At 42.6% G+C, this 60,948-nt stretch overlaps 1 protein-coding gene across 2 annotated transcripts; it reads right to left on the bottom strand.

Annotated features, from left to right (window-relative positions):
* Window positions 1-300: 300 nt before the first annotated feature.
* On the bottom strand, window positions 301-39,293 carry CPEB4 (cytoplasmic polyadenylation element binding protein 4). Of its 2 annotated transcripts, XM_088173510.1 has the most exons (9): window positions 36,539-39,293; window positions 27,708-27,789; window positions 13,296-13,319; window positions 11,241-11,414; window positions 9,452-9,541; window positions 8,877-8,995; window positions 7,947-8,061; window positions 7,589-7,770; window positions 301-4,735 (listed from the first exon to the last, which is right to left on the bottom strand). In XM_088173510.1, exons 1-9 carry the CDS (start codon window positions 37,658-37,660, stop codon window positions 4,508-4,510), a joined length of 2,136 nt encoding a protein of 711 aa, XP_088029636.1. In that variant the 5' UTR covers window positions 37,661-39,293; the 3' UTR covers window positions 301-4,507. The 2 variants fall into 2 exon arrangements, with proteins under 2 accessions (XP_088029636.1, XP_014731418.1); XM_014875932.2 differs by lacking the exon at window positions 13,296-13,319 and having other exon boundaries at window positions 36,539-39,291.
* Window positions 39,294-60,948: the final 21,655 nt, after the last annotated feature.

Here is a 60,948-nt window from a genome sequence, read left to right as displayed (position 1 = left end):
GGCTTGGGACAGCGGGAGGTGTCCCTGCCCACGGCAGGGGGTGGCACTGGATGATTTTTAAGGTCCCTTCCATCCCCAAACCGTTGTGGGGTTACCTGTGCCTCAGTGGTTCTCTCCTCACCTGCTGCATCTTCACCTCCCCAAGGAAGCTTTGCTGCATTTGTGACCAGAACAGGGCAGCAGAACTTCCCCCTTTCCACCACACACAGCCCAACAAAATCCCCTCCCCAAGCCCCACGAGCTTCGGGGGGGAACAAATTCCTACGGGAAACTCAAAATAAAAGAGGTTAAATAGAAACATTGAGTTAAAAGTTTTATTCATTCAACATCTCACATTACAAATATTTAAAAATTATATGCATACTGGTATAAATAGTCATTTGCAAACTATTTAATAACATTAATTTTCACTAGCACTTCAACAAATGAACTCTTTAAAAAAAGTAACTTGTGTTATATAACTTAGAGTAGAACATACAAAAATATGAACTTAAACGTGAAAATGACTTTAATAAAAAATGAATTACCCTTATTTAAAATGCTATAATAAATACTACAACCTCCCCATACACAGTAAAAACTATATGGAAATTCAGCCAAGTAGTACAATTAACTGACATACTTAAATAACTTTTCCTTCTGATAATATGAGCAATACATTGGGGGAAAAACATATTAGGGATTAGTAAAAACTAGACACCCACTTGCTAAAAGTTTCACTTCCAAAAAATATAACAAAAAAATCTGATGAAAATTATAAAAACTAATTATACTTTAAAATTTAAAAATATAAAAAATAAAACAGTTGAATACAATATTGTCCCAATTCTTACAATGCTATCACAGTAGCTTTAAAATAAGATAATAAAATAAAGCAAATGACCAAAACGTTTTATTCCATTTTTTTAAAAATAATCTCAAATTTACATTAGTAGAAAGATTGATTTCTGATTCTTTTCTTTAGAAACACCAGCAAGAAAGAGGATTTACTAGAACAGTAGAAAATGACATTTTTAAATGTCTGCAATTAAAAACAAAGAATTACACTGCAAAGATCTTCCAGAAGTCTGAAATAGGTATTGCACATAACTTGAAGTTAACTTGCCACAATTTATCACATTCAAGTTTTAAATCACCTTTGAACAGAAGGTTTGAACTCTTCAAAAACACAAGGGGTGAATTATCAAGTCTTTCCAACAGCATCCTTATAAAACGCTAAATTCAGTCACTGCAAGGTTGAAATTTGCATTCTGCAGAGGTCTGTGTATGGAGAAGTAGAGACTATACCAAAAAAGCACGGGGCAGTGGGGTTCCTTTACATATAAAATAATCAGAAACACTTTATTTTACATTGCAAAAATAACCATGGAATTACTCTGCCACTCCCCCCGGGAACGCCGCCCCGCTGCTCATTAACGACACCCCCCCCCCCCCCATCGATAGCTAATTACTCCTTAATGAGCCTGGGGCTACACGGTAACCCCAGAGAGCCCCTGGGCCAGCACTGGTGAAGCACAGAGTAATGGAGAGAATTGTTTATGCCCTGTAAATCGAAGTGTAACCAAAGGATCTGTAAACACGCTTGTCACACAATCACAAGTGAATATTAGTAGAATAACGATTTCTTACATTAGTCATGCATACTAACATTACATGCCTGCCACCTAGCAGGCTCTCTTTTATTCTTTAAATATAATTTAAAAGAGCAGACACGGTTCTGCATCAAACACCTAACATCGATTCTTTAGTAATAATAAAAATGGCTAAACATTCACCAAAAACGTCTGCATTTGTGTATAATTTTTAAAAACTCAGTAAGAAGCGGTAGACAATTTTGATGGTTCTTGACTTTTAAATTTCTACACTATATTTATGCATTTAAATTTCATGGGTCTAAAGACAAGTGTCATTTGTCACTTTCATGCTTTTTCTTCTTTAATTCTCAACTTTACATATACTATTTCTTAAATTATATGTACACCAAATACCTGGTGCTGGGCTAAGATGTTTAAGCAACATGCTTTCTTTTCTCTGCAGATTCTAAAATAGCATTGCCAGTGCACAACATCCATAATTCAAAATGTATGCAGAGCACTGAAATGTATAAAAAGCAGAATATAAGAAAATAAAATTTATTAAAATTATTTATATTAAAAAATGAAGTATATGAAGATCTCTCAGTAATAAAAGTACAAAAAGCTACTCTTTGCAATATGAAAAATTGAGGTATTGCATAAAGAGATATCCCGTCAGTGAAAAGTGTGCCTAAAAATGCTCACTGTTGGAAAAACAAGATATACAAAAGTAGTGCATAACAAATATACATTATGTGCATGACAAAATAAGTTAGCTACAAAAACACTGTACCGAAATTCAGCAGGTCATGTACAAAGGGAAAAAATTATTATTCAAAGCTAGTTCTCAAACAGTGTTATTTTCTTGTAATGGAAACCCACCTCACCTGTTTGCTGGGTAGGATCGGCACAATAGCACACCCCAAGCCACCTACAAGCATTAAAAAAATGAAAGGAACATTCCAACTAGAATTATGTACTTCAGAGAAAAAAAAGTCCCTGACAATCTACACAAGAGCACTCTGCATTTGCATTACTGTTGTCAATATTTTCAGGGATTTCAGTAAAAGCAGCTCCCTTGCTATACTTGACTAAAAGACAGCAAATGTCTCCATTTTGACCTTTGGAACTTGGTAAGGTATCAGTTCATTAAAGCCTGTATTGAACAGAAAAACTGCTTCTCATAAAGATAATGGGGGCTGGGGGAAAGGGATGAGGGGGGCTTTGAAGGGAGCAGATGTTTTTCCAAGCAGTGCCAGGGCAAATCTTTGGTTTGGGAGACTCTCAGGTGGTCCCAGGCCCCTGGGGCCGGGCACAGATTGCCACAGAATCACTTTGTTTGCACACTGCTACATCCTTGGTGGAGAAGTTGGCCAGGGCATTTAGTTCAAAAGTATACTAAAAATAAAATTTCAGAACTACTCCTTCATTCACGTGTTTCAAACTAAACCCTCTGCACCCACTGGTCAGCGTTCAGTTCAGTGTCCTGGGCTGGTGCTCCTCAAGGTAGGACTGAGTTCCAATAAAGCCAGTGTTAATTAGCAATGTTGGCACTTCCACCTTTATCTCCCCACAATTGGTTCTGAAGAGCTGGGATCTGAGCTGGGATTCTTTCTACAGGAAGAGTAAGAAAAGGCATCTGCACACTTGCACCATCCCATGCACAAAATTCGGCCAAAGGTGCAAAGCAGGATTTGGAAACTCCTTGGGTTCATGCCTTTGTTACAGCTAAATTTGAGGGGATCGAAAACTGACTTTACACAGCCAAGATGGGAAACCAATAAGCAGCCAATTGGAGTTTGTGTGCCACAATGGAATAGCAAGACTCCAGTAAAAAATCAGTGATATCCTTGAGGTATCTTTAGGTTTTCTACTTTTTCACGTCAAAATGGAGAGCAAAGGCTGGCCCCTGATGAATGTTAGTATATTAGGATATAGAGTTATATATAGCCATCAAAAATAAAATCTATATATTTATCCTTCAGGAGAGGAAATGCCAGTTCACTAGTTGTCATTACTCTAGCTTTGGTAGGATATCTAGGGCTGTAACCAGACAATTGAGTTCTCTTAAAGAAAAAAAAAAGTGCACTCCCCCCTCAGTAGTAACTTTACTCAACTTTTACATTCAGGAATTCTTAAAATGTAATCATTTTGATGAAAATATAGTAAGCTCTGCCTATCTCGTTAGTAATTTGGATGTGGGTGGTAGCCAGAGGCACGGTCAGATACACACCGAGCTAAAATTTCAGCCTCAAAACCCTTAAAAGAGTTTTAAAAAAACAAAACAAAACAACAAACAAAAAAGATCATTATTATAGTGCTGCTTCAACTTTGCTCATGCATTTCTGTTGCTTTAAACATGCTCTTTCCTGTTGGTAGGTAAATGCTAACTTCATCTGTTGCTGGAAAAATCCAAAGTCCAAACAAAAAAAAAAACAAAACAAAACAAAACAAAAAAAAAAAAAAAAAAAAAAAAAAAGAGGCAAAAACAGGCTTCCCTGGGGGAAAAGTGTCAGAACAGACTGATAGTGTTATTGTTACACGGTTATTTAATAAAAGTATTATTATGTTCTTTATTAACAATAATTTAATTAAAAAACCAAAATACTCTATTGTTTCAATTCTCTTCTCTTAATATTTTTCTCTCCTCTAAGAAAACGTTGCAGGAAATTAAGTGTTCTCTCGGTAGTAAAGACAAGAGAATGCAACTCGCTTGCAACATGTTATCGATACGAAAAGGAGTTCCCCAATACAGTTTTCAATGACAAGATTCTATAAAATACCCATTATAAGGTCATTCTTTCGTTAGACTATTGTTAAATTACAGACTACTACAAAAGGACATGCTGTGAGTGAGGGGAGGGGTGGGGAGGGCAAGTCGGGGAGAACAGAAGAGTGCACTTTAATTGGAGGCCTGCAAAATGAGCGATCCTTTAGTTCCAACGGAATGAAATATGTCTGGGGCGGTCCCCTCCCTCCTTCACCAGGGGCTTGTGGAATTCCCTGCCGGCACGGGAATGGATAGCAGCCCAGCAATATTCACAGTAATACTGCAGACACGTCACGTTAGCACAGAAGAACGGGGCGAACTTGCCGCCGCAGCGAGCGCCCTGACACTCGTCACACAGCTGATCGTCCAACACATATGGCTTAACTTCCACCTAGGGCCACAAAACAACACAGTTGGTCATTGTGCAGTGTAAATTGTGCAAATTCCTCCTTCCACACCCGTGTTTTAGCAGGGCAGCCCGCAGTTATGCGCTAGGGAATGATAGGGAATGGTACCTGATCATGGATGTTGAACACCCCGAAATTCACTTCAACGCTTCCACCCACTCCTTGATCCTTAAGAAAAACCCCAGAAATCAGTGCTGACCAGTCTCACATCTGCTGTCACTGATCTACATAAAGCCTCAAACAATTGACACCAAAACCTTGGATAATTATAGGAGTTATTTTTGATGCCCAGTTAAGCTCCGTCCCTTTCAGGCAGGAATGGAAACTTTATGCAACACTATAACTGCTGATTAACTAGACATATGGCCTGCAAATTTCAGTGTCTGAATTTCCAATGCTAATAAAATTTATCCTCTAAATAAACACTTCATTTCTGTATTTTTTTCCATGGCTTAGTCCTCTCAGCAAAAGGAAATCCACCTGATCTTATTGGGATCAAATGAGAGGCTTAACATGGGACTGATGCCCTCCTACGCTGCTGGCATTAAGGGCCAGGTGATGGGCAGGAATTCAGAACAGCAGAAATAAATATAGATACAAGTTCCTGCTCCAGGAGGGTTTGTGAACCTTCCCTGGAGCTCATTTAATGCGAGGTTTTCACCAACATTTTCAAACACCCAGGCTGGGAGTGGTATCTCTGCTGTTATCTCTGCATCTGGCCTGGGGCTGCTCCTCTCTGCACCTCACAGGCCACGGACACACCTCAGGCAAATGAGGCCATTCACAAGTTCCTGGGTTTTGAAACCCACCCAGTTTTATCACAGTCCAGATGGCACTGCAGTAGTTTGATGTCATTTTTGCTTACAGGACACATAAACTGCTCAGACACAGCACAGCAGCCTTTTTAATGACCTGTTTTTCTCCTCTTTCACTGCTCCAGTTGCATTGCCCAAAACCCCACCCTGCCAACTCAGTCCATTTGTAGAAGAGCAGAAGCAGGAAAATATTCCTAACACCACATTCCCCATCCCCTACTCTGCTGTGCAGTGGGAGGTTGGGCATTTTTTGGGGAGTGCTGCCTTCTCCAGGTGCTGAAAGGACAGAGATGCTACACAGACCTCCTCTGTGTGGTGATTCTGCTCTGTTCCCTCTGCTCAGCCACCTCCAAACTGCAGCTCAGGTCTCCTTGTCACATTTATTCTGAGTGTGACATGGCTGTGAGAATTCTCAGCTAGGCACAGAGGATTTCCCAGCTCCAGAAAAAGCCTCAGTTACAGCAGCTCCATCAGCCCCACTCAGGGTGGGAGCCTCAGCCACTGAACCCTTCCTGTGCATTATCTCAGGGCACACCCTTTAGCAGCACCTCCTTGCCTAATTTTACAGGAAATCCCTTCCTGTTACTGGGGGTTTTTTTAACTAATTTTGTTTTTCTTTTTACAGAAAAACGGTATTGGAAAACTAATAATAAATAGAACCTTAATAAAAACTAGTGTTGCTGTATTTTTACCTCCCTCATGCACCTGATCTCTCCTGTAATAAATCCTCTCTGAAGATTCCCCACGCAGAAACTGCACAAAAAATGAGGAAACAGGGAGTGGGAGGAGAGAAAGAAGGGGAAATAGATTGCAAAATATTTTTTTTCAGAGTTTACAAGTACTTACTTAAATTTGTAGTCCCACCAGCTTCAATGGACCTATTCACCCAAGTGTCTGCTTATGCAAGCACAAGTTGCACAAGGGCAGCCCAAATTATTTGTTCAAAGCTGTACAGAACTTATTTCAGAGCCAAGATTAGAACAAAGACATTCCAATTCACAGGCCCACAGTCAAATTGTTGTTACAATTCTTCTGCTTTATAGCCAATGCAGAAGTGAAATGATAATGGGCTAATCAGCCAAGTTTGGAGGTTTTCCACTGTATTAACTATAAAATTAAGATCAGCAGTGACAGTCATGTAGGAAAAATCCAGAGACAAAGGATGAATTACAAGAGGAGACGTGAGCATCTGAGTTTCCCAAACTGTGGTCTGAAGATCACTGTAACTGGCAGTTACATTTTAGAGAGATGAAGAGGGCAGAAAGCAAAATGCTGATCCATTTGGCATATTCCTCGAATTTAAAAAAATAAGGAATACAATAATAAAGGAATGTAATAACCAAGCACAGCCTTTGCACAGGCTGTGGAGGGTGACTGCAAGGCTGCAGGGCACATTAAAAAGTTTACAAGGCATTACCAGGATGCTCTTGGACACCCAGCACACAAAGGATGCAGAGCAGGAGGAAGAGCTGCCCCATCCTTGGCAAGCACCTCCCTCCCTGCACCTCACAAGCACTACAAAAATGAAAGGGCACAGTCCTAAGGGAAATTCAGGCTGGATATTAGGAAACAGTTTTTCACTGAGAGAATAGTAAAGTGTTGGAATGGTCTGCCTGGGGAGGTGGTGGAGTCACCTGGGTGTGTTTAAAAAAAGCCTGGATGTGGCACTGGGTGCCATGGGCTGGGTGAGGTGTTAGGGCACGGGTTGGATTTGATGATCTTGAAGGTCTCTTCCAACCCAGAGATTCTGTGAAATCCTTGCAGTGGGAGCATCTGAGGAACTCAATATTCTTGGAAAAGGCCAAGGCAGCTGCCACACTTCCCACTACACTCAGCAACTCGAGAAAGTCTTTTTCACAGTCACCTCCCACGTGCCAGCACCAGCAGCTCCCTACCACTCCGCTTTTACTCCGTGCTGCATCTAAGAAGCACTAAACCCAGGATTAACCCGGTGTAACTTGCCCAGGCACAGCCCGGGGGCAGAGAGGGCGTTTGCAGAGGAGCAGAGGGGCTCAGCCTTACCCGTTTATCAATCTCTCCGTGCTGCAGCTGGACGAAGCGGGCGCTGATAGCAGCAATGTAGCTCTGTTGGTTGGAAAATGCCACCCGCCCAGCTCCTTTGGGGTACTTGAGCTCGGGGTCGGTGTCGATGCCGGCGTAGCAAACCCCGCCGTAGAGCCGGTCCATGATCATCGCCAGCTCCACTGCAGCACAAAGCAAAACCAAACACAGCTCTAGGCCTGTTCCTGTCAGAGCACCGCTTCGTGTCCCCACCACTGTTGTCACCACGCTCAGTATTCCCTCGCTGCCAGGCTGGCTTCCCCCAAGTGCTCCCCAAACCAGGCTGCACGTCCAACACGCCCAGTGCTGCAGTGTGTACCTGCTCGTAAAGGCCGAGGAACACCACCAACAAAAATGGTTTTTCTTGGGTCAAGAGGCTGGGAACCATCCATAACAAAATCACTATCACTAAGGTTCCAAGGCCGGATCTGAACCTACGGACAAAAAGCCTGGGTTTTTTAACCATTCACAATCAAAGTGTCTCAGTAATATAAATTACAACAGTGTCCTATAGAGAAGAAAACTTCTTAAACAGCTGTACTTTCTAAACTCTACTTGTTCAGCAATCATTTCTCAAAATGAAATGGTAACGAGCTCTCTTAAGACAGACCATTTGAGGACGCTAAATTTCATCACTTCCTCGTTACCCAAATTTCTGGGGGGAAAAGCCTCACCCTCTGCTGACACATTTACTTAATCGTGACTGAGCTGTGCTGTACAACCCTCCTGGTCACACAGATCTGCACTGCTCCTCTCGTCCCAGCCTTATCTCAGTGCAGCAGGCTCCAGAGTTGCCTGTTTAGTTACTGTGCTGCTTTGTATTTGGTTACAGCTGGCCAAAATTTGAAGCACAGGACTAGAGCAGAATTCTCCCCAACTATTGACAGACTTGCATCAGCCCCCCCAACCATTTGTATATTAATAATTTACAGTTCAATGCCATGGTATGATTTTTAGGATTTATCTGTTACAAACAACACTCAGACAATATGAATTCTACATGTTCATCATTAGCAAGCATAAAATACCTGGAAATACATCTTTTTCTAATAAAAATAGGCATTGTAACCAGACTACATAACTTTCTTATGTCTAGTTCAAAAGTAGTAAATTGGTCTTTTCTCTTCTTAATTTGACACCTTAAAGAAATTTAAACATGAACGTTCTGAAGACAGAAAAAGCTGCATGTGAAGAACCCAATTTGTGTTTATCACCCAGGAATTGTGCAGGCCCTGACAATTGCACCTACCGGTTTGTCTTTGATAGTGGGGCTGGAAACACAGAGATAGAGCTTTCCATCTTCTTCAATGCATGCATCAATCAGTGCCTGCACAGAGCTTTCATCTTGGAACAGCAAAAATGCATATCCTGGCCAAGGGAAAACACAAACATCACTGCTGCTGTCTGGTTGTCTATAGGATCAGATTTTAACTCAGAATTAGGTTTGACATCACACACAGGAAGGGAAAAGCTTTGAGGTGCTCTCAGCACACACTGCCAACCCACAAGTGCTCTGGTTGTTCATCTAAGGGACAAATCCCTCCCAGCTGCTGTGAAAGGCATTTATTGCCTTTAAAAAGCTGTTATTACATGTACAACAGCAGGGGGAAAGAGGGAAAATGAAATAAAGTAAAAACAGGAAGTTAAGGAAGAATTCTTTTAGTGAATAATAACTGCAAAGCCATAACTGAAACTTCACCAGTTTAGAACAATCCCAAGGATTAAACTCTTTTTTAAACCTTGTGTCACTGTCAGACCAACCTTATGATTTATCACAAGAAAATTATTCTAAAATGCTCATCTTATTGGTTTGCAGGTATTTACCTTTAGGAGGAAAATAAGATTTGCTCTCTGCCTTGTGTGGCCAGTCTACAATCAAAGGTCCAAAGCGCCTAAAACTTGCAGTGATCTCATCTGGAACAGGAGAGAAAGGAAAAGGCACGAGCTTAAAATAAACTGAACTGAAGGCATTTGAAAGACACTGATTTCAGGTAGCTTCATCCTATAAACAAACATTCTGTGACCCTCCAGGTTCAGCAGCTCACAGCACTGCTCAGCTGCTGATGGGCAATCTTTATAACAAGGCAGAACACTCCTTTATAAAACAAGACAAGCCAAAGCTCAAACTTTTCTTTCTACTGATAATTACAAATAAAAGCTCATAACCCACTAATTCAGACAAACTGAGCCACTCATCTATACAGTTATAACAATCCAGTTTCAGCTACTCTTGTGGGTGACATGAAGTTCAGGTTGCCACGTCACAGCAGTGCATTACAAGCTCTGATACAAAAAAGTGGGGATTAAAACAATTCTGTGATTAAGAAAAAAAAAATCCTCAGCTTTATTGTTCCATTTCTTCTAATCACCATCCCAGCAGGCTCATACACAGAGAACACAGAGCTCTGGTGAAATGAAGCTTCACAACACCTGTACTTTTTAATTTTATTTTAATAACAACTGCAGTGTTCTGCCAGCTGTGTCCTGTGATGGACCCACCACAAACCCCTGGTCCCTCAGGATGCCCTGCACAGATTCATTCCTGTCTGGGCTCTCACCATGCACAGGTCAGAAGCTACCACAGGACAAAAATCATTGCTGGAAACAACTTCAACCTCCCAGGAGCAACCAAACATAGAGTTAGGACTTGATACCCCACACAGACATTATAAAACTATGAGCAGCTTTTCCTGCTACTGACTTCTGGGGCCTGTAAAATCATTGCAATGCATTTATGAGCTCCCACAGGTGATATTTGCTTGTTTAATTTTGCACTTTTGTACTTTTTATCCTGCTGAAGTCAGTTTAATGTGTGGCAATGTGATTTTGTTCTTCGGTGGCAGAACGATGTCACAGCCTAAACTCACTTGAATTATCTGACACATGAAAGATCCTTTTCCATATCAAAGCTTGGAAAACACCCATCCCTGAGCTGGCACACAAAAGGTTTCCTGTAGACCACCTGTAGGCATCATTTGTAGAGGGTTTAGTTGCACGACCTAATTAGTGCCTTGTCTTCATTTTCTTCTGCCTTCACTCAGAGTCAGGATTAAAAACACGAAGGAGATTAATTTTTCATTCGGATTTGGTTATTTATTAAATCTTATCTGAAGGACAGAGAGTTCTGCAACACTTCTAGCTACCAGCTAAAAGGCAGCAAAATGGAGTTGAATTTAGTTGTTACAAGGTCTTTTAAAGCTAAACAGTCCAATAAAGAGCTCACACCTCTATTATTTATACTTTTGACCCAATAACCAAACTCCTGTGACCCGCAGTGCAGAACTAACTATTGAACTAAAAATTTCTACCTGAAAATTATGAAGAAGAAGGAAAAAGAAGAAAAGGAAGATGGGGCAACACCCAAGAACTTCCATCCTCCATTACTATATTCTAAAAACCCTAAATTCAAATGTGAAATCACACACTTCTATTCTAACCACACACTGGTGATTTTAACTCCATCACTCAAATTTGGAGCTTTCTCCAAGGCCTCAATTCAAAAGCAGTGTTCTGCTGGGGGTCAGTGTCAGAAAACACAGAAAACTCCAAACTCCCAGGCTTCGGGGTGCCAAGAGTTTGCCAGCCCAGCAGCCGCCCTGGGTGAGGTTTTTACCTTCATCGATGTCCGGAGGCAGCCCCCCCACAAAGACTTTGCGGGAATAGCGTTCCACGCGCTCCCCGTTCTGGTGGGAGAAGCAGTGAGGAGACCCCAGGCCACTGTGCAGGCTCTGATCCCCACGGCCATCATCCAGGAAGCCATCCTCCATCGGGAACAGAGAGGACTGACCTGAAGAGGGGGTTGGAAAAAAAAAAAAAGAAAAACAGGGAAAAAAAAACCATACTAACAGAACAAAGCGCACACTGTTGGAATAATTGGGGAAAATGCATCAGTTGCTGCATCAGCAGAACTGGGAGTGATTTGCCCTGTGAATGAGCAGTTATGTTCTCGATTTCATTGCACCCTTTTAGTTTCCAGTATCATCCAGCAGCTCAAATGTTTCATTTCAGAGGAAAGGTTCCTCCACAGAACAGCCCAGCATTTCTAACGGGTGCTCCAGCTGCCTGCTTTCCATAATATTTTGTGTTTCCAATGAGGTTTCTTTGAAAAAAGCATAAAAAGGGAAGGGAACAGCCAATTTGGTTTCTGGGCCTTTCACAATATCAAGTCATATATTCCATTTTCCAGTGAACAGCTTCTTCCAGGGAATAGACACAATTTCAAGGTGAAAATGGGAAAACAAGAATTCTACCAGTTAAATATATTACACATTTAAATTACCTAATATCAAAATGTATCATAAACCACCCACTAGTAAATAACAAAAATAACCTGAGGAAAACAGGAAAACCCACTGTCATCTACTGCAAAGACTGAAAATTTTGTCCCCCCTACAACTTTCCTTCAGTGTTGTAAACAGAGTTTTGTTAATGGCCTCAGTCTAAGAGAAAATGTTGTAAAATGAGAAATACTCCCCTCACAGTCCAGCATCTTTCTTTGATAATCCTTTATCATAGAGTTCCTTAATAATATTTCTTTTTAAATAAAGTTCTTTGTTATAAATGCCACTGTATAATATCATGAATAGAGCACAGGAGCTGTTCTCTGCCATGAATTCCCTCTTCAGTTCCAATATTCAACAGCTACACAACAAACTGAGACTTCTATTCATTTAAGGAGCATTTTAGGAATAAATAGATATAGGGAGTTAAGTAATGAGGTGTGCTACAAGTTTTAGGATACATTTCCTTTTGTCTATGAGGTGATACACTATGTCTGCTTTTTCAGGATTCAATCCCAATTCTACTACAGAAATGTACTGGTGAGGTTGATTTATCCTGGTTTTGCTTGCTCCCCTCGAAAGAAATTGATTTTAAAAAAGAAAACATCTTGAAAACAGAAAATCTGACCAAGATACAGACATCTTCTCTGAAAAAATCAAACAGCTAAGAAGCTGAAAGGAAAAAAAAAACTAATAAAATCCACAGTCCATAGAATTTATATGAATAAAAAAATGGAAGGCTCAGTCAGGTTGCCTTATTTGAAATTTCAAGAATCTTTTACACACCTTTAATAAAAATAACAGTCAAGTATAATCAGGCCTCCTTCTGTAGCTGGGCAAATCTCATTCCTACTATGACAAAAATAATGTAATATTGACTCCAACCTTGTTTTTCCCTAAGGAACTGGTGCACATGGGATTTGTTCCATCTCTTAAGACCCCAATCCTGCAGGTATTGTTGGGAGGGAGCAATTCCCAAACCTAACCTTCCCTTTCCAGGCTCCTCAGCTGCTCTTGGAGAACTCCACACACACACTGAACCCAGCAGGTCAGACACTCACTGTACTTATGCTCCAGCAGCACCCAAAATTCCCAAAATAAACTCCTCCAGCATTGGCATTCATAACACACACACACACACACAAATACAACAACACAGCCCCCCAGGGTCACAAACCATCCAGGTGATGTCCACTGTGATCATTTCAGCCTCAGGTACTCCCTAATCCAGTTAAAATGCTGATTTATAGCATGCAGGCTATGTAAATGTATGTGAAACTGCTCCCTTAGAAGCTTCAAGTTTGGACTTTGCCCTCTAGTAAAAACTGAATGTTATTTCTCCCATGAGACATTGTCAACATTAGAAAATTAAAGAGGAATATTGTTACCTCGCCTTCTCCCATATGTCCTTGCTGCATGTTAAATGAGAAAGAAAACAGCCTTTCAATCATTGTTATAAGGACCAAAAGACCTCGTTTTATTGCCTTTATACTGACTCAGTGATTCTCAAGCCTTTGCAGATCCAGGTCATATTTAAAATAAGTGTTCACGAGCTGCCCCTCCCCACCCCCCATGGCCTCCTGAGCCCAGCTCTGTTACTTACTGATAAACCACGGTGACACGAGGCTGACCAAGTGCATATGGATAATCAAAGAGACTCTTGGAAGCAATTCTAGCCCCGAATTTGCACATTTATTTATTTATTTGAGCTATTCCTGGGGGTGTGCCTATAAGCAAATGGAGCTTTCCTCATGCACCAGGCTCTCTCTGCCTTGCCAAGCTCCAGAATATTCCAACACTGCTCTGCACCCGAGCTGGAGGAGAAGGCCTGACACAAGGAAAGTGAAAGATTGGTGGGATACTTTCTGTTTTGAAATCAGGTTGCTTTGCACAACCCACGAAATCCTCGGTTCAATTCTGACTGGCAAATAACCAGCTGAAAAACTGGGAAACCAAGGAGAAAACTGGGCCACTAAAATTGCCTTCTAGACTCAGCAAAGTGTCCAACAGGATGGATTCTCTCACACTAACCCAGGAACACTGTGCTGGAATAATTCAAGTTATTCCTACTTTTCATATTTCAGAACAAATCCATGCTACCCCTAAAAACAACAGCATTTTCTGAGCTGGCTTGCAAGAACCCATTGTCAGAGCTCGGCCAAACTTTCTAATCAAACTTGCACATTCTTTCTCTTTTAATCTCATTAAAATCTCTTTCTGAAAGCAGGCCAACTGTTTTCAAAACTTGGATTCTTCCTGGCAAGTGCTGTGAGAAACTCTGAGCACATCATGTGTTTGATTTTGCTTCCCCATTCAAAATTGAGGCCGGCAATTAGTTTAAGCATTTAAATATTTGTAAACCACAACAATACAGGAGTCATTTCCTCTTTCCAAATAAAAACTGTATCAATCCAATTCACTTCATGATTATTTAACATCCATAAGATCATTTCACTCCTCTGGTAGAGACTCACAATTAACACCAAGAACACAAAATAACAAAACCCCAGTCTTCAGACTGGAGCATATTCTTGAGGCAAAGGTTTTATGGGAGAATCTTAAGGGCTGAGGGCCTTTACAATTCGAGTTTTTCCATGGTAATTTTGAATTGAGAAATGCAGGAGGCTGATAACAGTCCTCAAAAGATAAATGTAAGGAAATTATAAAGCATCAGCAATCTTGCTGTGTCCCTGACTGAGCTCAGCAGCCTTTGCACGTTTTGGAGCACATCAAGCACTCTCAAAGCCAGCTCTGCCTATAAAGCCAGAAAAAATCCTGCTTGTGGTTTCTGAATGACTGACAAAACCACACAGAGCCTCCTTCCCTCTGTGCACTCACTGCTGGCAACAGCACAGACACAATTCCACCAGGGATGTGCAAGCACAGCTCAGGCCAGGGGACTCCTCACAGCTTCCCCACCTGAGGCACTCAACACAAGAGGATTTTTCTCCTTTACCCCAAAAAAAGGCTCAGCCACCAGCTGGGAATTATTGCCAGTGTCAAATACTAGGTTTGGAGAATCCAACACTAGGATTTTTTCCTCTTCCTCTTCTTAATTTGCCTCTTGTTTTCAGCGTTTGCTTCACATCTAAGCCGCAAAATACCAACATCTGACATTTCAAAACATTTCTCAGGAGCCACGGTTTATAAACTCGCCCAGCACAGCACAGATACAAACTTTCTCTGCTCCCTGAATGCAGAGTTCATCACACACCATTAATTTCACACAATGTGGAACTCTGTGAAATACAAACAGCATTGAGGCAAGGAATGCTCTCTTGGCAGGCCAGGAAGGCAGCTGAGTCCCCCCTTCTGGCTTGCAGAATTTCACATTAAGAGGAGGTTTTGCTACAGGAGTACCCAGCTCAGCTGCTGCACAAACGAAGCCTTAAATTGCCACCGACCACAGGAAAAGGTTTAATTTGTACATCACAACTCCTGCCCATCCTCTGCTGAGAAATGAGACGACTGCAGCCTTGGTTTGGATTCCCCAAAGCTGTTTTTCCCTTCCCCATTTCTTCAGTGCTTCAGCTAATTCCATCAAGGGCCTAAGATTTATTTATCTCGTGAGGTATCCGAGCAAGAATTTTGCTACAAAACCTAAAAAATACAAAGTGTTCATGCAGCTGGTTCAAGTGCTCATTAATAACCAATGCAGAGATGTTTTTCCAATAAAATCAGCCTGTAATTTAAAATGCTATTAGCAACTGCTTCAATTATTTTGTCCTCCCTTTATTTCTGTGTCTGAAATAAAGCCATAGAGAAAGTCAATGATGTTTTGCAAAAATCTGCTGCTTTTACTTTCATTTTAAGGAACATCAGGAATAAGCAACCCACTCAGATTTTTGTGTCTTCTCCTTTGAGACACTGAATGGGCTCCTGGCCCCTTCTCTTTCTCCTTTTTTTTTTTTAAATTAATATATTTTGTGTCTGTACCTCCAATTAAATGTGCTGAGCTCTCGCCCCTCTAGAGGAAGCACCACAAAACCTGGCAGCATGTTGGGTATAACCCCACAAACACATTCTGATGAAAAACCTCGAAAAACGTTGGATCCTAAATCACTGAAACCCCAAACCTGCTCCCAAAGTGTGCCCAGGTTGAGCACCCACTTCTTGCTGATTCCAGATGTATTTTGTATTTGTACCATCAGCAGCTGTTTGTTAAATATTATATAAATGGAGAACAGTGTCAGAGGCCAGATTTTATTTTTTTAAGGGATATAATAAGGTTTTCTCTATTACTAACATTGGTGAGAAGTTGTTTATGTTGGAAAGTAAATATGACCAATATCAGAGGGTTTCAGGCTTTCACTGAAACTGGGAAGGTGATTTAGGGCCAGGCTGTCTTTTGTTTCCCTTAGGACTTAACTTGTACAGAAACAGAAGTATCAAAGTTCCACACGATTATTTCTAAAAGTGAGTTGGATATCCTTGAACCTACCAGAGAAAACATTTCCACTTGCCTGAATTTTACTTTTAAATGATAGAAAAATAACTGAAGCACAATCTGCTTTAGCCATTAGACCAGCAGAGTTTTATTCCTGCATTTTTTTTACACTCAGCTGTACTTTGCAACTACATCAAGATTGACAATGCCGTGCCCAAGACCATTAAAAACATGAACTCTAATATTTTACTGCCTTTTCCCCCCCTGCTCCCTGAGGGCAGGCAGGGCTGGTTCTGACTCCAGAGTGAGATTTTATCATCACACTGAATTTCACAAGGAGTTTCACATGTCAGGCATGGATCACATGATTCTGCCACAGGTAAGAGGACATTTCACAAGAGGTTCTGCAAGGTCACCTCAAACCCTGTTTCACCAGGGAACAAATTCAACATCTCCTTAACCAAACCAAGGGAAGGAAAGTGAAAATTCTAAAGAACATCTCTATTTAATGCATATTTGGTTAAATTATCTCTTATTAAATTTAGAGACCCAAGCAGGGATTTTACAGAGAGCTATATACACTTTGTCAAATTAGAATATAAAAATTCTATCTACCTACATGTATTATACACCAAATTATTTCTATTTATTAGAGCCTTACAACTTAATTCTTAGAGGACATTTTCAGCATGAAAGCAGGTAATGTCACGAAAAGTTGTGTTTGTCCTCAACTGGAGTGATGGGACAAGGGGGAATGGCCTCAAACTGACAGAGACAAGGTTTAGATTAGATTTTGGAAAGAAATTCTTCCCTGTGAGGTTGGGGAGACCCTGGCACAGAGAAGCTGAGGCTGCCCCATCCCTGGAAGGGTGCTCCAGGTGCTTGGAGCACCCTGGGATAGTGGCAGGTGTCCCCACACATGGCAGGGGGATGAAAAAAAATTGTTCTTTTTTTTTATGCATTTCTCGATTTCAGCTCTAGAACACAAAAGGATCAGTCACCAGTTCCATGAGTGTTAACATGAGACATTTGCATGTGTGCAGAAACCTTGCCCACTTCAGGCACTTCATCTCATTGCAGGCAAATGATTCCAAGCACATGATGTGGAATTATTCCATGCTGACTGGGGAACAACAGCCCAGGACACCTGATCCAGGAGAATTCCTGTCAATACAGAATAAACTGAACAAAATGGTAACAAATCTGTGCTGACAGTGAATGTATTCCGTGTCAGAACTTTGCATTTACAGTCCCAGCCATCTCTGACACTGTCAAATGAGATCCCTGTCCTAAAAATTTATGCCACTAAAAGGGAATATGAGAGATTCCCTTTTTTTATGGATTTCAAATGCTACCAAACTTCAAAGAGTGAAAACCATTCCAATAATATTTTATTAATCCTAGAACAGTCTTACAAAAATTAAGCAGCTCTGTATGTACATCTGAAGAATGTGTATTTGACACACTTTCAGCAATGTCAAAGTCAGCATGAAACCAGCAAAGAAGCCTAAATTTTGCTGCACAGTAAAACCAAGGATTAGCACCTTTGGAATTACTGATTCTGCAAAATTAAGCAGCAGAGTTGCCAAAACTTGCATTTTTCCTCCTAATTTACTTTTAAAGAAACACAACGTAAAAAGAGATTTAAAAAAAAACAACATGTTGTTAAGAAATACAGCTCTACCTTATGTCCAAAATGTCCAAACAAATGCTGAAAAACAGGAGTATTATTGTAGATGCAAATATTATGCTTTATTTCAAGTAAAGCCAGATGCCTGAAGACAAGTATTTACCATTCCTTCTGTCAAGAACAGGAACAAAATGAAGTTTCTGTTATTCCATAGCAAGTACAGGTCTGACTAGAATCTTTAATTTTCAATTCCAGGTCACTGTCACAAAACAACTGATAGACAAAAAGTAAACAGGTTTCTTTCCTTCAAAAAAAAAACCCTGTGGAGAATCATCCTGCAAAAAATCCTTTGGTAAGTACCACTGCTTTACCTGGGATTATATTGAATTAATTGGGTTCACGTGGTAGAAAGGCAGAAGCTGAGTGAGTGGCAGAAAGCAGATTCTCAGCACAGTAACTGCAAACAGGGAATGTTGACAACTTTATACATCAAATAACCAGGGCTGGAGGAGAGGCTGAGAAAGGGAAAGTGACTGTTTCCAAGGCTGGTGGAATGAGCTGTGAGTTTTTAGAGCTTTAATGTGCCTACAGAAAATCTGCCTCACTGGAGAGATGGGGCACTCACAGGCAGGAAGGAATTATCCTTGAGAAAAAGCTCCCCACACTCTTGTCCCTCTTTTTCCAAACCCACCTGGATGTGTCCCTGTGTCACCTGCCCTGGCAGTGCTTGGACTGGATGATCTCCAGAGGTCTCTTTTTTTCTGGGATTCTCCCATTCCCAGGCTGCAGTGACAGGGAGGGACAGGGAGGGACATCCTGCTTCCAACTCTGCCACTCCAGCCCAGCCCAGCCCCAAATGCAGCTCTGTCAGGAGCTCGAGATAACTCCTGGACTGGGGCACCAGAGCCAGAAATCCCTGGACATGCTTCCAGACATGACTGAATCCCAGAATCATTTAGGCTGGAAAAGCCCTCCCAGGCCATGGAGTCCAAGCTGTGACTGATCCCAGTTTTGTCACCCAGCCCAGAGCACTGAGTGCCACGTCCAGCCCTTCCTTGGACACCTCCAGGGATGGGGACAGTTCAAGCCTAAGTGTGAAGGGGAAATGGGATAAAAATAAGGTTTACCTCTGGAAACCCTAAATTTAGTTTGTGTGAGGGCTTTAAAACCCAGCAGCAGAGTCACTGCTTTGCTGCTGCTGCTCTGTCAGATCTCTGGACTAAAGGAACCTCCAGACAGGATTTTCCTACATTTCCACAACCACTTAACTACTCCTGAAATGTGACAAACCCAATTCAATCTCCTTCATCTCAAAAACACAGAAGCTTCAAAGGTAACTTTGAAGTTTCTTTGCTATCAAACAGCAGAACACAGAGAAATCTCCTAAAGCAACCTGCTACAAATCCTAGACACAGCTACAGCTTTGTCTACCAGGGATCAATATTTGTTCCTTAATTCCAATTATATTCCAGTGGGATACTGCAAATCAGTTTAAGTGGGAGCTTTAAATATTGTATGTATTTGATTACAACTCATCTCCAGGATCCCCCACAGGGTGTGAGATAAGAAACCAAAAGCAAAGGAGCAAATGATGGAGCACAACCATGGAGACTGGATGTTAGCTGGAATTATACTGGATTTCAGGAAAGCAGGCACCCTGCTGCTCATGGCATTGAGCTTTATTTTATATTCATGTATGACTGCTGGAGAACAGACACCAAGTTATAAAAACATCCCATCTTTTGCCTCAATACATCTTCCAGTTTATGATAAGGAATAATTGGCAGCATTTATCTTTTGAACATTTCAAGTATTACTGTATTCACTTGAAAAATAAGAAATGAAAGGCAGAGTTTGCAGCTGGGAGAAGGAAAAGCATTACAGGAATCAGCTTCTCAGCCACAAAATTACTTCAAACGTGGTAACTTCATTAATAACAGACTTTCTGACAGGAGGAAAGGCAGGAATGGGGTGTCATATGCTAAAAATTGCTAGATAAAATTTATTTTGTAAGTGACAAGAACAATTTATTGAACCTAGTAGAGAATTTACTGAACATTTTCTGGAAAGGTGTAAAAACCTTCCCAAATCTTTGCTGTCATGCTTTGTATCACTGTGCTCCTGGACTCTTTATATGCAGCATTTCACCCCAAGGACTCTGCTATCTGTCCAGCCCATCACCAATTCCTGCACCAGGAATTCTGTCCAGGCTTTTTTTCCTGGATCACCTGCCTGTGACTTGCAAGAGCTGGATTTACACTGCAAGATCTAAAGCTGCAGTTCCTTAAGTACAATAATAGGTTCAAAGCAACTTATTTTTGTCTGTGGAAGGAATGATCACAAGACAGCCTGGAATGCAACACGAGGCCTTGGTTCCTTTTTTAACCATCCTCTTAATTCACTCCCAAACAAGAAGGGAACAGGAACACAAGGCAAGTCAACAGCAACCCATGAGGAAAGGCTGAGAAAAGTGGGATTGTTCAGCCTGGAGAAGAGAAGGATTTGGGGTGATCTAACTGTGCCTGAAGGAGCCAACAAGAAACACGGAGAGGGACAATTTCCAAGGGATGGAGTTGCCAGGACAAGGGAAAATGGCTTCCCACTGCCAGAGGGCATGGCTGGATGGGATTTTGGGAAGGAATTGTTCCCTGGCAGGGTGGGCAGGCCCTGGCACAGCTGTGGCTGCCCCTGGATCCCTGGCAGTGCCCAAGGCCAGGTTGGACATTGGGGCTGGAGCAGCCTGGGACAGTGGGAGGTGTCCCTGCACATGGCAGGGAATGGAACTGGATGGGCTTTAAGGTCCCTTTCAACACAACCCAACCCACCCCATGGTTCTGTGATGAAACACACTCAAGTCTCTGCAGTGAAACATTTCCCCATTTTTCATTTTTCCAGTGAAGAGCACAGATAAGACAATCATTTTCCCAGAAATATGTGACAAAACTGTACTACACACTTCCTCACACCCAATCCAAATGGGAAGAGAAAATGAAAACATTATTTTAAAAGAAGCACCATTTCCCCTGCCTGGATTCCAGAAGTGCTGCACAGGACCAGGCACCAGCAGTATTTATATAAGTAGATATTTATAAAAGTATCCCCACATTCCATGCACAACACATTTATCCTTTTCTCACACCCAATCTGAGTGCTGAGCTGGGATTCCTGCTAATGGGATTTCTGAGCAAAGCTGAAATACTCCCTGCACCACATCTGACACGTGCCTATGTGGAGGCAGCACGTCACTGCTCCACTCACCTGACAGCCCAACCATCAACACTGCAGTGGAAAAAACCTGCCCTCATAGCTGACCAATCTGCATTCCAACACACAAAGCATTAAGCCAAGAATGGATAAATCTACTCTAAAAGGGGTTTTTAAATTCGCCTCAGCAATAGTTGTTATCATCTTAGCTAATGCTGGATTAAAATAAGTGAATACTCAATACAAATATTCTATATGCATCGTGATTCTTTCATGAAGTATCTTAAATAATTGATAAAAAATTCAGATTTTAGTCACTCTTGGGTATAAGCAATGACTGGCCATGACTAAAGAAGTTATGACTTTCTTAGGACCAGATTTTTCCCTTTTCCACTCACAGCTCAGCATTCACCTCCTTATTTTTGCTCGAAACTCATCCCTTTCTCTTTACACCCATTTCTTCTTTAACTTCAGTTTTAAGAAAAGCACTTCAGGCTTTTCATTCTGCTTCTTTTATGCCATTTCAAGGCTCACAAACATGACAGCAGAGATCATGCAAAACGGGGCTAACAAAAGACTCAAACGATTCAACATCAAGGCAAAAAAGTGAACAAAGTGAGCAAAAAGCAAAAAGACAGGTAGCTGGAGCAGTTTGGGAAGGGAGGCAGGAGAGTTCAGAGTCTTCTGAAACAAGGAACAGACACTCCTCATGAAATACAGCTCCAAATTAAAGGCAGCTTTGAAGATGATCCAGAATGGTCAGAGATTATCAAAGCAAGAATTCGGAAAAGAAAAAAAAAAACAAAACTACAACAACAACAAAAAAAGAAAACCCCAAAACAAAACCCACTTGGTGGACAGTGACACTAAACAAAGCAGAAGATTAAACACACTTCTCAAAAAAGAAAAGGGATGGAATTAATTTCACGAGGCCACAAATATAAAAAAGAAAGCAAGAAAACCTTAGAAAGGTTTTAATCAGATTAGCAAGGCTGCTGTCACGGCACTCAGAACGATTTTGTTGGCTGTACCACTTCTGAAGATCAAATCACCCAGTTAGACATGAAAATATTCAGCACTATTTCAATGTTTTGCTGTGTTTTAAAGAGCTCTGACTGCCACATCATTTACAGCACATACATTCCGAGGAAATATCTTGTCTGAGAAGTATGAGAGGCATTTAATTTTCCATGCAGGCTCTGGAGATGGGACAGCATGGCAAGGGGAGAAATGATAGGACAGAAAAACACAGGTCTGCTGCTCCAGTGAATTTCCCAGGAATCCTGACACTCATTCCTAAATTGGCTTAAGATCAGAAAAAACCCTGGGATTTTTGTACTGCTCTGAGGTGGCAGAAAAAGGAATTTCCTGGTCTCCAAGGGTGGCTACAACAACACCCTGTGGCTCAGTGCTAAATGGCTCCGTTCTGGACAGAGCACAAATCAAAGTTCCCCACCTCAAAATCCTGCAGGGCTGAAGTCAAACCAGAGTTTTTTTGATGATTGTTTGATATGTGCCTTGTCCAAACCAGCATTTCTATAAGAGACAGGTATTATCAGAAAGGTTCAACTGCTCAGTAATTCTTGTGTGGCCCCATCCCCTGACACCCCTGGAGATATTTACAGGGATTTATGGGATCCCCTCTCACTCTGCCCTTCTCCAGACTGACCAGGACCTAAGGCAAATTCCCCTTTTTACCTTTTTTTTTTTCCTTTTTTTCCCAAGTTTCAGACGTAATTTTTTTTTCTTCCCAATCCACTTATACCTTTCTAATCCTCACCAAATCCAGCATCACTTCTGAACAATTTCGTTGAAACCATAAACCCAAACGTTCATTTAAATGACTGGAAGTTTATGAGGTAATGAGTGTAAAATCATACATTTTGTATGGTTTGTATCCATTACTTCTGTGGCAGGTTAAAATCCAATCTGTGAATCTGATCTCAGTGTTTATTAATAGAAGATTTTAGTTCCTTCCTGTTGCCCAGGTGATTTCATTCTCTTAAAACTGTTGGCTGTTTCTAAATAAAAGCTGTGATAAATCCCAAATATTGGAAAGGCAGAGATAATTCAACAAACACTTCAAAAAAATTTAAAATACTGAGTATTGCCCTAAAATTTTGAATATTAGCTGTATGTGGAAAGAAAGTTTGTCCTTGCTTATTAATATTTTAGAATACAGAACAGCAAAAGTTGTAATATTTCTACTTTAACCCACCTGAAATCAGTGGATTGCAGAAAGAATGGGAACAGCTGATTTCAAATAAAATTCCCACAGAATTTCCCCCATCCCAGCTCCCTCAGCATGGGCTGCAGTTCAGTGCTATTAGACCCAGTTCTGCAATATTTTGACATAATAAAACAATTGATTTTTCCTCTTAATTAATAGGCACTCAGGTCTGCAAATCCCATTAGCCTTTCCTGGCATAGGAGGTAAAATTCAGGAAGATCCTGAGAATGAAACATTCACACAGTAATTCATCAACAGTTTCCAAAGAAAATGAAGGCAAACCTGAACTGTCTGCAGCCTGAAAGGAAGGGTTTGTTCATTTTATTAGACTCTGGATACATTAAAAAAATGCAAATGAGTAACCCTTAGGTTCTGGCCAAGGAGATCAACCCCAAAGTCTGAGGTGCAACCACCACAGCAGCTGTAAAAAAACCTCAAAATCTATTATTTTACATTTTAAAGTAGGTCAGATTCTGTCCTGTGCATATATAAAGGACCCTAAACTTCCCTAAAGTGAATTGGGAGTGATTCTCAGCAGGTTCTCATTAATATTCTGGATCAGAGAAACCCAAATGTCCCATTCTGCTCCATTAATATGAATTAATATGCTGCATAATCCATATGGCTCAAAAAGAAACAACCAGCTCAGACTCTTATCCAATATTCCAAAAAGCTCTCAAAACTATTTGGATCCCTTCCATCATAGAAAATTTTATAAGGTTTACATATTTTCTTCAATTTTGTCATGGTTTTTCAGGTTAATATTAAGGGGCTGATTATTGCTTTAAAAATACAGCTTGGTCTCTCTGCCTGCTCAGAGAAATCCTGAATGGTGCAGCTTTTCAGCATTCTGGCTTTTCAAAATGAAAATTTAGGGCTGCCTGACCTTACTCCACTCCTAAACCTTTGCCTTTTGTGCACAAGTGTGTTTAGTTTTCCAGCCTAAATTTGAAATTTGTGTCACAGTCACAGGATTCCTGCAGACACGGAGCTGTTCACACCCAGATTTTACAGGAGTGCTTTGCAGTGCTGCAAGCAGATGTCCTGGCCTGCTGCTTTCACCCATCCCACCTTGCATCATTTCCAGGCAATAACCTGATATTGTGAACTGAAATATTTCAGTAACAAACCAGTCATAAAGCATTTAAAGACATTTCAGTGTCACTTAACAAGGAAATATTTAGGCAATCTGCTACTATTACAGTAATGCTCAAATTGCCATCTGGAAGACCCAGATTCAAAAATCAGGCTCTGGATCCCAGGCTCAGCTCAGGGAGGCCGAGTACATTGTAAAGAAGATGCAATTAAGTCTCCAGGGAAAGGCTTCTGCAGGCTGACATTGGCTGTGCAGCACGCAGAACACTCACTGGGCTGGATAAAAATAACATATTGAAATGGCAGCTGCTCAGCAAAGGAAGAGGATTTGGGCAGGGATAAAAATATACCTTAAAAGAAGGGGAGAAACTGGTGAAATGCCTACTCCAAGCATTAAAAGGTAATACTGAGTGTACTGAATCACTCTAAGATTCACCTTTTAACCTCACACAGAAAATATTATTTATTTCATACAGCAAGACAACCTAAGAATGTAATTATTACTGACCTAAACAGATCCAAGGCTAGCACAGCTAAATCACCTCAGACACGAAGAACACACTAAGAAAGGATTTTGTTACATTTGGAAGAATTCCTACTCCTGATTTTATTACAGAATTCCCAGCCTGCTGCTCTAAAAATATCATTTAAAGATGGAAATGATGTCCCAGAGACAGCAGGTTCCAAACTGTGCCTGATGTCTATCACCATGCCCATACTCTCAGTTGTTTTGAAGGGTTTTTTACACAGTACCTCTTTCTCTGGCAGCCCATGGCAATGTGAAGGGAGTGCTGTTAGTGTTACACACTAAACCATGCTGAGGCAGGATTAAACCTCTCACAAGATAGCAGTGAGACCTATTAGATCATCTGAATTATTTCCATGCCATTCTGAGCTTGCTCTCCACAGTATGTTTTATTACTGTCTTGCCCAGGCTATTTTTAAAGTCTCAAACCCAGAAGCTTTTCCTTTCTGAGAGTATCCAACTTTAGTTCAAAGAACTGCATGCACTGATTAACCCATTTAAAATGCAAACCGAAAAACTTCTTATGGAGCTGCTGATTTAAATGCAGGTGTTTGAAACAGCAAACAAGATTTGAGCTGACAGCCATAATTTGTCCTATTTAAAGATTTCTATATCCGAGGTTTAAATAAAGATGGGGCAAGAAAAGAGAAAACATGAGACAGGATCTGTGCTAGCAGATGGAAAATAAACACAAAGGGCTCGTGATCACCAGCCCCACTCCAGGCCTGATGTGGAATGTTTTGTCCCAGCAGTTTACAGTTTTTTTCCAGCTGTATCAGTTGGTTGAACTAAAGGTATTTCCTCTCCTTGCAGACCCCACCCTAGTCAGGGATGATCTGTGCAGCCCCGGCGGATACTGGGTTGAATAAAGATCCATTCCTTAAATACCCGACAGGAACTAAGTCACTGAGAGCTGTGCCAGAGCAGCACAGCCACATCCAGCCACTGCACACACACCACTGCAAGCAAAGTTCGTGTTCTTGCTGAGGAGACCCTTGAAAAATGAGGCTTCACAACAAAGAGTCGTTTAAATGGCTCATCTGGGCTTAGAGGCTTTTTTCTGTACGGTTATATAACTGTTAACTGTGAAACAGAATAATTCACCACGAATCTAAGCAATAATTCCCAGCCCAGGGACCTGCCTGATATCCCTGTGTTTCAATCCCTGTGACACGAGGCACACAGAATTTTAGAGAAGCCACAGATGACTCTGCAGAGGGGTTTAACACTCGGGCTAAAGCAGGAGTTAATGTGTGTCAGAACTATTTGTATTCTTTGCTGACATACTTATTCCATCACTCTTAAAACATGCTAAGCACTCAAAAAGAAATGTTTCAACTGCAAAGAACCTTTTCAAAGCATTTAAAACTAAACATCAAGCTACTTTCAGAAGCACCCTTGCTTAGCAGCTGACCATAAATACATATGAAGCTGACTTTGTTAAATTCAGATTTAAAGGGAGATCTTATTTGTCCCATGGCCATGTCACCTTGGGCCAGATTTCAGAGCTGTAACCTGGTTTGGGTGTGCCTGGCAGTTGGATAGAAGGTTTTGGGGCAAATCCCAGGTGCTCAGTCAAGGAAGAGCCTCATTCTTGGTTCTATGTACAATTCTGGGGATATAGGATGTTGCCAGACATAACATAAACCAAATAAAAGCTGTTAATACTTGTCTTTAATAAAAGCCTGGTCTCCATTGCATAAGGAGGGAAGGTATTTTTGGGTTTAAATTCATTTGGCACCACTTTTATCCACATCAGGCTCGCCCTGTCATTTCAACAGGGAATTATTTCATGGTGTTTCTCACCACACTGAATTTCTGCACAGCACTGGGGATGGGAAACTTGAGCTGCATTTCCAGACCACAGAGAAGGCAACAAACACAAGTTCTTGCCAGTTTATCAAGGGCTGGTCTTCTGAGCAAGAATCACTATTAAAACAAGTCAGATTTCATTACCACCACAAGCCTTGATATCAAAAGGAATTTACTTGCAGAAACCACAAGTGCAGGTTTGTTTTTTTTTTAGTGGTCTCATGACTGGTAACAAAAGTGAGTGGTTAGATAAGAAGCATGTGTGAGACTTTGTCTACTCCAGTCATACAAGTAATCACTGAACTGAAATGGATTATTCATCCTACAGGACATGAAACTACAGCTCTGAATTGTTGACCATAAGCAGTTTCTATTCAGACAAAATTATGCACAGACAATACTTTGAATACTTTGTAAGCTGAGGTATTTCCAAAGCACAACTACCTTTGCCAAAAACACAAAAGAAAGAAAAAAGAGATAAATCCCAAATTCAAGTTCTCCCTTTTCTTTTCCCAATGGTTCCAAAAAGGTTAAAAAAAGATGAAATAATCTGTTTTTCTCAAAAAAGACATGGATAAAACTTATTCTTTCCCAAGACACAAAAAACTATAACTTCATCAAGAAAACCCTATTAGGCAAAAAATTACTTCTTGCTGAGCTGCACAAGGTTCCTGAATCAAAACCCCTGGCAAACATCTCAACAGGTGAGCCTGTGTGTGTGCTCTGCACTGCTCTGGACAAGGCCAGGCACCCTCCAGTGCTCCTGTGCTGTAACACCTTCATTCACACACCTGACAAAAACCAGCAGGTGCACGAGGTAAATTCACTTTTCCCATCCAAAACTGGAGTCTCTAATTTTCAGTTACCCCTTTTCCCCAGTTGTTTATTGCAGGAAATAGTCTCTGTCTAAATTTACCTTTCAGTGAATCATTTTCAGCCCTCATTATGTCAATTAGGGAGTTCTCCAGTGAGTGCATGTCAAAAGTCCTCGTGCGATCCTGCAAACAAACACAAACAGAGCCAGGGTTAAACACCTCAAACACAAAAACTTCCATTTTCTTCTACATTAACCACAGCAGAATTAAGCAAAAGCCATATACCAAAGGATAGAGGAATATTAAAAATGACAATATTATTAAATATGAATCTGACCTGTAATAATCTAATCATAACCAATGAAGTTTAATATCAACTATTTCTCCTTCCCATTAACCAAAGCCATCATTCAACACATGCACAGGTCAGACTTTCTCAACCAAACAGTAAATTCCACATCATACAAATCTTCTATTATAGAAGCAAAATACAATATAAAATACCCAGGCAATGCTTTAATTTAATTGGCAATTTCAGAATCGAATTTCAGAATAATTTCAGAATAACTGAAATTTCCTGTAATCTCTGAAATATTTACATTATCATAAAAGATCCCAAAGTGAGGCAAAAATAATTTTAATTCCAATATTATTCACATATCCATGCTTTCTGTGTATTTATATATTTGGACTTAGATATAATTTTATAAAATTACATTAATCCACCCTGATTTTAATTTTTTTTTTCTGTCCAAGAAGCTCTCTACCATCAGCTCTAAAGATTTTATTTCATTCCTCTTCAAAGGAATCCTCTCTGAACTGACCTCAAGCATTGGGAAGTCTCTGTTCCAACAAGAAAAGAGAAACGTGAGCAATTCTGGACATTTTTGCTCTTGACTCCCTTCTCCACAAGGAGATTGTGGAGTGCTTGTTATTCCAGCCCTGAGTGTGTTTTTTGTCCCTAACACTGGCTGTGAAGCTGAAATTTCTCCAAAGCACACAGATCCAGCTTGGACTATTTTTCAAGGCAGTGGTGAGTTATAAAGTGCTTTATTTCAATGCTGAAGCAGCAGTGATTGCTGCAAGGGTCGTTCCTGATTTCACTGATTCCTCACTCTGGATTCTAAATACCTCAAAAACTATTCCAAGAGCAGGAACTCACCAGCTCCTGATCCATTTCCAACTTGTAAATTACATTCTGATCACTAAAAAATACCATTTTTCAATCGAATTTCCTGGTATTTTTCCTCTCTTCAGAACAGTTTATTACTGAGACAGAACAGGCCACGTATTCCAACCCGGATGTGCTGTGTCTCAAATAGCATTAAAAAGGCCAGAGTTTGGAACCAGCTCCTTTATTAAGTGGAGCAAATATCAAATTTGCTATAAAAAGCACAGCACTGCCCTGTCTCCCCACAGGATTGATTTCCTTGGTCATTTCTATTACAAGATAATTGAGGCACCTTAGAGAAAACATCAGGAGCATTTAAATTCTTAAATTTTGTGCTTTTCTTTCACATATCTCCTACACTTTTCTGCCTTTCCTAGCAGATTTAATTTATTGGTTTGCTTTAAACATTGCTACTTTTTACCTATTTCAAACTTTAGTTATATTAGAATTCCTTAGCAGGAGTGAGTACAAGGTTTTGGATCCATTAGGATCCAACAGTTGAATAACTCAGGAATGGACATTAAAAGGCCACCTCTGCATTTCCAGCAGTCCTCACAAAATGACAAAAATAACCTAAAACTCAGGTGGGAGCATTTCCTGAAAACCTGATGTCCCTCAGCAGCTTCTCCTTCCTGAATTCTTGTGTTAACCTCAAGCCCACCCAATGAACAGCTACAAAACTCTAATTTCAGAGTGCAGAACCTCAGTAATTCCAAATCTTTGTGGAATTGTGGCACTTCACATTTCAGTTGTTTGAGAGACACAAAGGAAGTGACCTTGGCCAAGTAATTCCCAATTTATTGTGCTGAGCACCTGAGCCTGAAGCAACTCTCTTCTCTCTAAAATATCGATGTTGGCTTGAGCTCTAGTAACAAAGGGTTTGCTGCAATGCTAATTTTTAATATTGACAGCAGAGAATTTAAATATTTGAAGGGAAAAAAATGGAATTGAACTGGTTGGCTCAAAGGGAAGCACATTCTCCAATGGAAGCTTTTGGTGCTGAGGAATTTATTTTCCTTTCCAAGTGAACCACAAGCTGTTCCTTTTTCAGGGTGAGGTCCATAAACTGCAAATCACACTGCAAACCCTTTAAAACACAACCCTGCACAGTGAGACAAAATTAACTGGTGATACTCCCACCTGCAGCAATCCCAGAAAAAGGAGGAATGGCTAAAATTTGGGATATATAAGGAACACTCTGTACATCTACATCACTCAGTGAAAAGATGTCACTCCTAAATAAAGACCAGCCAAAATGCCAAGCTCAGCTGGGTCACAGGTTTGCACAGTGAATATTAAATATTTTAAAAATTCCAGTAGTTTAGTTGATCATTTGCCCTGACAGGTTGTACCCTACTAGAGAAAGTCACCGTTGGTAGCTTTGAGAATTTTTATACAAATTAAAGTCCTTTTTATAGTGAAATTCCTTTGAAAACAGCAGCACAGATTTCATCAGTCTTATCTTCCAAGACATTTTACCAGAACCACATCTGAAATATATCCATTTTTTATGCACTAAAGAAAAAATAAAGGCTGGTGAAGGTTATTGGGAGGGGCCAAACCCCTGAAGAAATGCATAACTCTGCATTTCATCCCAGAACATCAAAAATAGCTCTAATAATCAAGATATTGATCACAAACCAGCAACTAAATGTGAGCTTTTCTCAGATATATATTACTTAGAGTGCACATAATCCACACTGAACCAAAGAAAAAAAAATATTTTCTTTAAAAGATTTCATGTAGAGAGAATTAATAACAATATGGTGATGGTTTTAATGAATAAATTCACAAAGTTACAGTGCTTTGGAGCTGGATTGCTACTGTACACTTATTTATTTATCAAGAAAATATATACAGGGGTAATGACTACCCTGCACTAAAGCAGAGTATGTACAATTCAGTCACTAAATGTGGCAACCACAGCCTGGTATTATTTACCTGGGCTCCAAAAGAACTTGGCTTTACACAAGTTTGTTTAGGGCATCTAAAATGTTGCTTTATCAGAGGGCTCAAAGGCTACACACTTTTATCCTTGGGAAACAGAACTGAAGCAGAAAGACATCAGGTAAACACAATAAAAATTTAAAAAAAGACAACTCAAACAAACAAAGCACAAACCAAATTAAACAAACTAAAGCCACAAAACAACCAAAAAGAAAAAAAAAAATCAACGTGCAGTCTTAATGCATGACTATGTTTAAAATGTCAGCCAACATTTCAGAAGACATTCATTAAACATAATTTGGAATAAGCAGTGCTGTTTGCACAATGTACACGAGGTGACAGCCTGCAGATCTGGTGAAAAATGAGTTATTGAGTCTGGAAATGTCCTACAATAACCAACAAACCACTTCTGGACTCGACCCTGGCCATCTCTGCATACAAAAAAAAAATTAAATTCTAATCCCTATTCTAACTTGATTTTTCAAAGTCCAAAGACATTTCATCCCCAAAAGAAAGTTACTTGGTGTATAACATGTATGATATACACTGGGTCCTCCTCCCATGCAAAAGAAATTCCACATGAATTCTTCCTGCACAGGAAGATCATACTTTGAATTTTAAAATCTCATACATGAATTCTCCTGCACATCAGAAAAATGTGTATTAAATTTAACTATTAATTCATTATGGATTCATTATAGTTAATCTGCACCCACAGCATTACCATCACCTGAATAATTAAGATATCAGAATCTGAGAGACTTCCCAGGATGGGCATCCCAAAAATCCAGGTGTGAACACTTGCTGGTAGCTAAGGCTGGGCCTGATCTCTTAAAATAAGATTGATCTGAAGGCCAAGGCATCAATAATAATGCAAGAGATGTCACTGCATTAAGCAATTTATTGATCAGCATTTATGGAGCAGGTGTTGTTTTAAGGTGGGGTTTGTTTTAGGCATTTAAATCTTTGTCAAACCAGAACATTTGTGCAAATCAAAAACCTCACAGCTACATTTGGACTTTAATTACAGTAGGGGAAGCCTGAAACTTTCTGAAACCCTGTTCCTATTTCCCACAATGCCAAAGCCACGTGTCTCAGGCCCAGGGAGCCAGTGTCACCATAATTCTCATCATAAATACAAATTCCACACTTCTCTTTCAGCTGCAACACAAATTTGGACTGGACTGGATTATGCTTCTGGGGAAGCTTCTCCTCCTTCCCAGCACCCTGCAAATGCTGTATTCCAGCTCCCAGTGCAGCATCCAGTGAATTAAAGGCTTGGAATAAACAGGTTTTTCCTGAAAGGATGTTGCTGAATTCTGCTCAGATCATCTTTTAGAGCTTCACCAGGGAACAATACGAAAGAGCTGGAAAAGTGAAGTGGCACAAACCACAAAGTTTAGTCCAACTTGAACTTTTTAAGTGTTAGAAATTATAAAACTTCACTGGAAATGTTTCTAACACGTGTGATTCTATTTTAGCTACATATTAAGTTTATCATGTATCTTCCAGAAATTATTTTCCACAATATCTTGCGTTCTCATTCTTTGCTGGGCTGTTAAGTATGCAACTTTCAAAGCAAAACGCTTAATAAGAGTACTCCTTTTAATCTTAGGAAAAAGACAAACATAATTCAAATAGCTTCTTAACAAAAGCTCTCTTTAAACAGAAACCCTGAGGTCAAAAACACACAGGAGGGCCAGAGCCCAAGTATTAACGTCAGTAGTAAGTTTATAAAACAAGAACAGTGTTAACTTCCCCAGCACTTAACTTGTGCATGTCATACCACATTAGAGTGCTGCTAATCCCACACATCAGTAGCTGTGGGGAACAGCACACAAAACACTAATTACTGCACAGCTGATGGAGTTACAGAAAAATGGGGGAATAGGTTTAAAAACCCAGCTTTAAGGATTTGCTCTGTTTTCAAATGATACCTTGAAATTATTGGGAATAATTGCTGTTGCTAGAATAAAAAATTAAAATTCTGCAAAACAAATAAGCTCTTTTTGTGCAGCCAGCCATGGTGAGTTATGAAAGGGTTCCTCAAACCCAAATATTAAACCAAAGAGGAACGGTAAAGAAATGTATTTGCAAGATCCCTTCAAGAGAAAAGTTTGGCAAATGTATTCAAGAGGCTTTTTTTTTTTTTTTAATTCCAGTTCCCTGTGAATTTGTTTAATGCACTTATTAAATCAGGCCATTTCTATGGGCAAACAAATGCTGACGTAGAGGTCGGAATTCAAACACGTTTTGTAATCACGAATGTGTTTTCTCAAACATTCCATATCTGCCTGGGGGAAGAGCAAGTCTCCCTGGCACAGGCCCTGCCTGGATTTGGAAGGGGTTATATACCTGGAAACCAGCCACTGGGGAAGAAAGGAAAAAACATTCTGAACAAGTGGATACAATGAACTGCTCTCATGTACAAAATTCTTTGAAATGGGCAGTTATTTTCGAGCCCGATTCCGGGAAGAAACACAAAATTTTTTAAAGTATTTTTACAGAAAGCTGAGCACTATTGCTTCACTTTGCTTGTGCCTTTGGAGAGCCATTTCAAAAAAAAAAAACAGCATCACGCACTGAAGATGAGATCTGGAAAGCTGGAAATGCCTATCAAAGCAAGATTTATGCATTGCATAACAGGCAGGATGTTCCACTCAGGAGGAAGTGCAAGTACACAGGCAAAGGAAAGCCAAAACAATCTTGAAGGCAGCGCTGCCGTGAAATGCAATTACTGAGCACCAAGTTTGTCAGTGCTGCTGGGAGAGAAGGACAAGGAATTATTCTTAAAAATCACTAACTTGGTAAGGTGCCACAGTCACAATAAAGCATTTTCATATATTAATTCTCAGGGAAGGCCGTGAGAGCCAAAAGACTCCGTTTTTTGCTTTTTAATTTTAATTCAGGAACCATTTTTTCATTTGGACACCATTTCCTTTTCAAACGAACACACAAAGAACAATGGCTTTTCTCTTTTCAAAAGATCTTTGAAGGGGGGAGCCTGCCCAGTGGCTAAAGCACAACATCAAAACTTAATTTCATTAACAGATCTGGTTAAGTTTTCTCTGACCTTGCTGCCAGTTCCATCCTTGCAAAAGGTTCCTACAGATATTGTCATTTGGGAATTGCAGGAGACAGGATTCCAAATGGAAAACACTTAGAGCAGAGAGCACAGGGTTTGCATGCAGCTCTCAGTGCCAGGGCAAGGCATCATCAAATTGCAAGCTTATCAAACTGATCACCACAGTATTTTCCTTTCATCTGCACCATTTGGAGCACCCATTTCATCCCATGGGCAGGGATGTTTGAAGGGAGCAGGAGTTCACATCAGTGGCTTATAGGGAAATTATGCAACACCATCCTCTCCAAAGAGGAAAAGAGCTCTTACTCCTGCTCACCCCAAGATTTCCATCGAAACACAGACAGAATCCTGTGTGTCACCAAACCCTGCAATAGACACAACCTTTGAGGGAAAGAAAAAAGAAAGTGATCTCCAAATATTTGCAATTACTGTTTATCATTTTGCCTTCTAAAGAAACTCATTTTCACTAGATTGCAGCACCACTTGTTAATGATTTAAGCAGCAAAACATAAATATTAAATGAAAGGGATTGTTGTATCAAATTACTCCATTATGTTGCTGCAGCAAAGACAGCTTTCAATTATTTCCTAAACAGGAATCTAAGAAGATTCCAGTAACAAAATAGCCTTGTCCAGTACATGATTGCATCAGCAAGGATACTTCAGGGGCAGAGAGAGAGAAAGAGAGAGAGAGATGCATGAACACAAATATGTAATAAGCAAAATCCTGCTTTGAGTCAGGAATAGAATCAGCATAGTCAAGAAAAAAAAAAAGAAGACATCAAAGGTCAAAATTTACATCACTTGTTTCTAGTGATTCAAAAATTCACTGTGCTTTCAACACTCAGCTAAAGTGACCAAAGGAGCTAAAGATTTTATACAAAAAGGAAAAAAAAAAAAAAGTTGTAATAAGCGTTGTCCAAGATGGCTTCAAAATTAATCAGCATCTTTCTAGGGCTGCAGTGCTGAAGTCCTGCTCTGCTGCCCTGCCCTTTTCCTCACAGAAGTGATAGGAACAGACTGGAAAGCACTTCCCTCCACACTTTCCTTTTCTTGGCATGAAGGAGTGTCAGACTTGGTCTTGACATGTACAGCTTCATCAGGATGTTTATGTAAACAGACACCAACATGTACACCAAAATGATTTCTTTACCATGATCAAACTACGTGTGTCTGCTATTCTGTGCCTGGAACACCATCCAGAAGTCAAGGTTGACTTTGCCAGTTTCCTGAAATTTCCTTGATGCCAATCCAAGCCCATTGCTCTGCCTGTGTATATATTTGGGGCTTACACACAGCAGCAAGGACACACTTGATCTCATTCTGTCACTCTCAACATCAGCTACGTGTCAGGGTACAGAGTGAATCAAACCGTGAGCCAAGGCTCGCTGCAGTGAGGCTGAAAAAAAGACCAGCTCCAGCTGGGTCCCTTTTTCTGATGGTTTCACTGGATAAATTGGGTATTCTGGACACGGCTTCATTATATTCATTACAAATCCTGACATTAAAATCAGTTATTACTCTGCATTCTAAATTTGGAAGGGCTCTACCTGATACTGAAGCAGGCAGTAGCACTGCAGTAGGAAAAAAGGGCTCTAAAGGAAAGTTATTGCCAGCAGCTGCTGTGCTGTCAGCAGGGCCTGCACACCACCAAAAACCTGCAGTTTGCAAAGAACCCAACTATCCCCAAATCTACAAAGTCACTGTTAAATGTATTTCTGTTTCTTTACATCATGAGACACATTGCACAGTTTGTATCTGTGAAATTGTATTTAAGTAGGTCACCCCTGTTCTTGCAGCATGGCAAGAAATACTGCAATCACGTTGAGAATTTTACTTTTGCCCTCATTTGAAGAGCTTGAAAAACAACCCTGGAAATGTAAAAGAACTCTTGGGTCTTTTAATTCACCCTAAAGGAGTTTACAAAAGGCGCACACACACATAAAAGCTGGGTTTAACTGGTGGTCAGATGAAAAGAAGGGGACTTCTGGTTTAATTCCTACTGCAAATTAGGCTCAACATTATACAGTTCTTTTCAAATTCATAACAAGTCAGCCCAGAAGGAGAGGTTGAGCTGCCAGACAACCTGCCTCCTGCCAGGAGAAGGCCACAGCAAAATATAGGAGACCACCAACTGATCTCATCCACATCTATTTTTAGTGCCGATTTAATGGCCTGTAACCAAAAGTTGCTGCCATTCCTGAGGAGAGCAAACTGCACTGATTACCATTATTTGAAAAAAAGCAAAGTTTTCCCCCAAAATGCTACAAAAATTATGTTGCACTGCAAGCCCATGTGATACTGTAAAACCAAATACAATCACTCCATACTTTTTCTCAGATGTGGTGCATTGCTGAATACTTTAAAAGGCCTCAGATCTCTCATACCCCACCAGGCTTTTTTTTTTTTTTCCCTTTCTCTTCTTTGTTGAAATACCTGTCAGTGAATTTCTTCGTTGGCTGTTTCTGGCTGTCTATAAGTATTAAGCTGAAGCAAAGTGGCCAATACAGATGGCTAGTGGGCAATAGATATTTATGACCATCACTGTTATAAAAAAAAACCCATGAATCACAGCTTGGAGGATCATTCCCACTATGACATTTGGAGTTAGCCATATGGTTTTTTTCAGTTGCAAGCACAGAAATCCCACAGCCAGGGCATTTCAATGCTCTTTGGGGAAGGTTTTGGGTTTTTTTTTTTCCCCTTACAGATACAACAGAGTGCTCTCACCTGAAAAGGAAAAATGTTGTCAGCTCTGTTCAAGCTGTCATCCATCCAGGATTTGGGAGCGAAGGCCGAGCTGGGTCGTGCATACTTCTGCAGCTGGATATGATTACTTGCAAAATTCTTCTTTAAGGGCGAGATGGAGTTCAAGGGGGTGATGCCTCCGTTCAGTCCCCGGCGGTGGTCTCGGCCCTGGGACCCTCCCCAGCCGCCGTAGCCGCCACCACCGGGGCTCCAGGAGGACGGGGTGGGCGATGGGCTTTGGTAGCTGCTCCACGGAGAAGGTGGCTTGTTAAGATTATTGGCCAAATGAGGCAACTGATTAAAAGCAGCATTTCTGTGTGTGAATGGAGGTGGGTGAGGACTTGCAGGAGACCTCCTCTGTTGCTGATGCTGATTGTGATGATGCTGGAAATGGGGGTGATGAGGGTGGTGCTGAGAGAGGGGTCCGATCTGGGGGGAAAAGCTACCACCAAAGCCAGGGCTGACGTGATGTGGGAAATTCTGAAACAGCAGAGCACCATTATTAGCTGAGGCAGTAGGGACCCCTCCCTGGTGGAAAAAACTTGCATCTTCATTGATTATTGTAGAAGAAGAAGGAGCAATAGCTGCAGACCAGTTACTGAAACCAGTCAGAGAAGATGCGGTGGATGTCAAGGGCTGTGTCGAAGTACCGAGCCCCGAAGCCTCTTGGTAATCAAATCCTGTTAAAACTGGCGATTCTATTCTTATTTTCTCCTTTCCACTGCCGTTCTCTGAAGAATTATCGCCCTGGTTTTCTTCAGTTTTAGCTTTCTCGGGTTCAGAGAGCATGCCTGCTTCCTGACTTTGACCAGGGGAAAGCTGCTGTTTTTCTAGGGACTCTTGCTTTTCCTGTTGCTGAGTTTTAGATTTTTCTGACCCCAGAATCTCATCCTGAATATTATGGGCAGCTGGAGCAGGAAAGAGCCAAGCTGACCCAGCACTACTGCCATTGGCAGCTGTGTTATTATTTATAAAAGCAGCAGGGCTGGGGGTTGCATTTTGATGATGGTGTGGAGGCTGCAGATGTGGATGAAATCTGACTGGAAAAGCTGACTTATTTCCAGTGTTGTTTTGCACTAACACTCCAAACCCGTAATCCCCCATTTATTATATTTAGGGTTTGAATCCTCCCTGTAAGAACAAGTTGATGTTTAGTGTTTAGCTTGTCCTCTTGTGAGGCAAGACTAGCAAGTATCCTGGTTTTCGCTAGATGTTCCAGTGTCTTCCTCCACACTATTTATTTCAGATTTGGATAAAGATGTTTGCTATTTTTTTTTTAATTTTTTTTGCAAAAGATAGATCTCTTCAACTATTTCAATGTGTCAATTTGTGTCCGTTTCCTTCCTTTGGCCAGGAGGAAGGGAAAAATAAATCTTTGGTTCACAAAATAAGAGGTTTCCTTTTTCTAAAGGAAATGCACAGCAATGAGAGAATAAGCTTCTGGGAAATAAGGATAAAGAGATTCTAACTATCCTGTTTTTTTCCTCCTCAGCAGCCTTGACTCGCCCATAAATGAGTTAAGAGGGAAGAAAAAAAAAAATACAATGACGTCTGGTCCCTCAACCCCTTGGCAGCAAAAAATAGATTTAAATCTGGAATAATTTAATACATCTCTATAATCTAATATATATTTGTGTCCTGTTCAAAAAGAGTCTTTGCTGTGGACAAGGGAAAAATTTACCTCAGGATCTCAGCATTCAGAAGGGTGAAATGGGGGAGTGAGTTGCAGAAGAGGCTTTATCCCGTGCTGCTGGGTTTAACCTATTATATTTAGCAATAATATACACCGTGCGTGTGCGTGTGTGGTTGTTTAAAGGGGTAAGATCTTATCTCAGGAAATCACTATTCTCTGTGTCTTGGGTGGGGAGTGAGTTGTGCAGGAGAAGGGTGGATTCTTGATGCTGCTCCTTCTGGGCTGGGTTTCTGAGCTCGCCAGACTCGCTTCTTATTTATCATCCAATATTTGCGTGTCCTTCATATGAGTCCTGGCTGTCCGAGGAGGAAGGTTCTCATCTCAGAAATCAGCGTTCACCGTTCGGGAAAGGGAAGGGAGGGGACAGCGAGTTGTGCAGGAGGAAGGGGAAGGAGGTTTTTTTTCCTCGCTCTCTGCTGCCGGGAGGGTGTTTTGTGGTGCGGGGCTCGCCTCCTTCCCCGGGAATCGCGGCTCCCTCAGCCCAGCGAGCCCCCGGAACGCGCTCCCTCCTCAGGCACTCGGCATCCAGCGGGGCCGGGCTGTGGGTGCCCCGCGCGTCCCCCGCCCTCGCTCGAGCCGGGCAAGGCAGGAGGGGTTTTACCTCAGCAGCGCAGCAGCCTCCGGCAGGGAGGGGAAGGCGCGGCCGGCCGGGCTCCTCTCTCCCCCATGGAAGGTGTTTAAGCGGCTCTCGCGGGTCGCCCGGCGGGGTCGGGGCAGGCTCTGTCTCGGGGCGCAGCGCTCGGGGCTCCGGCGGCGGCTCGGGGCGCTCCCTGCCCTGCGGCGGCTCGGCTGGGCTGCGGCCGGGCCGTGCCCCTCATGTACCGGCCGCACCGTGGGGGGATCTCCGCGGGCTCGATGCTGCGGGGAGCTGGAAGGACGAGGCGATCGACAGCTTTTTCGCTAAGCCGGCGACGTGTCCCCGGCGCGCAGCCCCCGCTGCTGCCGCCGCCTCGTTTTGCGTCTTTTTTCCGTGTGTTTTTTCTGCCGCCTTCCCCGCCCCCCACCCCCCCGGCGGCCGCCGCAGCCGGTGCCTCGCTGGTCCCCGCGCGGCCGCTGCCCAGCCCGTGCCGCCCGGACCGAGCGGCCGCACCAAATGACAACCAGCTGGCGGGGGCCGCGCGGCGCTTCCGGGGCGGCGGCGGCCGCGCCCCCGGCCCGCCCCCGGCACCGGCTCCGGCTCCGCCCGGCGCCGCGCCGCCATCTTTGGTGCGGGCAGGGACTCCCCGGCCGGGGCGGCCACCCCGGGGCTGGGAGCACCGCCCGCGGCGCCGCCGCCATCTTAGGTGTGGGCGGGAGGTCAGGCGGATGCCGGCGGCGCCGCCATCTTGGAGTGAGGAGAGCGGCGGCCGCCATGTTTGTGCAGGGCAGGGCGTCACCTGTCACTGTCAGGGCCGGTGTCACCGACAGCGGCCGCGCTCCGCAGCGACATCAAAGAGCTTCTCATCCCACCCCCTGCCATGGCAGGGACGCCTTCCACTATCCCAGGTTACTCCAGTCCTCATCCAGCCTGACCTTGCACACCTCCAGGGATGGGGCAGCCACAGCTGCTCTGGGCGCCCCGTGCCAGGGCCTCGCCGCCCTCAGAGCAAAGAATTTCTTCCATACGTGCAACCTAAGTCGTCCGAGGGCGAGCATCAAAAAGCTTTGACTTCTACAGGCCTGGTTTATACACTACTTCATTCTGGGGATGAACGCTGGTTTTGCACACCGACAGATTACAAAACACTAATGAAAACATAGTTCAAAAACTAATATCAAAATGTAGTGGCATTAAAATAACTATATGTAGGTACACCACTTGAAAAATCAAGTTTAAAAGGAAGCATGCAGAGACATTTCCTCAAAAGTTTTCTTTTAGTAGAGGGCTGTCCTCTACTTGCTCCAAGGCTCCTTCTCAGACACATGGCTGTAATTTGAATGATACTTTTACCAAACCAAGTATTTCCAACAATTTTACTAAATAAACTTTTTCTTTCGCAATCACAGACACCTTGTTACTCTGTGTGAAAACGGCCTCATTTACATATGGTGAAAACATCATTGTTTACTGTTTGCAACTTCTGTGAGCCCACCTGATACTGAGCATTATTTTCCTCTGTATTTTTATAGTCATAATGTTGTTACCATCACCATACGGTTCAGGGTTAACAGGCACTTCTGTCCAGACTCCAGCAGCAGATTGCTGTTCCATGAATAGTTTGGGAAAGACTGACTAGATGGCCTTAATTTAATTTCAGGCACACCCTTGCTATGCAGTAGGGTAGATGCAGATGGACTGGAGTGATACGAGCAGAATTTCTAAAATCTGACTTTAATCACTTTGCCTGACAAACATTGTTTGCTGAAACCATGGGAGGTTCCTCGATGGCCGGTGCTGGGATGGTTCAGCTGCCCAGCAGGATTTGTGGATATTTATTCAACCTCTTCGAGAAAAAAATGCCTGACCAATATGCAGGGATTGTAGGCATTAGTTACCAAGAAGAATAAATTACTGAAGAAAGTCAGGGTTGTCTATAAATGAATGGATTTAACCACCTGGGAGGAAATTCTCACTTTGGTGGCTGGATGATGTAAAGAGGGTCTCAAAGAATATAAAGGATGACAGTGTCACAGAATCACAGAATGGTTTGTGTTGGAAGAGACCTTAAAGATCATCCAGTTCCAACTTCTGCCATGGCAGGGACACCTTCCACTAGACAAGGTTGCTCCAGTTTTTTAAATCACTCAAGCCATGAGCTCAAATCCCTGTAGAGTCAAATTAACACTTTTATCACACTGATTGTGGTGTAGCTGACGCCATGACCTAACTTTTGGACAAAAATTTGAAACATAAGATTCAAATAATTAGAAAACCTTCACCGCAACAGTAAATATTCAGGATTTTTGAGAAGGGAAGGGAAGGGGAGAGTTCTCTCAGGAGCATTTGCTCACACACAGTGGTGAGATCCATGTCCAGATTTGCTGCCACATCCACCAAATCAGTCCCTGCAGCTCAGGGATGTTGGATGTATCCAACACTTCTCACCTGAAAGAGCTTTCAGTCTGAATGACACTTGGTGATTAGCAAAAGGTACCACGATGACTTAAAGTACTTCATCAGCATCTAATGGATTCATTTCTGGAAGCACTTTAACTCTTCTGGGTTCCTTGGAGGAGAGGATTCCTCTGGCCACTCCAGTTGCCATCATTAGGCAGCTTTAGCTGACAACAGCCAAAGGCTCTGTGCTCTAGCCAGGCTTCCCCCAGCATCAATCTCCAGGATCACAAACCCCTTAACAACCTCTTCACTGCAAGACTAAACCACAAGTGGGAACATATTGCTCCCCTCTGAGGATTAGATTTCTTAGCCTGCTTTTATTCTGCCAGTCTCGCTGTGAATGTCACGTTATAAGTGCTTGACCATGACTCAGGTCACAGGAAAAACTGAGCGTGGCTGAGCTGGTGTAGAGGAATCCGTGTGCTTGCTTTTGCTCAGTCAGAAACAACCCTGAGGTCTGTGGTTTGCTCAGCCCTTCAGCACCCCACACCCAGTGAGACACAGCAAAGGGAAACATCTTCCCTTTTGTCAGGTGCACTCAAAAGGCCGTGTGCCTCGCAGGAGGTGGAATTCCTAATGATAATTTAGGAGGATAAGCTGACAGATAAACTGAACCTGCAAGCAAGTGGGATCCCCAGGAAGCAGCTCTCCAGCTCAGTCACACGGCTCATCCTGGCAGAGCAGATGTGCCATTTGTGATACGCTCCCAGTGTTATCAAATCAAGGTCCCATTGAGCGAAGAAGTGAAAGGACTTGCAGAGCTGAGAAGGAACTCCTTGTGAAAATGCCTTGCCAGCAACCCTCTCTTTTTTGAATCAAAGCACTGCCAGCTCTCAGGCATCTGCTGGTTGCAGCTGTCACGGTGTCATCCGGAGGGAAAGGTGAGCCCTCAGTGACTCAACGCTGAACGTCAAACACTGACACTGCTCACGCTGCACAAACATCAGATTGCTGCATCTGTTTCACACTGTTGATGGGGAAACAGAGAATTCAAGTCTCATTTAAGTCATCTCCTGCCTTAGAAGAAAAGGAGCAAAAAGAGGATAAGAATCTCTTTTCTAAGGGCAAAATTATCAGCTGTTTCTTATGTCTCATAAACTGTAACTGATGTTTTCTTGAATGTCAAAAGATCTATTAGGATGTTCAGATTTCCAGTTTTAAACCAAACATTGGTGCTGCATCTTGTACACCCAACAGCATATTAATGCAGTTTAGTAAATCAAATTTAAAGTCAAGATTAACCCTGTACTTACAGCACAGGGATTTTAGGAAGGGTGCAGTGGGATATATTAAAATTCAAAGGGATCATTGATGGGGTTGTTAGTCTCTCAGATGTTCCTCCACATTCCTTTAGGTCTGGTGTATCATAGAAGACACAGGGCTTGCTCACATTCAGTGGTAATAAAAGCAGCCAACAGACCTGAAAAGCTGCATCAACATTTTATCCTAAACAATTGCTCCAGGAAGGCTGAGCTAAAAACCCCAGGCAGTAGCTAATATTAGCCTACACATACAGAAACTTTTTAATTCCAGAGCAATTTCCAAAGACTGCAGAAAATGTTCTCTAGACTGCAAAGAAAACCCAACAGTTCATTTTTGTGCTGATGCAGCTGCAACTGCTGTTTGCTAGATCCTATCTCAGCTTGGTCATTGCAATATCAAAGTATGATTTTATAAACCTTTAAACTCTTGTGTAAAGCACATTATACATGCTAATGGCTTCATTTGACTAAGCTGGCTTCGTCATTTTGCTGCAGCTGGGTGAAGGTACTATATATTGATATACCCTCATATGTTAAGCAACCCTTTAATGGAATACATTGCCTTGGAGTCTTTAGTCTTTATGAAAAAAATCCTTATCACTGCCCAGAGAACTATTTTGTGTGCAGTAATTATGTAATATTAATGAACAGTATTACATGCAACTATTTTCTAGCCCTATGCTTTGTATGGCATGTACTTTAGAATGACCTGACACTGCAAAAATGCCTCTAGCTTCCATGGCTCATGTAAAATACAATAAATACATAAATAATTGAGAAGAGGAAATAGGTAGTGTTGCAAAGGCTGTGGTGTTCTTACCACTGCACTTCAAAATCTGTCGATGTGACCTTTGCAAATGTGCTTTTCTTCTTTCATTTAAGGATCACGCTTCCTTGAGCTGGCCAAAAAACCAAATTCCACACAGGCACAGAGTTTTAAATTTGAAAATTCACTTTGTAATCGTATTTCTGAAATTGTAGAAGCAAGGGAGCACCCAGGGGATGAGCCAGGACAGTGTGTCCAGGGACACCACCAGAGGCACCTGGAAAGCAATGGCCAGCCTGTGAACTCCATGGGAAAGAAGCTGTTTATCCCATGGAGACTAAGCTTCTCAATCTCTTGGGGTTTGGAAATTTTTTTCCCCACTTCTCAAATAAATAACTGCTTATTTAATTCCTCTTAATAAAGGAGGAATGCAGGGCTGTGTCAGGGGCCGATTAGTCAGGGCTTGCAAAGTACGCTGGTGCCGAGTATAATTTTTACTGCAACTCGGTGACACCTTCATTTCTCAAAGTAAGATTTCATAGCCTGCTCATTTACAAAGTGGGCTAGTGCCTTTGGGTATTTGGGAAGGGCAAAAAGACAAATTGAAAAGCATCAAATCATTTAATTTCAAAGTGCATTAAGCGCACGCCTTCCAATTTTCTGACTAAAATGTTCGTTGGCTTTTTCCAAAGAGGTTTATATTCAGGGCACAGAAATAGTTTGTGGATTTTAGATTCCTGAAATACTTAACAATGTTATTCAGGGGAAAAAAACACAGGCTTCTTGTCCTAAAAAACCCAGATTCACGTGCAAAGTGTTAATGAACCCAAGTGACAGCTTAAGAATAAAAATAGCCTAACCCTCCCTTCCCCCCCAAATGGTAGCTAATCAAACATTTTCTAGAACAGAATTTCTGACTAGTCTGGGATATAATAATAAAAAAAAGCATAAAGAACAATATCAGGAGTTCAATTCAGAGAGACCAAATTGAGGTTGGCCTTGTTTTCCACCTGGGAGCCACAGCACCTCCAGCCTCTGGATCTCTTGGCTCCTTTTGGAGCATTGCTTGCTGGAATCTGTAGTCTCCAGGCTGTATCTCCATTATTAAACAGGAGAACAGTGGTAATCTGCCCCATTTTAGGCAAATTAAGTACAGCTCTTTGGCTCCTGGCACGTTCCCAACGCGGCCCTGAGATGAGCATAATTCCACAAAATCCATAAGATTCAGAGCCCATGACTGCCACTGTTCCCCCTTCCAGTGCCCTGCAGGTAATGAGAAGTCCTTTGCTGGGGTCCTTGAAGGGGACAGATATTCTGGATGAGTTTAATGAATATTGGGTTTTTTTGTGCTGAGGGAACCAGTTCAGGAGAGACTCCCAGTTTTCCCTTGGAGTTCCTTACCTGATGGGTATCATGTCACATTTCTGCTGGCGAGGGAAGGGGGGGATGTTGCATATTCAATGATCCCCTCCTCGTGCCTTGCAGGGGGAACGGGGTGTGTTTCCTCAGAATAGAATGAACTCGTGCTTTCCAATTTTTCCCCATGTTAGGAAATAGGTCCTGTCTCATTACTGGTGACAGCACATATTGGTAGGTCATAGAGCAAAGGGAGAGCCTTGCGTAGAACAGCTGGGGCCCAGAGCCAGAAATCTCATTAAAGTAAGCTGCTGCTATTTCCAGCCTGTAATAGAGCTTTGGAGCTTGATTATATTCAGTGAAAGCAGGTCATTACAAACACACTGCTTTTTGCATATTATCTAAATTGAAATAATAATATGTTCTCTCCTTTCATGTGCTATATTGATAAATCCCAACTTATGAATGAAACATGTTGATTAGTTAGTTAGAAATAATTAGTTCCGTATTATGCCTCCAAGTTTAAGGCTTGATTAGTGCAAACAAATAACTTTTCTTGATAATAAGTCATTTACAGAGTATTCTCTTAAGTAGAGCACACAGGCATAAAAATAATCTGCAGCAGTAAATTGTGTTATTTGTTCTCTCTTTTCTCTTTGACTTCAAATGTAACAGTACTTTTAGAACTTGAGAGACACAATATCTATATGCAGATTCTGATCTCAACAGCAACTGCTCCAGTGCTACTCTGGTGTTGTTTGAGGGAGGTGGCAGAGCACCAGATAAGAATGTGACCCATAAATGCTCTTTGATTCAGCCTTTCTGGCCACGTAGCCCCAAAAGAACAACAATTATTTTTTCCAGTGACTGAGAATATTGCTCTGCTATTAACTTGCATTTAAATATTCTGATATTTGCATCAGAAGTGAGCTAATGAGTGGGTTTCCTGAGCAGTGGAAGTTCTTTTGGAGGAAAACAAAACCCTGCATCAATATTTTTTTTCTAGTCATCAGTTCAGTGAAGCCAGCACTATTCAACAATGTTCATAAAGCTTAAACCCCTTCCTGAATATGAACATTTTCCTGAACCAAGGTTTAGGGCCATCATAAAGCCATTTTTTAAATCTCTCCATAGGGTTTTTCTCCCATAGGCCAAAGATGGGTCAGGAGACAAAAATGCACAGGAGACATCCCTTGAAGAAAGGCTATACCTTGATAGGATTATGGGATAAATACTGCAATAAAATTAGATAACATCCTGATAAAAAGCCTCGACTCTGTTGATACTGCTGTCTGTGCTGCTGCTCCCACCTACAGAGCCTCTCTGATGGAAAGTTATGGCTCTCAATTATCACTGTGAAAATCCAGCCCTATTTTGGGAGTGCTCATAACTTTGAGCAGTCACCGAGGTGTGGGAGTTTGACGGCGTTGTTGGAGAATAACAGCCTTGGTGTTGAGGCTCTGAGGCACGATGAGCCTGCAGGAGGCAAATAATCCACCTCTGTAGAGCACTTCTGGAAAACTCTTCCCTTCCTGGTTGACAGGAAAACTTGCAAAGTTTGGGGAAAGGACCAGACCTGTGCTTCCAGGCTGCCAGGAAGGGAATTAACCCAATGGCAGCAGTTGTGGTGTCAGTGACACCACCAGTTTTGTGACTCCACGTAATCACCAGACTGCCATGAGGTGGAAAAGGCTCTCTACTAAAAATAATAAATCTCTACTCTTTTGTGAAAGAACTGAGGTGACTTACTGGTTAAAAACTCCTCAATCCTCTCCAGTCCTCTCAGAGGGCACTTATTGAGAAATGGTAATGGTTTACAGTCTCAGAATGCTTTTAGAGCACTCAGTGTCAGAAAAAATGGCATTAACCCGCTCCCCTCCCCATATTCTGGACATATTTCTCAATGCTAATCAGGAGTAATTTCACTGAAGGGAGTTATACAAGACCTGTGTGAAAGTGGAATCAAATCCATGTATCATACATTTAAGATTCCTGGCAAAATATGCTCTATTTACTTGAGGAAATTAAAACATTTCAGGGTCTGGATGATTTAAGGGCTATGTTCTTACTTCCTAGAAATTAGAACAGTACCTCATGTAATCAATAAGTGTATAAAACTGTCTGAAATGCAAGCATTGCAGAGGTCAGGAGTGGAAAAAACACAGCTGAAATCACTTTACATGACATACTGGAAAAGCAACATTATTTTTGCCAACAGCACAAGGAAGCCATTACAAAAGGCAAGAAACTGATTGAATGCTATGGTAAAGAGCATTTGTTTGATAAAGTCAATTTTGCCACTTCCATGGCAACTAAAACACAAAATTAGACTGTTCAGGGAAGCACTTTGGTTCCAAGCTCCTTTGGACTTCAAGAAATTTGGGGGAAAAAGCCCTTGGGTTGGGCCTGTCTGTGTGGGAAACACCACACTGCATTCACACCACAGCAGCAGAGTTATTTTCACATCAGATCACAAGCACCAGGCAGGGTGGGCTGTGTTCTCTCCTCCGTGGCCTGGAATAGAAATTACTCAGTTCCACGTGAAGCCTTCCCAGTGTCTTCCACAAGAAGAGGTTCCATTAAGAACAACAAAAGTGCTGATTGTGCAACAGAGGTGCTGCAGATCCTCCAGGAGAGCTCTAGGACAGAAATGGGCTCTTAAACACATGGAGAGTCACTCAGCTCCCAGCCTCGAACCTGAAAGAGTTGCTTGAGGAAGTTTTGTGGAAGCACAGAATATCCTGAGCTGGAAGGGATTCACAAGGATCATCCAGTGCAGCTCCTGGCCCTGCACAAACCCCCCAAAATCCCACCCTAGGCATCCCTGGAGTGGTGTCCAAATGCTCCTGGGGCTCTGGCATTCCCTGGGGAGCCTGGGCAGTGCCCAGCACCCTCTGGGGGAAGAACATTTCCCAAAATCCATCCTAACCCTCCCTGGCACAGCTCCAGCCCTTCCCTGGGTGCTGTCCCTGTCACTGTCACAGAGATTGGAGCTGCCCTTGCTCTGCCCCTCGGGAAGAAGTTGCAGGTTTGATGAAACTTGGAGGTGAACAAGAAATGGAGGGAAATATCCTGGACTTTGAAAGCACAAACAAGCAGCAATGTTGTTTTCTGACTGGTAATAACTCACAGATCACCGTATCAGCTCCTGGGCTGCTGCAGGAATAGAAGGAGTTTGCTGGAAAGAGGAACAAACCTCTGTGCTGCCCCTTCCCCCCTCTTACAATACACCAAGGCTTGTGATGTTTGACCAAAGAATGGTGAAACCCAGGAGTGACCTTGGACAGCACTTGCTGGTGCTCCTGAGTCACTGGCTCATGCCAAAGTCAGATGTGGGGTGTGCAATGGGGACTTTGCCATCGGTGCTTCATGCCTGAATTTTGCATCACAAATGCTCCTGAAGGCATTAAAAAACATTTCAGTGAACGTCCAGAGAGGGGAATCGACCCCTGCAGAGCCAGCCTCAGTTTTGAATGGCTTGGCTTTTTTGGCTTGTCACACCTTCCCAGTCTCCAAACCTTTGTATTGTAACATGGTGTGCCGTAAATATCGGTAATGGAATGGATTACATCAGCCACCCTCGTGCTGCCAACCTCGATATTAAACTCTGCAGCAGCAAGGAGCCCTGCCCAGAGGACTATGACAACTATTCAGCTCCATTTGTATTAGAATACAAAGTACAGAATAAACCCACAGAGTTTCTGGCAACTGATACTACGTGTCAGATAAGAATGGCACAGGGGAGAACAATGCCAGAGCACTGAAGTTCCTTCTTAGATTAAGAGCTGAGGGTACTCGATATGTGCCCTTCCAGAATGTGCTGTAGGTCAGGCATTTTTTAATTTTGATTTTTTTTAAATAGTAAACCCTCACTACCTAAGCAAAAGCAAAATGTAGTTTCCTATTTCTACACCCACTAACTCTGCTCAGGATGTTTTGGCTGCAACAAGGGAGAGAGCGGAATCTGGTTGGATTTTCATGTATTTTCACCTCATTTCAGATACTCAAAAGACACTGGTTTAAATGCTTAAAAATATGTTCAATATTTCCTGGCAGTTTCTCTTTGCTCATTCAGCTGCACATTGACTGTACGGCCCTCACTGCAATTTCAAGTTTGCTTGGTGTTGTTTGGGCCAAATAAAATCCCATTCTTATGAGATAAGCCAACATTAATTTCCAGGGAGTTTGACCAGAACTGTTGTCCCCATGTTAGACTGCTCATTAGAACTTTTTCCTTTCCAACCCTCATCGTGAATATATTTGGGAGAGACTGCTCAAAGATTTAGGTAGCAAGTGTGAAATAATTAGACTCAGTGGAACACAGGTTCTAAAGAGTGGAAGGCATGATTCAGCATTTCATCTTCTCAGTATTAATGATTTGTTGTTTATTTTTTGCAGATCTTCAAGGGGAAAACTGGACTGACTTCTCTGCGTGGGACTTAGAGATCCTGGAACTGGAAAGATAAAGGAGCTGGCAAGAACTTGTTTTATCCACCATGCTGCTCTCTGACTGCTGCTGGCCCCACAGAGATGGCTTCATTCCATCAGTTTTTATTGCATTTAATTTGCAAACAGCTCGTTGAGATGCTCTGAAAGATGCAATAAAAACCCAGAAAATATGAACGCTCAAAAAATGGCGTTGTCTGCTGTAGGAATATGGAAACAGATCCCCGTGCCCTGTGCCTTTATTTCAGTGAAGGAGCTGGGCTATTGTTTCTATTTAAAATTGGTTGCCATGGTGGTTTCATCCGGGCTTGTGCCCTGATGAAAATTGTTTGTATCAGTGACGCAGCAGCGCTGGCAACCCAATGTTTGCATCTACCTCCAACAGAGCAGCAACTGTGGTACTGGAGCCTGACACTTCACCTCTGCACCCCAAACAGGTTCCTAAAACACCCAGAGACCCCTGGCTGTCACACCTGAGGACAGGTGTGAAACCAGCCACCATGCAGGTGCTTTGAGTGCCTGTGGCTCCTGAGGCTGCAGAGAGCTCAGACAAGATGGAAATGCTGATGTGAAAGCCCACAGCCAGGGGGATCTTTCCCCTGGTGTGACCCTGGTGTGCTGTTTGGATTTTGCAGCATCACCTGGAATTTCTGGCAAATTTCAGGTTTCACCTTTTTGAAAGTGATGGGAAGCCCTGTCACATTCAGATGTGCTGATACAAGAGTCTCTCCCGTTTTCTAATGAGCCTCAATCATTAGCCTCCTTATGTCACAGGCAGCCAGTGATCCCATTAATTAGGTGAATGGCAGCCACCAGGACACTCAGAAATGTCTAGGAACAATACAGGTTAAAAAGGGAACTCTTCATATGTATTTATTTCAGGTGACAGTTCAACTTCTGGCCCAAACTCGAGAGTCCTCCAAAACTTCACTCTGCTTCCCACTTGGTGCTGATGCAGTAGGGCACATTCACAGGGACAGACCCAAGACAGTCTGAGATCTCAAAGAGACTTTTAGGCTTAAAGCTTCTTTTCTCTTTCATGTAAAAAGGTCTTTTGGAATACTGAACCTCCTGCAAGGGACAGAGGGGGTTAATGCTCCTCCCTGCATTGTCTGTCAGCACTACACCATGCACAAAACACAGCAGATTTCCTACTGGAGCAGTGCTGGTTAAATGAATTTCGATCTGGAACATGAGTACCAGTCCCTTCTCTTCACCTTTATTGGGAAATCCTCCTTTCCAGCAGATGTGCTAAGTGGGGGAGGAGGAACCCAAGAGCAGCTGTGAACAATGAACAAGGACCAAACGTTCTCAGCAGGAAAGAGAAGCTGGCAGTGCCAAGAGCACGATGGCAGCTCGCTCTGTGCAGAGCAGAGTGCCCACGGTGCCAGCTCTGTGTCCCTTCCTAGCCTGCAAATGAAAGCTTGGCAGTCTGTCTTTCCAGCATGGAGATTGTATTTCAGCTGATGTGCCTGCAGTGCCCGCTCTGCTGAGCTGGAAGGGAAAGATCTGCTGAGTAAGAAATTATTTAAAGCCAGCAAGAGCCTCGTTGGCTTTTGGTGCTGCTGGTGCAAACTTTATCAATAATGGAGCAGCTTTTCCAGGAACACAACCAGGAGAGACCAGGCTGTGATAGCACAGCTTTCCACAGAGGCAATGCTGTGCTGCTCCTTTATTCCAGATGTCAGAGCTGAGGCAGTGCTCCCTGTGATGCATCGCCTCCCCCCCACAAGCTTGCAGGCTTAAAAGCATCACAGGCTCAAAATTGGGACTATTTTAGAAGGGACTGGCCTGTCTGCAGCAGCCTGGAGCCCAGGGGGATCTTTGGAGGGAGAGCTGAGGGTCTTGCACATTTCTGTGAGCCTGCAGTGCTGACTTTTCCACTGGAAAGAGGAAAGCTGCAGGTGGGAGCTTCACCCCATCACTATCACCAGGATTTGGCAAGAGTCAGATCAGAGCACTTGGATACTTCAGCCAGGAGTTTTGTATAAAACTGAGACACAGATTCCTGAAAGCTCCCTGTTAAAAGCTGGCACCTCAAGGATGGGAGAAGCCAGGTGACTTTGTGTTTGTACCACTGCTGCAGAACACATCTTTCTCTAAAACCCTTTAAATCAATACAGCACTCTAAAAAAATCCAACTTGTAATAAATGCAGAAAAATATCAGCATATGAGAGGAAAATATCAGAGGTTGCACTTGGTTAGGCCTCTCCTACAATCTGAGTGATAGCTGGGAGCTGTGCTTTCCTGGGAGCAGTTTTTGTGGGACAGAATTTCATCCATTACCATGGATCTTGTGGGTTACTCTGAAGGCATGAAGGGGGTAGGAACAGTGCCCTGCAAGGCTCTGCTACCCTGGCACACTTTGGGAAAAGTCCTGGCTCCTTCTCAAGCTCAGCCTTATCATTAGACTGCAATCAGGAAAGGCAAGAGAGATTTCTGCAGTAAATATTGTATCAGGCAGTCTGGGATGCTTCAAATGAGAGCAGCTCATAAGGAGCTACTAAATATAAAATCATCCTCAGGGCAGCTCCAGTTTAAGCCAGGGCATGTCAGCCCTCAGAGAAGCACAGAATCTCTGGGATGTAAATAAGAGAAAGGCAGGGTGAGTGGGAAAATTAGAAGCTTACAATTGAAATTCTGAAAAAGAAATGGAAAGTGTGTCGTGCAAAGGGAGAGGACCAAAAAAGAAAGCAACCATCAGGAATCTGAAATGTCCAATATCTGCAGTCCTAATTTGGAATTTCAAGTGTCCTCTGCCACAGCTTAGTGCATTTACACAAATCATCCTACATACCATGGTGGCTTCTCTACCTTGGAGGACCTTTCAGCTCATTCTAACCCTTCTGTCCCCTCTGCTTTCTGCAGACCATTCCTTCCCTTGTGTTTGTACATAAGCAACAATGTATTGATGTCCCAAAAGCCTCTAGCAATAAGCAGAAATGCAATAATTAAATGTCTCAGCAGCAGAACTGAGTTTCTCATTGCTGCACACTAAACTCCACCTCCTAAAAAGGCAGAAGATGTTCTCTGTGGTTTTCCTGTTCTGTGGATGGGAGATCTGGACCCAGTTTTACACTTGCTATGCGTGACATGTGGTCTGATGGAGGTGCAAGGGAAGCAGATCCAAAACCTCCCAGGACAGACACAGAATCTGCTGGGGTCAGGTTCCTGCTGGATGTTATTGAACTAGTTCAGTGATCCAAAACTAGATCTGAACTTTGCTGCTCTGGCCTATATCTGAGGGAGATAAAAGCTGCTATCTATATCCTTGGGGCCATTTCTGAGCTGTATTGTGTTTCCAGGTTATGTTACCAACAGCTGACTCTGCTGACTTCTTGCATCTGATTCATTCCTCACTTTTATCCACCTTTTCAGAATACAGCTGATTCCAAAACAGGGAAATCAACAATTATCAGTAAATTTGACGAGGTGGCAGCAGGACACCCTGACTGGCAGTTAATCCTACGAACCAGACCATGCTGATAGGTTTGCAAATACCTTTGCTAAGCTTCAGTGTCAACACAATTTTATATTTTGGAGGCAGGTCCTTTCTTGAAGGGCACTTGCATCATCCCTGGGGTTGGTGTCATGGTGCTTTTTGAACACTCTCTATTCCAAAGGCATGTCTCTGAGATGTTTTCCAAGTTCTCACCATACCTGGGCCAAGTGGACTGCATGTCATTAATTTTCATTCTGACAATAGTCTTTTAATCACAGCATTAAAAGCATCAGCTTAAAAGAAAGGGGGGGAAAAAAAGAGAAAGAAAACCCCAAACATATTCTACAGTACAACCCTAGGAAGGAAAAGTAGCCACATCCCAATCTGTTACAGGCCAGCCCAATTTGACCTGTGGTTTTCTCATCTCCTGCTGTATCAATTTCGACCTATCAGACCTATTTTTGTACATACATCTTCTAAATGGCTGTTTAGCCCTGCAGCAGGTGCCTCTTGGTCTTTTATCCCTGGCACCCTATGAAAAACGAGCAAGGAAATGAAGCAGGACACATCTGACAAGCTAGAGTGGAGGGAGATTAGGTGAGCACCTAAACAGGAACTGGGAATTTAATCTCTCTTGGTATCAACTGTATTCAAACCTCTAAACATCTTTTACTGCCTTGACCCAATTGACTTGGACACAGTTCACCCAATAAATCTGTAGCAAAGTAATTCAAGTGTCCCCAGGTCATCTGCTGGCACCCAAAATAACAAACTGAGGCTTTGGGATCCTAATAAATGGTTCATCAGGACAGTAGAGGTGTTACATTTGACGTGCTGGGCCAGCAAAAACCCACTTCTTGTGCAACCTTGACTTAGTTCTGGCAGCTTTCCTGAGGCTTGCCCTACTACTGTAGGCTGTGGGCTGAAATTCATCCAAGGCTCTGTAGATCTTGGAGCCAAACTCTTGCTCTTTGTGCAAAATGTGTTGCAACAGTGGAACCCTGCCTAGCCCCAGCAGCTGGGCTGGGAATTGCAGCACTGGCTGTTGGGATGGGGGATGGATTGTGTTACCTGTGCTGAAAACATGAACACCAGCCTGCAGAGCATGCAGCAGTTCCTGCTGGGAGGCTTCAGAGCTGCTTTCTGAAGTTCTCCTCCAATGATGGCTTGGTTTGTTTGGATTTTTAAGCAATTTTGGGAGCTAAATGCAGCTGGATCGAAATCACCATAGAAGGGAATTGGATTTGGTGACCCTCCATTTCCTGAGAGTAGAATTTTCTGGGCACAAAATAACTATTTGAATCTGTCTCTGAATGATTCAAGCATGAAAAACAGGGAGTTTGGCACTATTTATTTGCACTAAGGTTGGAGCTGAGTATCTCAGTCCAGAATGTCTGGAGCATACACACACACTATATATATATATGTGTATATATATGTTTCTGTCATCGTTAAAACCACGTGTGTTCATAAATATATTTACAGAGTATATAAACAAACCTGTTTTTACATTCAGGTGTGTGGTTTAGCTCTGAGAACACTCCCAAGGGAGCCAGGCACAACCTAATCTTCCATAGTCCCTGGTCACCAAAAACATCCCATCAATTTACACTTTTGAATGTCTCAATCACAACTCAGATTGTTTGTCAACACGTTACCCTAATTTCTAATTTGAGTTCCTCAGAAAGTCCCTTTCTGTCTTCTGGTTGGGCAGTGGAACCTGAGGCCATCTCTGTTTCACAGACATTAACAATGGGTGACAATAGATCCAGCAAATTGGTTTGCTGAAAGGAAGGCACGAAGTTCTTTGCTGCAGTCCAAATCTGGGGGCTTTTACCCAAATATTTTCTATACAGTCTTTATGAGAGTGAAGGCACTGCCTTTTTTTTTCCCTTAAAATTCAATTGTTTCCTTATTGACAGGTTTTACAGCTAAGTTATGAATGTTATAAACATGATGGCAAAAGGAGAGAAAATTGGATTGACTTTGGAGAAAGACAGAAATTTTAATAAATAGAAGACTTCCACTGGCAAGAGAGACATGAGAAAGGCTATAAAAGTATGCACACACACAAGTATTTAAATAATATCATTAAAAGCAGAGTTATCACATAAAGCCCATGCTTTATACCTTTGCACAAAGTCCCTCAGCAAAGTGAAGAGAAGTTGACATTTTTCCTGGAGTCCAGCTAGTCTGAGAGCCACTCATTTAAAGTAGATTTTTTAGTTCCATTGCCACAGTAAATCATCAGGATGAATGGAAAATGTGTTTAAACGTGGTAAACAGTGATGAATCACCAAATCTGCTGCCTGGGTGAGATGGATCAGCCCTCACATGGGATCTGCTCCTCCTGCCTCTGGCTGAGCTTCTGCTGATTCTCACTGAGAGTTCAATAAAACCACGGCTTTTTCCCAGTACCTTCAAGAGTAATTTGTATATTTGATTCATGTTTCAGGAGTGGAAAAATCATTAAGCCCATTAAAGGAATAATATTGAAAGGCACAGTGCAGGGAGGGGGGAAACTCGATGGCTGCAGCTGGGTTGGGAAAAGAGGGAGAAACCTGTGCATAAAGCAGCACATTTTTAGTGTGGCTGAAACATCTGCCTGTGACAGAGATGCTCTCACTGAGGACAGAGAGAAACGTTCATCAACAGCAACAAAAGACCTTGGAGCATCCCTCCCCAGCCCTTTATTTGCTGAGAGTGTAAGGCATGAATGATGAGAGCGCCGAGGGTTAAAGTAAAAATAAAAAATCACTCTCCAGGAAAACACATGAGGAAAGGGCAGCTAAATCTCTGACAGATGAGAACGCTCTCGGGGTGTCAGCAACAGGAGTTCTGATTTACACTATCTGGAGGGAGAGATAAGGACTCCACAGCACAGCAGCATCTAATAAATGATGCCTGCAGCACAATAACGAGAGCGAGCTCTTCATTTTATTTATTTATTTCGCAGTTAATTTAGTGCTCCTGAAAGCCAGGGCTTTTTGTATACCTCTGGTCAGTGACAGTACAGCCAAGTCCTCCCTCACTCACAGCTCTGTCAAAAGACACTTTATAAATAACTGGAGATGAGGCTCTCCCCCCGCTGACCTGTGGGATCCAGCACTTGAAAAGAAAGATGAGCAGCAGTGGCAGGCACAGCACAGCCCTGCCTGCCTCAGACCTGCCTTCAGAGCAGAGAGCAGCAGGGCCACGGGGATGTGCTGAGCACCTGGTGCACAGAACCAGCAGCTCCTGTCGTCAAACTGATCTCAGTTCCACTTCTGGGGTCTGCTGCAAGGGTTTGAAGTGGAGGCTGGAGACAAGGTGATCAGATAAAAGTTGAAGTGTAGAATAGCAATTCCTTCATTCTCGCCTCACATCCCCCCAATGGGAAAAAAAAAACCAACTGCTGATTTGGGGGACAAATTAAAAAATCACCCAAACACGTGATTTAGGGTCATTTCTCCTGATTTGCATGAAGGATTGCTGCATGGCAATGATTTCAGTGCACTTGTTCAGAACAAGAGGTGTTGCAAACACCTACTTTGTTTTTGCTGCTGCTTCCATGTTCCTCATTCCCTGCAGTCTGTCCCTGGCTCATTAGTCATGTTGGGGCAATGATAAGGTGGAGAATGATTACATAGTTGGCTCAGACTTTTCCCTTCCCAGTACAGAGTGTGCTTGGATCCCTCCTGGGTGGAGACTGACCTGAATGCCTTCTTTTAAACCATGCACATGCAAGCCTGGAGTGTAATGATTTCCACTTTGGTTATGTACCTGTTCCTGTTCCCATTCCCAGGACTCAGCTTTCCAAACAGGATGGTCCTGATTCAGGCCCTGTTGTTGGCTTGGCTGATTTGAGTGAAAAAGCTGCAGATCCACATTGAAACAACTCAGCTTTTCTCAGCTGTCTTTAGAAAAATCTTTATTCTGTGCATTCCTCACCTGTTATTATGTGTAGTGAATTCATGAGTGAGTGTGTTGTGACAGTCCCCTGAGGAATATTGCCTCTGGGAATAACTTTCTGAGCTCTTCACACAGTGTTTTGTGAGTGGCTGCATTAGGAGATGCTCAGTGGGGAGGTTCTGGGTTTGTCTCTCTGTCTTTTATTAGGACAGGGGTGGATTTTACCCACCTCAGTACAGGTAACTCATACCCTGAGACAGGCCAGGGCTCACTTCAGGTACCAGTCACAGCACAGGACAGCTGTCTTCAGAGGCCAAGAATCCAAGGATGTGCTCAATCCTTCCCCCAGACCTTCTCTCCTGGTGTGTTTTGATTTTGCAGGAGGCACTAATGTCCCTTCTGTGCCAGTCTGAGCCTCGTCTTCCTCCTAGGCTCAGTCTTTGACTCACCATGACGTTGAACCCACGTCATTTCTCCTGCCATATGTTCCACTTCAGCCTTTCCTCTATTCCCACACTGCCAGGAGTAACCCAAACACAAACTGCCTGGTGGCTTGCCTGTAGCAAACCCCTCCTTTCTGCCACTGGAATTACCTGTTCAAAATTCAAAGCCACCCCGACCGCTCCTCCTGTTGCTCCACAGCCTCCCACTGCTGACGCCCTCACATCCCTGCATTTTGCATTTTGCATGCAATGCTGATGGAAAGGCAGCTGGGAGATGCAGGGTGAGGAGAGGGGGTGGCAGGGGAGGCTTTGGACAGTGACACACAGATCTGCTGGCAGCAGGGGCTGGCTCAGCCCTGCCCAGGTACCCCTGCTCCTGCACAGCCCTGAGCTCCACCTGCTCTGCCCGTTCCCAGCTCCACAAACACTTCTGCCAGGGAGAGCAGAGCTCTCCCCCACCTGCCTCTGGCCCTGCCCGTGTGCCCTTCGTGTTTTAGTCCTTGCCTAAAATCTCTCCTGCTGCTTTGCACCCTCCTGCCCTGCTGTGCCCCAGCCTGGCAAGGTCTGACCCACTCGGGCCTGCATCAGCTTCTGACCCCTCTGTGTCATCTGTGGACATGGCACTGGCAAAGACAAGCAGGTCCACCTGGCCTGCTCTCCACCAGCTTTGTTTCTTTTTCACATCAACTTCAGTGCCCCCAAATTCTCACACTGTTGTCCAAACACCAGAGCAGGTCTGAGCCCTGCTGTCTTGGCAGACTGAGTGGTGAACCCACTTGCTACTGAGGCATGCATCCATCTACTGAAATAAATAAACATATAAACATAACAAACTAACATATTCTAGGTATTAAATCAGGCACCCGAAGTCATCATCAACTTACTCAGCTTTTACATCCCTTAGTGATAAAAGGAACATCGACAGAGCTGTTTCAGAGCTGCTTTGGGATTTAGATTAATCTAATTTGGGGGTTTGGGCACCTACACGTCTTAGGCTGCACTGAAAATCCCAAGCTAAACTGATTTTTTATGTGGGAGAAGATGCTGCTTCCCAAAGCAAAGGGAACTGCTTGCCTTGAAGCCAGAATCCACAAAGTCAAAAAGGCTGGAGGGGACTGGAGAAGAAGGAGGGGAGGCACATTCCCAGTGGAAAATGCTATTGATCCTTTGCCCTAACAGCACTAGCCAGTAATGCTGCAACATGAACTAACCTGCCCACCAAAGCAAAGCACTCAGCAATTTGTAAAAATCCCCTCCAGAATGTAAAGAACAAGACCACAAATGCTATTTAAGGTTTGCAGGTTTCCTTGGGCAATGAAAGGAGCAGAAGCCTGATTAATCTCTGAGTTGTTCCCCTGCAGGAGAACAAACACATCCCCTGTGCTCACCCACAGCTCGCTGGGGTTTGTAAATGCACAGGGAGAACGTGCAGAGAGAGGGGGAGAGGCAGGAAAACATTTTTCCTACCACGAGGAACATTCCCTGAGCTGAAGGCACACTTCTCCATCCTGGGCTCACACAGCCAGCCCCAGCACCATGAGCTTGGGGGAACATCCTCATTTGGATGCATTTTGTGAGAGGAAGGGATCATCTCTGATAAATAAAATAAAATAAAAACAAAACCCTGATAAAACTTCTTATTTTCTTTTTCAGAGCTAAAACTCACTAGGTGTATTCTGAAATGCTGAAGAGGCAATTTCTGCTGGTGCAGAGGAGCCAGTAATAGGATTTGGGATTGTAAGGCACCAGATAGAGACTGAAATGAGAGTACCACTACTGCCTGCTCCCAGAAAAACCCTCTGGAGAATTATTGGAAACCATTTCCATCTGACAGGCTGGCACTCAGCCTCTGCCCAGCAGCTGAGGAGCACTGGGCAGAACCATGGGGAAAAGCTGCTGGAAAGTGAGAATTCCTCACACCTTTAATGGTGTGGCTTCCAATGCTGGACATCTCCTGCCTTCCCAGGGAAGTGGATCAAATCTCTGAATATTATTATTGTAATAAACAGAGCCCAGTGTGCCTTGGGAATGAAGGAGGCTCATTGAGCTGTGGTGCATCAGCACTTCCCAACCAAAATGTGGCAAGGATGGATGAGAGGAATAAATGGGTACAGACAGATCAGTTAGGGAAGCATGGGAGTTTTCAGATGGCTGACAACTCTGTAAACATGAATGAGTAATTTTGTTTGATATTTTAGGAGTTATAAAGAGGCAGCTTGGCACTGGGCAAAAAAATGTTTCCTGCTGGACTTTGTAATAACCAAACTCCAGAACATTTTTAAATGGAGAGTCAGCCTGAATCAAAACAAGGATTAAAAAACAAAACAAAAAAAAAAAAAAAATCCAAAACAAAACAAAACCAAACCAAAAAACAAACAAACAAAAAAAAAGAGAGAGAGAAAAAAGAGATGTGTTTGAAATATCGAATGAAATGGTCTGGACATTTCTGTGCCTTTTTCAAAATTAAGCCAAAATGGTGTTTTGGAAAATCTTATCCCTCCAAATTTCATTTTCTTGCAAGAAGGAACAACTGGGCTGGAGACAAAGCATCTTATCCCACTCCTTGCAAAAACCACATGGAAATGAGCCTCACTATCTACATGGCAGCTCCAAACCACTGCTGAGGTTCTCAGTGCACTGCTGGGCTGAGGAGCATTTTGAGGAAGAATGTGGAGAGGGAGAGGGAAGCTTTGAAAGTCCCAACCACCCTGCTGGCCTGTCACACACGGGCTGTGAGAGACCTGGGCAAGAGAATCCCTTTCCTCCCTCCATTTGAAACAACCCCTGCATAAGCAGTGCTTTTGTCAATTATTCAAAATCATTATCACAAGCTATTTACTTTTCACCCTCTAATTATTATTATTTGATATTTCAGGTATTGGCTGGAATTCATTCGTGCTCTGTAATGTGAGAAATAAAAATGCTGGGGAGTTTTCCCTGTGTGAAAAACTCCCCATACAAAGTTTGTTCCTCTGCAAGCCCTTGCCTACGTGAGCTCAGTATTTCCACCCGTGCAAGGACTACGTGGCTGTGTGGGAATGCCTGGAGAAGGCTTTTGAAGAGGGGCAGATCCGACTGGAATTTCAGTTCTAATTAATTGCTGTAGAAAATGTCACTGCTATTATTCAGCCAGCTGCACTCTTATGTCATGTTTGCCTGAAACAAAGTTCTCCCGTGCTCTGTAATGAATCATAATATTTAAGATGAACACGCAGCAGTGACATTCCCCAGCAGCTGGAGCTTGGGATGAGCTCCACAGGGTTGGATGTGCTTCAGTTTGAGCCATTGCTGAGCTCCTTCCCTGCTCAGCCCAGCTCAGATTCACAGGGATGAGCCTCTCTTGTGCTGCCCTGCTAGGACCCATAGTCTGCCAGCTGAAGGAAGTGTTGGTGGGGCTGTAAATCTCCTCTGCTCCCTGCTCATCTCCAGAGCTGACAGAATTCAGGCTGCTTCCAGCTGAGGAAGCTGAGCCAAGGTGGGAAGAGGTGGCTGTTATATATGATCAGTTTATGCTGCAATTAATGCTCTTTTTAAAATTTTTTTTTCAATATCCCTTTGCAGAGCAGGTTCCTCTCTGCTCTCTCTCCTTTGAGTTAAACCTTCCACCACTCCCATGGCTGCCAACACCCACTGCTAAGGAGCACTGCAGAGAAATCTAATCAGAGAGGAGATCAACTCATTACCCTGAGAAGTAAACGTGTCTCTCAGACAAAGCAGCAATTTTGTCTGAGTCATTGCAGCATCCCTGAGTGTATCCAAAACAATCAAAAGCTGGCTAAACCAGTCCATTTGTAGCAGAGCCATCACCTTCTTTCCTCCTGCAAAGTCCCAAGGAGAAGCCATGCTCTGCTTGCCTTCCTCCTGGCCTTTAATAATTCATAATCCAGAGAAATCCCATACCCTGGGCATTCCTGTTTCCTCTTTGTTATGGGAATTTAGGAGAAGGGGCATTTTTAAATCCTGGTCCAGCTGGTGAAGGACTGGGAATGGTGCAATCAGCGTGGATGGGGATGAAGAGCCCAGCACAGGGAGGAAGAGGAGGAGGAACAGCGTTT

This window comes from Sturnus vulgaris, chromosome 15 (genome assembly GCF_052056855.1).
Source record: "Sturnus vulgaris isolate bStuVul1 chromosome 15, bStuVul1.hap1, whole genome shotgun sequence".
In the NCBI taxonomy this organism is placed as follows: domain Eukaryota; kingdom Metazoa; phylum Chordata; class Aves; order Passeriformes; family Sturnidae; genus Sturnus; species Sturnus vulgaris.
This window is presented reverse-complemented; position numbering and strand designations above follow the sequence as displayed.

Bases quoted from the DNA above. Each gene is read 5' to 3' on its own strand.
- CPEB4 (XM_088173510.1), bottom strand. From the start codon at position 37,660: ATGGGGGATTACGGGTTTGGAGTGTTAGTGCAAAACAACACTGGAAAT. The intron at 13,320-27,707 runs GTAAATTTAGAC...TTTAACATGCAG, and splicing joins TGAAAATGATTCACTGAAAG to CAAGGACATATGGGAGAAGG. The intron at 7,771-7,946 runs GTACACACTGCA...TTTGTGCTGCAG, and splicing joins TCCTCGGCCTTTACGAGCAG to TGGAGCTGGCGATGATCATG.